This window comes from Pleurodeles waltl, chromosome 9, assembly GCF_031143425.1.
Source record: "Pleurodeles waltl isolate 20211129_DDA chromosome 9, aPleWal1.hap1.20221129, whole genome shotgun sequence".
In the NCBI taxonomy this organism is placed as follows: Eukaryota; Metazoa; Chordata; class Amphibia; order Caudata; family Salamandridae; genus Pleurodeles; species Pleurodeles waltl.
Window position 1 is genome coordinate 21427189 of NC_090448.1, and position 72089 is coordinate 21499277.

Genomic DNA, 72089 nt, shown 5'->3' on the forward strand with positions numbered 1-72089 from the left:
ACCACTCCAGTCTAGGCAACACCAATCTAGTCTGCACAACTCCACTCTATGCCACTCTGCAATACTGCACTGTACGCCACTGCACTCTATGCTAATACACTCTATGCTAGTGCACTTTACTCTGTAGCACTCAACTCTATGCCCCTGCACTCTACTTCAAAACATTGTACGTCACTCTAATCTACTCTATGCCATGGCACTCTACACCACTTTACTCTATGCCATCACACTCTATGCCACTCTATGCAGCTCCACTCTACCCTACACCTCTCTACTCTACAGCACTTCACTCTACTGCAAAACAATCTACTTTTACCACTGCACTCTGTGCCACTGCATTCTATGCCACTGCACTCTAAACTGCACTGTACGCCACTTCCCTCTACTTTGTACCGCTGTACTCTACACCACTGCTCTGTGCCACTCTACACCACTGCACTGACACTCTACTCTGCAACATTGCACTCTCCGCCACTTTACTCTACACCACTCTACTCTGTACTACTGCACTGTACGCCACTGCACTCTATCAATCAATCAATCAATCAATCAAACAAATGTATAGAGCGCGCTACTCACCCGTGAGGGTCTCAAGGTGCTTGGGAGGGGGGGTTAGAGGGGTGGCAAGGAGGGTCACTGTTCGAACAACCATGTCTTGAGGTTCTTTCTGAAGACCAGGAGGTCTTTGGTTTTGCAGGTTTTGGGGGCGAGGTAGGAGAAGGACCTGCCTCCTGTGGTGGTGCGTTGGATGCGGGGGACTGTGGCTAGTGCGAGGTCGGCAGATCGGAACTTGTGGGTGGGAATGTGGAAGTTCACTCTTTCGTTGAGGTAGGTTGGGCCGGTGTTGTGGAGGGATTTGTGTGCGTGGATGAGGATCTTGAAAGTGATTCGTCCCATATGGTTTTTTGGGGCTGAAGATGATGATTTCGGTTTTGTTGGAGTTAAGCTTGAGGTGATTTGTTGTCATCCAGGTGGCGGTGTCAAGGAGTGCAGCATAGAGGTTGGTTTTGGCGGTGGTGGGGTTGCCGGTGAGGGAGAAGATGAGTTGGGTGTCATCTGCGTAGGAGAGGATGGTGATTCCGTGTGATCGTAGGATGTTGGCGAGAGGGGTCATGTAAATGTTGAAGAGGGTGGGGCTGAGGGAGGACCCTTGGGGGACTCCGCAGATGATTTTGGTAGCAGTGGAGTGGAAGGGTGGGAGGCGGACTTTTTGGGTTCGGTCGGTGAGGAAGGAGGTGAGCCAGTCTAAGGCTTCGTGTCGGATTCCTGTGTTGTGGAGGCGTGTGCGGAGTGTGTGGTGGCAGACAATGTCAAAGGCCGCGGAGAGATCTAGGAGGATGAGTGCGACGGTCTCGCCCTTGACGACTCTGGTTCTGATGTCGTCCATACATGCGATGAGGGCGGTTTCCGTGCTGTGGTTCTTGCAGGGTGTTCCCATGTCACTCGAGATGCGTGCATTTCACTCATGGTTTGTGGATTAGATGTGTGCGTGCTGCAGGATGATCCCACGTCACTCGAGATGCGTGTCTCTCACTCATGATTTATGGATTTTATGTGTGTGCGCTGCAGTGCATTCCCATGTCACTCGAGATGTGTGCCTCCCATGATTTGTGGATTTGATGTGTGTGTGCTGCATGGTGTTCCCACGTCACTCGAGATGTGTACCTCTTAGTTATGATTTGTGGATGAGATGTGTGTGCTGCAGGATGATCACACGTCACTGGAGATGTGTGCCTCTCCCTCATGATTTTTGGATGAGATGTGTGGGTGCTGCATGGTGTTTCCATTTCCCTCGAGATGCGTGCCTCTCACTCATGATTTGTGGACGAGGTGCGTGTGCTGCAGAGTGTTCCCACGTCACTCGAGATGCGTGCCTCTCACTCATGATTTATGGATTTTATGTGTGTGCACTGCAGTGCATTCCCACGTCACTCGAGATGTGTGCCTCCCATGATTTGGGAGTGAGAGGCACACGTGTGCACCCTATAGGACGTTCACACCTCACTCGAGATGTGTGCCTCTCACTCATGATTTGTGAACGAGATGTGTGGGCCCTCTAGGGGGTTCGCACGTCATTCGAGATGTGTGACTCTCAGTCATGATTTGTGGAAGAGATGTGTGCGCCGTATAGGGTGTTCGCACCTCACTTGAGATGTGTGCGTCTCATGATTTGTGGAGTGAGAGGCACACGTGTGCACCCTATAGGGCGTTCACACCTCACTCGAGATGTGTGACTCTCATGATTTGTGGAGTGAGAGGCACACGTGTGCACCCTATAGGGCGTTCACACCTCACTCGAGATGTGTGACTCTCAAGATTTGTGGATGACGTGTGTGCACGCTTCAGGGTTTTCCCACATCACTGGAGTAATGTGTCTCTCGCTCATGATTTGTGGATAAGATGAGTGCTACAGAGCGTTCGCACGCTACTTGTGAATGTACACGCCACATGGGATATGTGCAGTTTACTCTGAATTTGTGTACATTTTAAACTAACTTGTTAACTCTGTTTAGTTTGGGTTATTCTTGTAACTGGTAGTCTCGGCTGCGCCTGGATGGGGGCGGAATATTCTGGCTTTGAAAAGTTCCCACTGCGTCTGAACTCTGAGTGTGGTCTTCAGTTAACGGTGGCACACTGTGACCACTGCCAGCACAGTTATATGTGAACAACCTCGCAATATTTCCGATTTTATCACACTCCATGTGCAAGTTTAGTTTTTTTCTGGTGAATTCTAATCTTCAAAGGGGGAACACAAATCTGTGCTCGTGAAAGAGGAGTCTACATGCAACGCAGCAAAAGTTTCCTCCTGCAAATTATTGGGGCATATTCACAAACCCCTAGCGCCATCCTGCAACACATTTGCGTACATTTTTTTATGCTAATGCAGCGTTAGGGAGGCTTTTTTGCGGCGCCATATTTACAACATGGCGCAATGCTCGCCTTGCGCCACTTTGCACCCCCTTTAGACCACATTATGCCTGCACCAGGCATAATGTATGCAAGGGGGGAGTTTCGGAGCTATGAGGCCTGCAAAAATGGTGCAATGAAATCTACAAGTTTTGACTGCGCCATTTTTGGCGTCCTTTTTAACGCTTGCTCAAGGCAGGTGTTAAAATGACGCACCCCTAGAAACCTGTGGGCCTCTTTGCACTTTGCTGCACTAGCATCAACATTTCTGATGCTAGTGCAGCAAATCAATCAATCAGTATTTGTGAAGCGCAGCTACTCACCTGTGAGGGTCTCAAGGCGCTGGGGGGGAGCGGAGGGGCCTCATCCGAAGAGCCACGTCTTGAGGTTCTTCCTGAAGATGTTGAGTGACGAGCTTTGTCTGAGGTGCAGGGGGAGGTTGTTCCAGCTCTTTGCTGCAGTGTAGGTGAAGGATCATCCTCCGGCGGTAGTTTTGCGGATGCGAGGGATGGTGGCCAGGGCCATCTGGGCAGAGTGGAGGGATCTGGCGGGGGTGTGGAAGGAGACGCAGTGGTTCAGGTAGGCTGGTCCTGCATTCTGTATGGCCTTGTATATGTGGGTGACAAGTTTGAAGGTGATTTGCTTCTCGACCCGTTGCCAATGAAGGGTCCTCAGGTGTTGGGAGATGTGTTCTCTGCGAGGGAGGTCCAGAATGAGTCTGGCGGCGCATTCTGAATGAGTTGTAGTTTTTTGATGTTCCTGGTTGAGGTGCCAGCATGGAGGGTGTTGCCGTAGTCGAGCTTGCTAGTGACTAAGGCGCGGGTGTCTGTCCTGTGACAGTCTGCTGGGATCCATCTGAAGATCTTCCGAAGTTTGCGGAGTGTGTGCCGGCAGGAGGAGGCAACAGAGTTTACCTGGCGGGTCATTGGTAGAGAGGAGTTGAGGATGATTCCTAAGTTGCAGGAGTGCTCAGTAGGCACAGGGGGGACGCTGAGGGATGAGGGCCACCAGGAGTCGTCCCAAGCTGAGTGCCACAATAGCATCACAAATTTTTATGCTATTGTCCTAATGACTGCCATTGTGCGCCATATTGTAAATTCTGCGCAACCATGGTGTCATTAGGTGGGCCAGCGGCGACGCAAGAAAACTGGTGCATCAGAACTGATGCACCAGTTTCTTGTAAATATGTCTTGTGTGATATTTTTACAAAACTTTGTGAAGATCAGCAAAGGTTAAAAAAAAATGAAGTGATAAAAATCTTGCAAAACTAGATTCAGCTCAAAAACACGCAAAACACACATTTGGCGAGGAATGTTCCTGCAACAAGAGTTTTTGGAGGCAACTCCTACACCACCACTATTTTTTGGGAAATTTTACCCAAGGGTAAAGTTTTTCCTAAGGTGACAAACTTTGTAAGTGTACAAAATTGCAGAGTTCGACACCTTAGCAGATGTAGTGATGCTTTCACACGCCAGTAGCGACCTCTGCCTTTAGATCAACAGTGTGTTCTATCAGAGTTCCAGGTTCAATACATTAAAATATATCCAAGCAATGGAGATAGAGACATATTTGGTTTTCCCACTAGTAAATATTCATTTCCTGATCTACCAGCTTGGGTTGCTCCTTTTCAGGTTCTCCTCTTGTGGTTGCCCAACAGCTCAGAGGTCTGCACAGACCTTCTCACACTTGTTTCCGGCTTTGTGTTTAGGGAGCAGTTTCCCATCAGTGAAGCTACACAACAAGTTGTCGCCAGGACAGACCGTGTCACCGCCTGAGGTCTCCCTGTCCACTGTCAACCTGTGCCGGCCACGGAAGGTGTGTACACCATGCATCCGGCTCAACATCTCCATGGACACATCAGGTACCAGAAAGAACAGATGCAAACTTGTGTTTAGATTGTGAGGGTCTCGCTTCATGCTAGTAGATGTGACTTGGTGGGTGATGCAAACAGTTTCCTGGAAGACACTGCATGATATGTGATATGAGTTTGCAAGCACTGTCCATTTGGAAGGTCTTAAGAAAGTGTGCCTGGGTTAAAAAAATAGGCTTGCAACAAATCTTCCTCTTGCGTATGGTTGAGTTTCACAATATTGAGCATCAAAATATCATTCTGCCAAAATATTGAGTGCCGGATATTGACTACCATGATATTGTGTGGGTAAGTACTTATCAGTATGGTTAGTAATACTCAGTAAGAAATCTATACTTACCCATTCACACCTACCCTTATAATATAGGGCCTGATTATGTGTCGGACAGAGCGGTATCCCTGTGTGGGATCCTGCTGTGCCAATCTCAAGAGGCCAGGTGTTCACGCACCCGGATCTTACATCAAAATGAACACTTCTTGTTACATTCAATTTTTCAATTCTTAATAATTAATTTCCAACGTCTCCTGCAGTGACTCGAGGCTGTAGTTCATAGTAAGTATTATTATGCACGCTCGCTGCAGTTTTATGTACAACACTGTAATCAGCTCTATAATGTGTGGGATCCTGTAATCCCCCCTATAAATGCCTGTCCCTAATTTCTTTATGATCAGTGACTTGTGACGCATCCAGTTCCCCGATTGTAAAGAAAAGATGTCCGAACTCAACTGTTGGAAGTTATTATAATCGAGTTCTGGCGTCACAATGCCTGTTGCCAGAGCCAGCAGCTGAGGTAAAAGGCAGGTGGGGTCACAGAGCATAACTGAAGCAGCTGTTTAAAGCAACGAAAACGGAACCTTGCTTTAATTTTTTTCTGCTCTATTTTCCTAGCTTGCAATGACAAGCAGAGGGGAATATGTTTATTTTTTGCTTTCCTTACATAGAGAAAAGCTAGAACCTTTCTACATGTTTCTACACCCTCCGAGCTATTACATTTTTTATTTTTTATTAAAAAAACTGACATGCAGTGAACTGTTTCTAATATTTGTTTGTCACAAATATTTAACTCCTTTGTGATGTGTTTAATTTTGCACTAAAGGTTTTATTTTTATTCTTCACGTTTGCAAACATACTCGTTCTTTGATATGAAAGAGCTACACACCAAGGTTTTAAGTGGTTTGTGGGAAAGATGATGGTGTGACCATGTATTACATGGGATAAAGTACACCCTGGCGTACATGAAAAGGATATTGCATGCCACCTTAGAGTTCCATAACCTTATAAAGGAACTCTGCCTTTGGCCTCATTCCTCTATATGATTAATAAACTCCTAAGTGACAGGCAATATCCTTATAATGTACAGCAGGGGGTACTTTATTCCTTATATGTTTGTTCTTGTTGTAACCAATCTGGAGGTTCAATGGTGAGTTAGTACCATTAACACAGAACTTCAGGTTGCCTTTTTTAAGCCCATTTGTATTAACTGTTGGCTTGCTTGGGTATTTATTCTTCAAATCTGAATATGACCGACACAATAATTAAATAATTATGTACGTTGATAGCTATTGCCCCAAACTCAATTTTCATGTTACCAACAACAATTAAACGTCCTCCTTGTGAAGTGTGGTGGGCTGAAGTTGTGGAGTTTGTAGCTCTTGAACAATCAGACACAGAATACAATGAAGACTGCACCACAAAAGCTTATTCCTAAATTGGTTGAGTGCAAACAAGTTCTAAATTATGTTTTGGTCGAGAAACAAAAGCAAAAGTTTGTGGTGATCTTATCTTTAATGGTCCATCACAAATAAAGGTAAACTCTATATATCTGTGTATGAGTTTTTGTGATCTCTTATGACCTTTCCTAATATAATCATGTGAAGAAGGGTCATGTGAGATGACAAAAACCTATGCCTATATATCTATGTTCAATTTACGACTTGGGTTTAACCAGTTACAAGTATCATCTTCACAGAGTGTTTGCTTGGGTCTCTTGCAAACGAGGATACAGTCAGCTCAGACCTACAGTTCCAAAAGTTGTATGTCTGAATATCAACTTATAAAAATTGTGGAACAAAAATATTGTAGCCATAATATTAACTATCAAACTATTGTGGTAGTAATAATCATTGTGATAGAACATTGTGCCAATGAGTGAGTTTCATGGATACTGACTATTTCAACATGTCAGCCGGATACTGTTATAGTCTCATTCAGAATGCAGGGATGTGATCTTTTTTTTAATCCCTGAAAGGTGCAGGGCAAGGATGTTTCTGTTTATTTCACTATATGTTTCTTGCCATGTTTTATTTGTCATATCACACCATTGAGGTAGCTTGTTATTAGACACTATTCCATTTTTGTTTTTGTCATTTGGTGCTGCGTTGTGCGAGACAGCAGCACAGCGCCACATCTACTCAGATATGGTGCAGCGCTCTCTTCCCATGCACTGGTGCACGATAAGAACGCCTTGTGCCATGCACACACCTTTGCATCATAGTGCGACGTGCACAATACTATGCGTAGACGTACTTTTCAAAGTTTTCCCACTTTGTATGTGTAACACACACTGCAACACACATGTAAAGTTTGAAATGTTTGAAGGAAAAACACTTTTCTCTAATTTTTGCCTACCTCAGAGGTATGTTTTGTGTTGCAAAGCCCTGTCTGCAAATGTACGTAGATGGGTTTTTTGTGTTAAAACTCACAGGTGGTTGTGTGGGAGAGTCTATGTATCACCCAAGAGAAGCCATCTCAACACCACATATATTCCTAGGCAGGTTTAGAGTGCAAATAGAGTTTTGTGCTGGAAAGTAAATGACAAATCAACACTTTGCGCTGGTTTGTGTCACACTTGTTGACATTGCACCAGTGCTAAGAGGAGAAAAATAAAACCTGTTATGTGTAAATGAATGTGTGTCAGTATGACGCACTGGATCTGACACTAGTAGTTTTATGACGTCAGATTCTATGATTGACGCACTGTGCGTCACGCCTCCCCTCACAGCTCCTGTTTTCGTGCTTTAAGCATAGATGAGGAAAATTGATGGTAGTACCCTCAGTTCTCCTGTGAATGATTTCCTGGCTTACATATTAATGATATCAGTTACAATATGTTCCAGTTTTACCTGGTCCCACCCTGCCACGTGTGGCCACTCTGCTCGTCCATGTCCCATGTCCGTTGCCTCCACTCCTTTGTGTCTGTCAAACTAGCGACTCAAAGTCCTCCACGCAATTGCTCAGCACATAGTGCTAATTCTGTTTAAAGCGCAAACTCTCAATTAAGTTAGTATTTGTGGTGCAAAGTGAATATTAAGCTATTTTGCAACAAGATTCCAGCCAGATTTTCCTTGCAGTTAACTTATGGCCACATAGTAGTAGGCTGGTAGCCAATCTGCTAATTGCCAAAGGACACATGTGTGATTACTGCACCAGCAAACATTTCATGACTTTGGAGTTTACAACTACAGCACAATTAGCACCAAGCGCTTAATCAAGGGCTTGGTCCTCAGTTAACCCTCACTCAAGGTTTGTGACTTTTTTTACAGCCTCGCTACACCCCTTCCTGCCCCCCAAGATATTGTGCTTCTGTACCCATCCATACCTCACTTCCAGTAATGCCGTCCACACGCCAGATTTCAGTGGATGGGTTACTCCATTACAACGGGCACGGATATCCCTTCCGCCGAGATATGAATCCCATAGGAAATAATGGGATTTTTATTTCAAGGACTGAACCACCTTCACCGTTGTGACTGAGTGACCCGTCCGCCAAAATCTAAATCAGGCGATTGGATTGAGATATATCACTGAATGAGATCAGCAAACCACAGTGTAAGGTGAGGAGTGAGTGTAGAACCTGCTACAAGCTGGGGGTTGAATCTCCGAAGGTGAAAACTGGGGGGTTCTATTCGGTTTCTGAATTTATTTTGGGATAAAATGCTTTGATACCAATACTTTTGTCTTCAATATTTTGGCTATCCTATTAAGGTACCACGATATTCCTTACTCAATATTCCAAATCCTCACCACAGATTTACATAATTTTGGGTGTCCAGATGGTGTTCCTTTTATTTTCTAGGTCCTAAATTAAATATATTAGGCCTGCCTCGGGGGAATAAAGCCTGCCTTCTAGTGCAGTTGTCTTTTAGTTGTTTTACAGAGTCACCTTTACTGCAGATGCACAACTGTCCTTGCAAGAATGTTCTTCCCTCTCACTGAGCCACTTGCTCTGTTTTTAATCTCTGCAGGATTTCCCAGTCTGCAGGGGTTTCAGGTGCAGTTTCTGGACATGAGCACCAATCACTTCAAGGAGTTTCTAATTGTGAACAGGAACAGGACATCTGTGCCAGAGATGGTAAGTGCCACAGGGCGTTATTCAATCTGTGCTTCTCGATTCCATGTTTTCTACTGGCCCATGGGAGTAAGCCAAGCCTGCGCCCCAATATTCAGAAACACTAGAGGTCTAATCTTGGCACCAGTAACCTCAGGCTTGGCAGCCAAGAGCAAAGCCATGCAGGTGGGACGAGACCTTCTGAGAAGCAATTCATGATGGCAGTCGAGGTCTTAAAAGTTAGAAACAGGAGAGGCCAGGTCCAGAGTTACTAGGGGACTTCTCTCTGGAGGGGATGCACTTTCACAAAGCACTATAATCTTGTGCAGGTGGTTCACTTACTGTAAGTTAAGCATGCAACTCCCATAATGCATCAGACTGTTAAATGGATACCAATTGGACATTTAAAGTATTACATCAAAGGGGGTAGACCATACAACTGTGGAGAGATCGAGCAAGAGAGAGATGTAAACACTAGGAAAGAGGGAGTTGCCTTCACCGCTGCGGGCACAATTGCCAAGGCTTCCTTGGGGTTTTGTGTCCAGTTATGAATGACCTCTCTCCAGAAGGATACGGACACGATGGAGACAGCCTGCAGGTAGGTACCACAAGGACACATACCTCAGGAAACAGGTCCTAGCAGCAACAAGTGCTTACCTTCTCTTTTTGGAAGAGGAATCAATCACTTTCATGTCTGAGAACTTGGAAATATTTCATGTTTTGGAAGAAAATTGTATTTTGTAAATCTGAGCCACTTTTGCGTCATAAAATGACAGTAATGTGGTGCAAAAAAAAGTATAAATCAGGGCTTAAGTACTTCTTTGCTTAAACCTTTGGAGTCAATGACTTCCCTGACAATTATAATTTGATGCTGGTCTTTAGAAGAGGTGGGAGGCAGAATTCAGTGCTTTTAGATATATTTTCAATCAGTACTAAGCCTGGGTCATTTTTTTACTATGCAAGCATCGTCTCACGTAATCTCCAATGAATGCATTACACATACTTCACCTAGGGCCAGATGTAGCAAAGGATTTGCGCGTCGCAAACGGCGAAAATCGCCGTTTGCGAGGCGCAAATGCCTCTTTGCTATGCAGAAATGCATATTGCGAGTCGGGACCGACTCGCAATATGCATTTCAGAATCGCAAATAGGAAGGGGTGTTCCCTTCCTATTTGCGATTCGGAGTGGCATGCAATACCATTTGCGACCGCATATGCGGTCGCAAAGGGTGTCGCAGTTACCATCCACTTCAAGTGGATGGTAACCCACTCGCAAATTGGAAGGGGTCCCCATGGGACCCCTTCCCCTTTGCGAATGGACCCAATATTATTTTTTCAGGGCAGGTAGTGGTCCAAGGGACCACTACCTGCCCTGAAAAAATACCGAAACTAAAGGTTTCGGTATTTTTTTTAAGTGCTGCTCGTTTTCCTTTAAGGAAAACGGGCTACACTTAAAAAAAAAAAAACTGCTTTATTTAAAAGCAGTCACGAACACGGAGGTCTGCTGACTACAGCAGGCCTCCATGTTTGCGAGTGCCTAGACTCGCTATGGGGTCGCAATGACCCACCTCATGAATATTCATGAGGTGGGTCATTGCGACCCCATAGCGAGTCGCAGACGGTGTCGGAGACACCGTTCTGCATGACATTTTGCGAGTTGCAAATAGCGAGTCGCTCCGACTTGCAAATTGCAAGTCGCAATTTCCAAATTTGCTACATCTGGCCCCAGATGTTTTGATACTCTTACCTCGACTTCCTTACTCTCTGTTGTGTGAGGCACAGCTTCAGGAGAAAATTTATTATGGTACATCTGAAAATGAAGTGGGCTGCATTTAAATATGTCCGAAAAGACCTACTGTAGCTGTCATAGAGAGGAGAGTTTTACAAGTATACACGAAAGGAGAGTGTGACATTTGACTGGATTCAGGGGTTGAACAACAGGTGGTTTCCTGACTCATTTCAGCCTAATTAATGGTTGCCCTTTCTGTAACAGGTTCTACTCACAGGAAGTGAAAGCAGCACATGGGGAGACATTTAAAAACTATTATTTAAATTCAAGTTTCTCATGATCCTGAGCCATATGAAACATGCCCTTGCAAGACGTGGCGATCAAACCGGTGACATTCTTAAAGTTGCGTAAATGGGTCCAGCACATTTTAATACTGGACATTCCCCGTTGCACCCAGGCCTCATTTACAAGGAGCCTGCGTGATTGTTGCGTCATTTTTGTTGATGCGGCGTCACCTCAATCAGTGCTCCACACTGCTCTATAGCTACAAACTGATGCTTTGGGCCCAATGCACCAGATTGTAGAGGCCTACATCCCATTATACCCGCGCCAGGTATAATGAATGCAGGGTAAAATCCACGTAGAACTGACACAGTGAAATTGACAACTTTTCACTGCCTCACTCTGCGACTTGACTGTGTCAAAATTCTTACACCTGCTCAGACCAGGCTTAAGGATTGACGCAAGGTTTTCAACTTTGGTCTCTCCTCTGTGTTCTGTGAAAACTTGCACCTTGGAGCTCTTTATTGTAAATACAGTGCATCCATTGCATCGTTAGGGAATTTGCAGCAGATGCAAGAAAACTGATGCATCAATGCTGATGCGTCAGTTCTTCTAAATGAGGCCCTCTGTGTGGTGATGACGGCCCATTAGAGAAATCTCAACTAAACAGGCTCTCTGTCCCCAAGTTCCCTATTTACAAGTTTTATTCTGTCTTCCAACGAACCAGACACTACTCTTTGGGCTCGTGGCCGCTGTCCCTTGTTATGTTTGTTGAGTTGAAAGAGCGGAATCCAGGCTAAGCGAGAGGGAGCGACCCACGACCTGGGTGTCAAACTGGTTTCTTTGTCCCACCTCTGCCCATCATGTGTTTTTTTGTCTTTTCTTATTTACCCCTGTTCTCTTTACTGTACCCTCACTTCTCTTTTTTTCCTGCCAGCCGCTCTTGTGTGCGTTTTTTCCACAGTGTGACGCAGGCGGCGTAGAGTCCACCAGTGAGATGATAATGATAGTATGACCGCTTACCTACAGAAATATTGTTTTCAGCGTTGCATGTTGGTTACAGGTAAATAAGGCACATGGTTACAGGAAACAAAGACACATGTCACGTGAAGTGCTTGAACAGTTTGGGGCAACAGCATACCTGATGGCCCTCCCAAGCATCTGATAGACTCCCTAGGCATCTTAGCAGTGAGAAGCCCAGAAGCACAGGAGCAAACACAAAGACGTTGAACTCATGCATGGAGCGAGCACTGCGCAACAGCGCAAACCCACCAAGGAGATAATGAACTGTAGCAAAATAGTCCCAGTGGATCAATGTTGGGAGAAGAGAGTTAAAAGGGTGTTATAAAGAGGCCAAGAGGAAATGACGTAAAAATGACGACTAAAATCAGTTTGAACCAATGAATGACGCTTAATTTGTAGGCACCGTTGGTCTCATGTCAGGCTTTAGCCGACATCCACCAACTTCTTCCATCCTGCCAGCAATGTCTGTTGTCAAATTTACACATTTCCATAGCAGCCAACCCATTGCTTCGATGGTGGGTACACACAATGTTAGGGTCTACCATAAAAGAATATTCCTATATGTAGGCTTCGTATAGGCTGGAGAAGCAGATGCCGCTAGAGGCTGGTGCGGGACAAGGATCTAGTTGAAATGGGTCAACAAAGATGCATTACACGTCAAGGAGCAGTAGGAGAGATCACCTGTTGACTGCCTGTCTCTATCACTTCCTGATTCATGTGCTTGTCTCCCTGTGCAGTGGAAGGTGGAGTATGACTGCTTTGACGCAAGCGTGGGAAGCAATGTGTCAGTCTCCGTCGCGACCGTTCCAGATTACAACGTTGGAGTACTGCGGCATCACACCATAAGCAAGAAGGATTCTGGTGAGATAAGTTGAAGCGATGCACTAGGAAAATTAATAGTAGCCAAGCCAGACAAATATTGCACACACATTATTTACATTAATTTCCTAAAGAATACATCTAAATATATTATCTTGTGTATTTTTGAAGAAAAGGAAGTTTATACTTCCTTAAAGTTCCTATTAAGTTCATACTTTAAGTTATCAATAAACTATTTGTAAGATTTTGTTGTTCCTTTGTCAGGGAATAATATAGACATTTATTGCAGTTTCTATGGTCTAACACAGTGGGTCATACATTTGATGTGGTAATTTGGCACCTGTAATTTGCAACACTGTGAGGTGTGCTATTTAGTGGGTGCACAATTATTGTGCATTTCCTAGTTTTGCATCTTGTAATTGGGGATTACATGCTAGTTGGTTTCAGGCAGTATTGCCCCAGTTGAACTTAGGAAGGAATACACTAACTCCATGCAAGGGCCATGCATTTACGGTGTCCACGTCATTACTTAGCAACATATATTTGTAATAATTAAATTGCAAATTGAATTCCCTCTTAAAGCCCCTCAGAAGACTAACTGATCTATTCTAACAAGAATTTTCAACCGACACGTATGACATGGTGGTCTACGAATGACCTAAGCCTTGAGCTCTTCCCCACACCCCTTTAGTGCCTTACGCTGTGTAAATCTATTTTTCAGCTACTCTTTTTCAATCAACATTTCCTCACAGTTTGCTACATCTCAGGTGCAAGGGGGGACAGTAAAACAGTCAAATAAATAAATAAAAAACATACCTTTCCTGCTGTTCCCACTGACTCCAGCCGCCGCGTTCGTCACTCCTCTTCTTGTGGTGTCCCAGCATTTGCTGGGACATAAGCACAGGCTCCTCAGAAATCCTGGAGCTGCTTTCATGCTAAACCTAGCATGAAAGCAGTGTCAGGATTGGTCTGAGCTGCAGTGACTGCTACTGAGACGCAGCCCAGGGGTCTGTGCAGTTTCTCCAGCCTGGCTGTTGAACACAGTCAGGCTGGAGAAACGTAAGTGCGCATGTGTGTTTGGCTGGCCTGAGACAGGCACCCAAACATATGTGCACTTAGGTGCACTCTCCCCTCCTCCCCCTCCTGTGGCCCAGCCCTGCCCCTCCCTGCACTGCTGGCTGAGCCAGCAGATGAAAAATAAAACAGTTGTGTAACTATCATTTTATTTTTCATCTCTTGGCTCCTGGCCAGGAGGGCGATGCTCCTCCATCATTGCGGAGGAGCCGCCCCTGCCTCGTAGCACAATGATGTATACACATGGCCCTTCACCTTCCAGTCTTACTTCTTTGATGACCTTGGATGGTGGAGCAAGCCTTCTACCAACTGGGTACACACCTCTTCTGATCAATATAGCATGTCCCAGAAATACACACTTAAAAAACCTTCTCCGAGGTCCTAGCGCATTCTTAAAAAAGTATCTTTTGGTGGACACACGTTCTCAGAGACGGCCGCCATATTGTGGAAAGACAGCTAGTGGCTAATTAACACTATCAATCCTTCTAGTCCATCGTGTCCACCATCATGATAAAAAAACAAAGTCTCATATGTGCCTTTGAGTCACAATTCATGAGGCCCCCTTGCTAACATGTGTGTACTGTAGAAATAACAAGCAATATGTGGACACCAGCACATGAACACCTGGACACATACACTTTTATGGGCAGCTGCATACCAACACGTGAATGGAAGAGTGCCAGCTGTCAGACAGCTTGCGGCAGACACCGTCACATTCATATTGTGCACATCACAAAGCTCTTGGATAGGTAAACGGCTTCGGCTAGAATTGAGGAGCAAAAGTGTACAGTAAGTAATGATGAGGCTGCCGACCATGAATTGATAGCTTGTGGAAGTACAGAGTGGATTGGGCTGAGGGAATACACATAGTGTTGGTTGTCTATCACCAACTGCTAAGTGTCTGTGTCCTTAACTGAGATCAGTAATCAACATTGCTATGAAAAGGCTCTAAAATGTAATGTATGTTGTACACCCTGAGTTGTTGGTGAGCAGGAATCTCTGACTTTCTTAGCAAGTGTAGGTTTTATGACACAAAGAACACAACTTTTCATTCCTCTTATGCTTGTTTCCCTCTTTGCTAGGCCCTCCCTTCTCCTATGAGTTGGATGAAACTCAACGGCAGATTACTATTGCAGTTCCACCGGGACCCAGTCTTAAAGCGAGGCTATGTCACCAGGAGCTCTTTGTATGCGAAGAGCTTCGAAACAACAGTCTCCAAGAGGTAAGGAAAAGAGGCCTTCTGAACAGGCAATCCTATACTTTCTGGCACAGTTCTGAAGTTGGGACTGGGATGTGCTTCACAATGGTATGTTGTTGTCTCTGTCCATCCGTAGGTCTCAACCTCCCAGTATCTCTATCAATCGCATCCTCTCTTCCTCGTTCTATTCATAGCAGTGATACTGACCAGCGTTACCACTAATCAACAACAAATGCAGATGTAGTGTGGGGTCACGATAAAGTCTTTCAGTTATGCTGGTTGAGTACTGTCTCATCTGAAAATCCACCACAAATCTTTTCAATGTTTCATATGGCAAAGTGACATCCCACTTAGTTTCAAAAGTAAAAAGGGTCAGCACAGTTACTTTCTGATACATAGACTGACTTTCATGTTCCATAATTTATCCATGGACTCTTTTCTTACTATAAACTTGTGAACCATAAACAGTGGTAAGCGGAGTGCTATCATTTTGTACCACATCATGGAATAGCAAGTCCACAAATTTTGGTTGGTCAGGTCAATTTCCAAACCTCTCATCAGGACTGCTTCTGGTTACAGATTTACAGAATATTCAAATCTAGTTGGTGAGCAACATGTACATGGTCTTCCTAACTGCAGTAAGCTTATGTGAAATCCATTAGCCCCTAATGTTGTTTAGGAAAATTATTGCAGTACAATTAAATTTGAGATGCCAGGAGCAGACGTTGAGGTTGAAAATGAAGATATGGATGAGATAGGTACACATAGGCGGTCATTCTGACCGCAGCGGGCGGCGGTCGCCGCCCGCCATGCGGTTGCCGCCGAATGACCGCCCCGCGGTCAAAAGACCGCATCGGTCATTCCAACTTTCCTGCTGGGCCGGCGGGCGACCGCCAAAAGGCCGTCCGCCGGCCCAGCGGGAAAGCCCCTGCAACGAGGAAGCCGGCTCCGAATGGAGCCGGCGGAGTTGCAGGGGTGCGACGGGTGCAGTGGCACCCGTCACGATTTTCACTGTCTGCTAAGCAGACAGTGAAAATATGTACGGGGCCCTGTGAGGGGGCCCCACGACACCCGTTCCCGCCATCCTGGTTCTGGCGGTGAAGACCGCCAGAAACAGGCTGGCGGGAAGGGGGTCGGAATCCCTGTGGCGGCGCTGCAAGCAGCGCCGCCATGGAGGATTCCCTGGGCCAGGGGAAAACCGGCGGGAAACCGCCGGTTCCCCTTTTCTGACCGCGGCTTTACCGCTGCGGTCAGAATAGCCCAGGAAGCACCGCCAGCCTGTTGGCGGTGCTTCCGCTGCCCTCCGCCCTGGCGGTCATGGACCGCCAGGGTCGGAATGACCCCCATAAAGTAACAGGGAATTAGCTTATGAATGAGGAAAACTAGTCAATGAGGTATTTATTTTCCTAAAATTACCAGAGCCCCTATAAGAGGCATAAACCTTTACAAATAAAAAATAGAAAGTCATTGACTCCGACTTTGGATGACATGATTTTGCTTTCTTGTTTGGTCTTATGTGAGCACTTTGAAACTCCATTACATAGAGAGGACCTGATGAACGTCTTTAGCACAAAACCCACAAGCTGTAAAATTTCAACGTGTTGATCTTGAGGCTACTTTTTTATTTAATAAATTGAGACTTGGATTGAGTTGGATCATTTTATTTTCATGATACTAGTTGTGTTAATAAAGTTTATGATTATGTGTGTTTTTCTGTGGGTTTTAATCTTTCAAGGATGTTGGGGCATTCATAAATATGATTTTATTCTTGAGGAAAAAAATATCAGATCCCTGTAATTTTTTTCTTCTGTGCCCCGACACTTAGTAATGAGTTTTGATTTAGAGTATAGTCTTTGGACTGTGCAAAAGTATGTATTTGATTTTAGCTATCTTGAATTGAGACATTTACTTGCATTAAAGTAGGCCTTAATTATGTTACCTTGTTTTCATATTCATACCATTAGATTCACTCTGGAGCAGGTATAGCTGATGTCATTGATAAGCTTGGGACAAAGAGATATGTGTTCATCAAATGATAAATCAGATAGTTAAATCCCTCATGGGGTGCCATTGCTATGCGTAACTCCACAAATATGTACCTTGATGATTTATATATCTTCAAGGTATATAGATGTGGAGTTAAGAAGAGTAAATCCATACTTACCTACATGCACTTATCTTCTCAATATTTTGGTCCTCTATAGTTTTGTCACGATGTTCTGTCCACGTGATACTTTTAGTTCTGATATTCTATCAGACAACCATGCTATGGACAATACCATTCCCAGATGGCCACCTGGTTTAGCAGCTACGGCACCACAGATGTGTGTCACTGCATATGAAATGAAGGACAAAGGAATGGCCTGGGAGCACTGTCTTGAGAATTGCCAAACACTAAACAAACTGAAAGAATAACAAATGCAAATGAATGAAACTTGAAACTTAGGACTAGATGTATCAAGCTCCCGGTTTGCATTTCTTAAATAGCGATTTTTAAGAAATTACTATCTGAGAAATCCAAAATGGGATGTATAAAAATTGCGATTTGGTAATAGCGGTTTCTTAAAAATAGCAATTGCTATTACCGAATCGCAATTAGGGAATGGGACTCCGTTCATCTCTGTGGGCCTGTAGGCCCACAGGAGCGAATAGTTTTGCATTTCTGAATTTGCGAATTCCTGTTAGGAATTCGCAAATTAGGTAATGCAAATCCCAGGGTGCTGGGGGCCTAAGACCCCCTTTGATGCACCCCAAAAAAATATTTGTGGACATGTAAAGTGCACACATGCCCTAGGGGAATGTGTGCGCTACATGTCATTTAAAAAAATGCATCTTTAATGCATTTTTTAAAATTGCACATGCTTACCACCAAACTTCAATTCGTGGTAATTGCATTTCCTGAATGCCAAAGTCGCATTTATTTAGGAAATGCATGATACATGTGCACTGGTAATCACAAATAGTTATTCCCTATTTGTGATTACCTAAATAGAATCGCAATTTCAGGGAATCACTATTTTAGCGATTCCTTGAAATTGCACTGCGAATGCCTTTCATACATTCTGAAAGGCATTTTTGCATTCACAAACGGTGGAATTTTGCGAATACAAAAAGCTTTGATACATCTAGCCCTTAAAGTCTGGCCCACAGTCCCAGGCACTGCAGTTCACTCCTTTACAGGCGGACAGTTGCCTTCAATCACAGTGAACCACAAGTCAAAGGCTGAAAAGGGCTGACTCTTTGGTACTTGGTTTTAACAATTTAACCAAAATGTGAAGGATAATTGAACAAACCCATGGCTGAAGATATTAGACCTAAAGACCCTCTATCAATCAGTAAGTAATGTATTTTCTATGTTTTTCTTTTTCTTCATTTCAAGAGCCTGCCAGACAGCTAATGCTTTCAAGCTAATCTTGAATGGACCTTGCAGCAGAAATGTCTGAATTGGTGTTTGCATGTAAACCAAAACAGCTTTGCAAGCAGACATTGTAAAGACCTGTGAAGAGACATGGAAGCCTTGCTCATCTGCTCTGTCTATCTGAGTGTGGCCCACTAACTCTGTGTTTTACATCTTCTGGCAGATAAGGCCCTCCTCATCCCTGACTGCTGTCCTGCATTACGAGTTCATGCTGCCCTGTCTTTGCATCGAGGTACAGTCATTTCTCCCTCTTTAATTTCAGGATGATGTTGTCTGGTCAGATATGTCAGTGTTCTGAGTACCCGCTTCAGAGGTCTGAGAGCCAGGTGTATGAATCCCAGTAGTCCACCCTAACCTTCATCTTTGTAAGGTCGATACAACAAGGACCATCCGGTTGGGTGATAACAGCAGGTGTTAATGTGCGAAGAGCCAGTTCTGCGTCTGATGTTTGCAGAAGGAATGATGTGCCTTTTGGGCAGGAGTGGCAGGACTTTTGACAAATGTATTGTATTGTATTGTAATAGTACTTATATAGCGCTTACTACCCCTGACGAGGCGTCGAAGTGCTTTTCGGCGACCAGCACGCTACTCCGGAACCCAAAATGTATCACTATGGCATAAAGTGGGTGTATTGGTGTGGGGGCAGAGGGGGTGGGACATAGCCTTCAGGGGCAGGAGGACAGCAGAGAGAGATTACTCACCCATGGGTGGTTTTTCAGTGGTGGGCTTCTGCAGAACTGAAGCCAAGATTAAGTGAGAGTAGCCTTGTTGTCACGCGACATGCCAGGAAATTGAACGACAAATGGTTCATCGTGATTTCTGAGCATCTCCAAGGGATATATGTAGTTGTAGATTTAAAAAAAAATGTCATGCTACACGCCAAGCTTTATCTACAGTTTGACGTTAGTCTAGTGTTTGCTTGAAATCCCAAAGTGCTTCTCCGTAAGTGAGAAAAAGGGACAAAACAATATCAAACAAGCATTGGCAAATCTAATAAGACCTGCCTTTGGGACCTATTGGCTTTGCCAATGTTTTTTAGTGATGCTGTACAGCGGGCCTCTCCAATAAGCAGCTTGTGAGCTACTGGTAGCTCCCCAGAGACCTGGAAGTACCTCTCCCGTGTGCAGCCCAGCCTACTAAGCCAAAAGATTTTGCATGGTTGAATTAAGGTATGTATCCCACAATTGAAAAGTCTGTATTTGAGATGAAAATGTGTGTATTTTCAGAACTAATAAGCTGATGTTTGGAGAAAAATTGATTTCTAAAATATATTTCAGGCTGATATTTGAGTGATTAATCATGCAATAGTACTAATATTACCCTGGTGCCAGGTGCATTGCAGATATTGTTGTCATGTGTTACCCTTGTAGAGGCATTCCCAATTGAAAAAGCCTCTTTGCATTACCACGGGCAGCCCTGCAAGATGCACTGACGGGATCACGGCTGATAATACTGCATGGGGTGCCCACTAAGGTACTCCCTCTGACATGGTCATTAACACAAGACTGATGATATTAATAGCTCTGTGTGATTTACTATGAACATAAGTAGCTCTTGTTACAGAAAAGGCTGGAGACCCCTCCTGCACAGCATCCCTCCTGCTCTGCAGCTTGGCCAAAGAAGAATTAAAAAGTGTCTGTGATGCGACCTTCCACATCATTTTGTAGGTGTGCGCACAACACAGGTGTGCCCATAAAATTACGCTTTTAAGCTGGCAGAAGCAACATGGGTGGCAGAGACAACAGAGCAAGCGATGGAGGTGGGAAGCAGGTCCAAGGATGCGTTTGAGAGGTAGAGCTAAACAAAGGGTCGAGAGACAGTAACGCAGAGCTGAGAGGAGGGCGAGATAGCAGTGGTGGAGGATCCCACGAGGGCAAGTGACTCACGGAGATGGGTAGGGGCACACAGGTGAAAGAGTGCAACACAGAGCACCGAGGAGGGAAGGGAAGCATTCTACGAAGACAGATGGAAAACACACGCACTCTTGTCGAGTCCTAAAGGCAAAAGAAAAAAGCTGTTGACGTATTGAAGGACACATGTAAAAGGAAGATGGTCTAGAGGCGGGGCGGACACAGGATGGACAAGGCAAGCCATTGAATAAGAAGTGGGCAACTGGGAATGACAGTCAACTCAACCAATGTGGTCATTGTTGTGAGGAGCTGGTGGGGATAATGCCAACCAAGAAGCAGAGGCAGGTAGGAGATATCAGGGACTAAACCGTCCAAGCCAACATCTTCGCAGACGCCATGCTTGGTATTGGGTGTAACCGGCACACTTCTGTTAGGGGTTTCTCCCTCCCATAAGCACACTCTAATATCGTGCCACACTCCTTCTATCATAGCTAGCAGGGTGTTTACTGCCACCTGTGGGTGCGAGGATGCAGGTTCTATACAGCATAACTTGTTATCATGGTTCTTGAATGGAGATAAATATTGCATGCCAGCAGAGATTTCTTCGTCCTTCCTGTAGGTTATGGTTTAGTATAGTGGAGGGGACCCAGGCAGACTGTTATCCTGCTAGGGTCTATAAGAATACTGCAGTACTACACAGTAATACCACATCATTTTGTTGTAATTGTGCATAATTATGCTACATCAAATTACTCGAGTTACGCCTACCTCGTAATCTGAATATTCAGGTATTATCTAGCTTATCCCAGTGCTGTGGAGGTGATGGTTTATTACCTAGCCTTGCGGCCTTGGTGGTAGTCCAGGACTTCCAAACCTGTGGTAGAAGGGTATCTGTGAAGGTGACACGCCTCGTTTCATAAGGTAGAACTGACGAGGGGAAGATGGAATCAGAGTAATGGGAGCACCATAGGTAATCAAGGTCCTTTACTAGCTGTGTCCTCATGGTTCCATTCACATCTATCACATCACTGGGTCTTGTGAGAAGAGGTTGATGACGGCTGGCCAATCTTTAGGATCACTCGAGAGGTGGACAGACTTATGAAAGCAGTCAGTCACCTCAGAGATACAAAAAGCAGCCAGAGGCAGGGTAAAGCTGGACACCACAAAGAACCTTCAAACACTATTAAGACTGGACAGTGGGCAAGGCGATTACGCCCAGAGCTTGTAACCAGTAGTCACTCTCTTAAAGTGTGTAACCATGCATCTGAGCTATTAGGCGCCTTCCTTTCACTGTCACTTGTGAGGCGCTGTATTAAGTCCAAGACTCTGTGGTTGTGCCTCATTCCTTCCTTTTGTTTTCTCAGGTGTATTATCTGAATCCCAACATAAGGCGAACAAAGAAGTGTCCCTTCACCCACAATCCCAAGGCCTGTAAGTAATCTAGTGCTTTTCAATCCTTTTCATGCTTCAGTGCACTTTCAGTCAGTTCCTAAATGAAAATGGTGGACAGTCTGAGTTTTTAAGATGGAGTGCAGATGTACACTGCACTGGTGTGTGTCTCAGAGTATGTGTGCCCAGGGAATGCAATTTCAAGACAACATGGTGTTAAGATTTTTAGAAGGCCCCTACAATTCTACATACTTTTTGACTCAACAAGTATTGCCCTTTTCACTAAGATTTTCTTCTTCTTTGTTTCCTTTCAGTCTCTTTTCTCTCTGGTCCATTCTCCCTAACTCTAGTGAATTTCAATTGATGATCGGGTGCGGGACCCAGGTGTGTGCCAATGCACACGGCTCAGACTGCACTAGTTCACAAAAGAAGCACATCAGGGGGCACGCTGCAGTATTTGTGCTAACTCAACGACTGAGGTGTGGGTTCTGAGCTGGGTGGAATTTGTTCCAATAATTTCCAATACCAAGGATATCACCGGCCCAGTGGCTGCCGGTAATTTGAACTGGCGGCGGGGTGGGCAGGCCACACACACATTCCCATACTCACACTCACCCATCTACATGCACACTCACTGAGCATTCACAAGCTCACACACATGCACCCACCATTCACAAGCACATACACATGCACACACCCATTCAGAGCATGCACACACTAATAGGGCTTAAAACTGTAGCGCCCCGGTCCACGTCTCTCAGTGACACGCAAACTCATCATGAGGAGGGAGAACCTTTGCTGGGCTGAGAAGGTCACGCCCACATGGTTGTGAGCCTGCATATTTAACACATATCTAGTGCTGGGCTGCATGACATGAACATGAGGAGTGTTTGTCACGCTGATCTTTGCTCAGTGTCACAGACACTCATCATGTTCTCAAAAAGGTAGGAGTAGACCTTCCACCCTTAAAGACAGGCCTCGTCTGCACCTCTCCCTCAAACCCTAATCTTCCCAGTTCTCCTCTTCTTACTGCCAACTCCTCTGTGCCCTTCATTCTTATTCATGTAAACTCAGTTCATCTCAAATTCACCTTACAGCCATAAGCAGTAACACCATTGTTGCCAAAGTTAACTTAGAACATATATTGCAACAGCCAGTCCTAACATGAACATGGACAGATTAAAACACCAACTTTCACCCAAGGTCAGGTCACTTGGATGCACCCTGGAAATCAACCTCACCCTCAAGGAACCCATCACCAAGAGACCCAAAACGGCCTGATATAGCTCTCTCTACTGAAGAATATGACATAATTGTCCCTGAAAAAGAGTTTAGGACTGATGTTCATGCCTTCAGACCTTAGATGTTGGTGAGGCCCTCATCCGTAGCCTCCTAGATTCCTCCATGCTGTCTCCCCCTCAAGGGCTTCTTACATGCCACAGCACACTTCACCAAGGCCCAAAGAAATACAACCACATTAGATTCCTGCCTGCCGGATGTCCACCGGCTCCATTTGGGACTGGCACAGCCCCAAATGATTAGCCACAACTCAAATGCCCAGGGGCAACCATCAAATCATGTTGTGTCCCTAATGCAGCCCAACTACCCGCGTATAGATCTTTTGTAACTTTAATGCACGTGCCCAGGCAATGTAATGGCCAGGATGGTGGAGCTTGATGGAAGTGGGGCCTCTGGGACTATTAATGGTGGGTACAGCTATGTCATTTCAGAGAAAGTGTGCTCAGCCCCTTCTCACAGTATCACAGTGGCTCACCAGCATCGCCTGATGCTGACACCACTAGATGGAATGTGAGCAGAAAAGCAGGTACACCACTGCAACAGCCCAGAGAGGACACATCAAAAGAACACCTGTTTAGCTGGTATAGTTATGTCTTGAAGCCCCCTCCTTTTTGGACTCCTTACTAGAACGATGGCTTGGTGAAGCAGGAGAGAGGAAAAGCTTCCATTCCTTATCTTTCCCCTAGGACATCATCTGGAAACAGATGGCCTCTTGTGGTTTAAGGAAGAGATATTGATTAAAAAGTAAATCTAAATGAGCTCTTCTCGCTGTCTGTTCCTGCCACTGCCATTGCAATCTCTCTGATCCAGGTGTCACAAGAGAGTCTCTAGGGATTGCAGATGGTGGGGAAGAGGAAGATGTGTGACTTCCTGGGTAATCATTTGATAATTCTGAATGTTGATGTTCTCATGGCTTAGAACTGCTGTTGTGTAGGGTGATTTGTGTTCAGTTACTTGCTGGTGGATAACTCATTCACTAGTAGCACACCAGTTGTTTCTGCTGAAGTTTCATTTGCGTGCCATGTTTGCTAGCAGTCTTAGGCGTTTATCCAACTTTATTACATGTACACTGGTGAGCTATACCAAGTGTTTGATGTGCTGATATCTCCACTAGTGGTATATATTGAATATATTTATGGATATCACAGTACCTTGCAGTGGGAGGATCTAGTCTGAGGAGAAAACACAACCTTGCTCCATTGATTTTCCCAGGACTGAGAAGATGTTTGTCATAAAGAGCTGATTTGATAACTGTACCTCTCTTTACACTTCCAGATGGTGCTGATCTCTGGAACGCTGCAAGCTTCAAGGGCCACCACTCGGCAAAAAGGGATCAAATGCTGATGGACTACACGTCCCCATGTCCTGAGAGACCCTCAGTATCTCTTTGCCACAAACCTGAGGACCTCATCACCGATGTCTGTGAAGAGCTCCCCAACTCCACTGCTTCTCAATCAGTCCTCGAGTCTGCAGTGGTAAGTGAAAGGACATTGGGAAAGCATCACGTGGATGTGACAATTAACCTCTTCTTCATTCTTTTGAGCACATATGACAAACACACACCAAAACCAACAACTACTCCATTCTGCATGAATAACTAATTGTAGGGACTGCTGACTCACAGCTTTGATCTTTGCTCTCACATCACTGCTGTGGCCCACTGACTCTCCTATGCATCTACAACATCCTAAGCTACTGTTCTCTTCTGTTTGACATTCATCTCACCCCATCACAAGCAACTTTCCAGCCCCTTGCTATAAATTACTTTCACACATGTGCCTCTCCTTGACCCGCCAAGTTTGCTCCATTTATCTATAGTAAGCGAAGTGTCTGCTTATTCAATTGCACCCTTGGGCCCTACTTTGACTGTATCCTCCACTGGTCTCCATCACAATCGGCCTTACAAAGCAGTCTTGGTATTGGAAAGTGTTGGACCTCGCCCTTTTTTCAGGGTTATCCCCAAATGTTGTGCCTTCTTCCTCCTATTTGTTCTTACCTGTTTTTGTTGGCTTTAGGACCATGGGGACTTTACCACTGCTAATCAGTGCTAAAGTGCATATGCTCTCTGTCTAAAATGTATTTGTGATTGGTTTATCTGTGATTGGCATATTTGATTTACTAATAAGTCCCTAGTAAAGTGCACTATGTGTGCCTAGGACCTGTAAATCAAAAGCTACTAGTGGGCCTGCAGCACTGATTGTGGCACCCACATGAGTTGCCCTGTAAACATGTCTCAGACCTGCCACTGCAGTGTCTGGGTGTGCAGTTTTAAACTGCATTTTCGATCAGGCAAGTGCACCCACTTACCAGGCCCAAACCTTCCTTTTTATTACCTGTGAGTCACCCCTAAAGTAGTAGGCCCAAGGCAGCCCTGTGGGCAGGGTGCAGTGTATTTAAAATGTAGGGCATGTACTGGTGTGGTCACCGAGCTTGTGTAACATGGATCAAATAACATGGCTGCACACGTATGTTGGCAGCCACTGTTCAGCGATTACATCTACTGTAAGAGGAAATTCATCCAATATTCAGTTAATCAGCCTCTCAGAAACCCACATCTGGCTCCGCATTTTATTATGTGGTGGCCCACATCACTGCTAGGCTCCACTAGGTAAGTTGGCACTCTGCATTCATTAGCTTTCTGACGTGCGCAAGATGATCAAAATGCCAATTCATAATAATATCCTCTCATTATAATGACTTCACAGTGTATCACCAAATATCTCCATCTTTCATCACTGCTCAACTACCCTGCATCTTGATTCGACTGTCGGAACTCGTCACATGCTATCCTTTAGGCACCAACTGTGCTCTCTAATTATCGTCTCTGAAATACATTATTTTTTTTGTTCAATTCCTGAAAATCATCATGGGGTTTCCTATGTCTACCAGCAATTCTTTTGCGTCATCTACCCACCACTATGACTTCTCCTCGATCACTAGTTAGTTAGTAGGCTTTGTGACTTTTTAAGCTCTGTAATTTTAATATCCATCAATTTATGTTACATATTTCGGGGATATCTCACAGCTGGTATCTCTTTCTCATTTCCAACGCTACAGGTCTACAGCATTGACAGTGTGGACAGGAATCCGCGACTCTGCTTCAAGGTAAGTCAATAAAAAACTGACCATTACCAAATAATCTTTGCAGTTTGTTGAGAACTTTACTGTACTAACAAGAGATGGGGAAAGAAAGACTACATAATGACAGTGAGGATATTTAAAGAGCAATTAATCCCAAACATTTGTGCAAGAAAGATTTGAAGTCTAATTAAAATCCAATGACTTATTGAGCAAAATGCAAAACAAATGGGAAGAAATTAATTGTCATAGATGCTTTCAACACAAAATCCCAGCATCTTTCAGTTGAGAAATTCCACCTCAAAATGCAGGGCAGCAGAAGCTGAGCAGGAACAAGGGCGTGCTCCCATCTATAATTGCTGTATATCTTTGAGAGATGTTTATTTTTGGCTGACACCAGTGCTTTATATGTAAAAGAATTAGGCCCTGATTTAGATATTGGCAGATGGGTCCCATAGGATATAATGGGATTTATATTTCAGCGGACGGGATATCCGTCATCATTCTGACAGAGTAACCCGTCTGCCAATATCTAAATCAGGCTCTAAGTGCATGTGCGTAAAGCTCTACTCAGAAGCCCGCAATTGGTGCAATTAACTGTCTGCACACTGAATACCAGGGCTGCGTAGTCTTGAATCCACCTCATACTTCCTTAATTTAAAACCAGACACTCCTTGCCCCTTGATCTTGCTTGCAGGTTCCTGCTTTCTCACTTTAAGAGGGTTTATGCTTTTTTTTAATTCCTCTACTTTACCCTTTGTATGTTTTTTTCCCTCTCTTACTCTCGGTAAATGTCTGATGCTGAAAAATAAGTGCTGGTCCCCAACAATAAGTGCCAGTACCCCCCACTGGTCACCACCAGCTCAAATTAAGCATTGACTGATATGTCATGTTTAAAGTGCCAAATAATTAAAACTTGAATATCGTTCAGAGCGTTGAAGTGCTAAAGATAGAAGTTGGGTGTGTGAAAGTTGTAGTTTTTTTTTGCTCCCTTTGGGATTGTCTGTTGAATGCTTGACAACTCCGCATATCTTGAGGAGTTTTTTCTTTCAGGACATCCATGTGCACAAAATGGCCACTTCGGAGACAATGTATGTTTCATATATCGCTATTAGCGGCAGTAAAAATAGAGACGCTGTCTGCAGAAAAGAGTTAACACTCTTCTCCTCCAGGATGCTCTGAGTACATATCATTTTACAATGAATTTGCCTACATTCTACTGTACTGAGATATGTCACAAAACAGCACTTTGCAGCTTCTATTTGGTTTGCTTGGGCTCTAGAAGCATGGACGTTATCTTGAACTGTGGAGAAAAAACTTTTGTGGCTGAAAAAAAATGGGGAAACTTTCCAACCTTCTTGAAGAACAAACATCAGAAGCTTTGCAAAATGTTATAAGTAAACAACGTGACACACATCTCCTAAAAAGCAGATGCTGATTTACATGGCTGAAGCTTCTTCCTCTGTCCTCTGAATTAGGTCAGGAGTTGTAAGAGATCACGACGAAGGATGCTGGGAGGGCGGTGTGGTGTCTATGTTCTATGGATGATATATCATTAATACTTCATGAGTGGTAGGTAGATGGAAACACTCAACTGAAGTAGGGAAATGTCATTGATGGTGCTGTGTGTGACCTGAGAACTGTTTGTAGTGTATTTTGTCTGACTGCTTTGCCAAGATTAGACTTTGTTGATGAGGGATGAAATCTATGTTGTGTGTAGCAACTAGGCATTTCCTAGACACCAGTCTATGGGTCTGATTTAGAGTTTGGTAGACGAGTTACTCCATCACAAACATGACAAATATTCTGTCCTCTTTATTACATGTGTCATACGATATATTGGGGATCAAACATGCATACCCTTCTAGCCCTGTAACATGTAAGAGTTAAACTCATTGAGCCCTCAAGAACTTTCCATGTTAAGTCTTTATAATTCTAAGTGATGTTGAACACAGAGGCATGCGTGAATCTATGGACTCATACAGATCTTTCGTTCACCTTTTTGGAGAGAATGTCATAAAATTCCATGCTTAAAAGTTTTGTAAACCAATCAACTTTCAAGCCTAAATTCTTTGTGCCCTAAGATTTTTAATGAATTACTTTGTTGACATAAAATGTAGAGCAGACAATGAGTTTTGCCGAAGTACCAATCTGGGCAAAGGGAGTGGAGGGTTTGATTCAGGGAGACACTTGAGCAAAACCATCTTGGGAATTTGACAGCAGTTCATGAATAGTTCTGACTTCTAAGGCTCCAGACCTGAAGATGTAATTTAAATGAATTGCAGTCTTTGAAAGTCCTTCTCTTCCTGACACAGGTTCTTTGCATTTTCTGGCCTTTCCCAAGCATAAAAAGTCCTCAAAAGGCTTCAGCTTAAGGGCTAGGAGTAGTAAGGAAATACCTGCCTCCTCTAGCTGACCTGGTATTGCTGTCATTTTCCTGTGGGTTTTATGTTACTATGTAAGCAGACACTCTTGTACTCAAAAATCTTTCATCAGCAGCATCTTCACTTTGGCCAATTTCTTGAACCTCTGTAGATGAGTCTATATTGTAGAGAAAATGTTGTCTAAGGATGACAGTTTAGAAGGGGACCCTTGGATCTCATTATGGTGCCATTAATCTGACTTGAGGATGAGAATGTCACACACCTGGCTAAGGGTGTGACATTCATGCTGCAGTTGCTCTGGATTTCTTAACTCTCCACCCAGGGTTCGGTTTAGCAGTGCTCTTCCCACTAAAACAAGACAAAAATCCTTTCTCCCCCGAACCGTCCTAGTGCATGATTTAGATATTGGCAGGCAAGTTACCCCATCACAAAGGAGACGGATAGCCCGCCTGTCGGAATCTAAATCCCATTATATCCTCTGGGATTTAGATTTCGGTGGTCGGGATATCCGTCACCGTTGTGACGTAATAACCCATCTGCCAAAATCTAAATCAGGCCCAAAGTCTTGATGCACAGTGATGCTTTTCATGGGGGGGGTGTCTGTCTCGTTGTTGAGCTATTCGGAGAGCCAGGTCTACAGCTTCTTGCAGAACTCAAAAAGCGATGAGGGGGCTCTAATGTGAAGTGGGAGTTTGTTCTATGCCTTGGGGAAGATGTAAGAAAAAGTGTGGTTTCTGGCTTTGGTGTTGTGTTGTAGGGATATGTGTGCTAGTGAGAGTCCGGCTGAGCGGAGTAGTCTGGGAGGTTGGTGGAAGTGTACGCGCAGCAGTTGAGGTAGGCTTGATCAACGTTGCTCTGTGCGTGTGTGTGTGTGGGTGTGTGTGTGTGTGTGTGTGTGTGTGTGAGAGAGAGAGACAGAGAAATTAAAATGAGTCTGTTTTTGTATCAGGAGGCAGTGTAGCTCTCTGAGGTAGGGGGTGATGTGTGTGTGGTGAGGTAGTTTGAGGATGAGTCCTGCTATGTTGTGTTCGATAGTTTGGAGTCTGTTAAGGAGTTGTTTGGAGATTCTGTGCATTGCCGTGGTCAAGCTTGCTGCCAATCAAGGCCTGTGTGACCACTGGATGTTGTTGTCAAGCACCACAAGGCTGTAGCCTTTACTGGGACTAGCTAGCTGTTCCTGCTGACAGTCACTCTTTCCAAAAGTTTTAGCTGGACTTCAGTAGGAAAAAATCTTTCCAAGTTTATAAAGAATATACCCTTAAGTAGCATCCTGCACCTTCCTTGTTAGATGTGTCATCATTAATGATTAAAAAGATCACAGCTGTATATTTTAGGAGTATCCTTACCTGGTTGAGACATTTTATAATGTATCCTATGTACGTTTGGTCCCTAGGCCTATCCTCTAGGTACTGCAAGACTGCAGGCCCCCACCCTTGTAACCAGGGCTGCCCTTTAGCATGGGCATCCGCTCAGAGGGGGCACAAGGAGCTATCTCCATGCAGGCCATGCAGCAGTCTCACTCTGAAATGGCTCCAGCGGTCAGCCCGCGCTGTGTTTAATCATTGTTTTTTCTTGTACAGGCTGCATGCGCCCCCTTAAAATCCTCACTCTCCCATCTCCTGTCTCTCTACCCCTCTTCATGGACAATTCTCACTTGTAGGAAGGATCTGAGCCCTGGGTGGGTCAGGCGACAATGGGGGAGGAGTGGGCAAGTTTTTGTAATAAGCCGAGGTCTGACCCTGAAAGCAAAAGTCCAAGGCCCCCCCCCAATACTACACCGCCCACCCCGTAGTCACGTTTTACTTATTAGCAGCAAGGAAGACACGGGAAGGGAGGACAGCAGACAGCCGGGCAGTGAAGATCTCAGTCAGGAGCAGCTGAGCCTCTACAACACTAAATTCTAATTGTTGTTCTAAACATGAAACATCTTACACCTTTCTGGTCACATAATACTGACATTCGATTAGTGGTATTTTATTAATTTTTACCATTTCTCTTTGGATTATAGCAATTGCAGTTTTGTTACTACTCCGTATAAATAAATACAGGATTTGTAAAGCGCAACAAATCACCCGTGAGGGTCTCAAGGCGCTGAATTGTAGGCACAGAGGGAATAAGGGCCTGATTTAGAGTTTGGCAGACGAGTTACTCTATCACAAACCTGAAAGATATCCTTTCTGCCGTATCACATTCCCATTATATCCTATGAACATCGTAATACGGTGGACGGGATATCCGTCACATTTGTGATAGAGTAACCTGCCCAACAAACTCTAAATCAGGCCCTAAGTTATTTGCCCAGACTCACAGGAGGTTGAGTCAACGCTGTGACGCGAACCTGGTTCACACAGCTCCAAAGTCAGCAGCTCAGGCCATGACGCCGACGCCGACGCCGAGACTCAGACCTGGTTCACACAGCTCCAAAGTCGGCAGCTCTGGCTGTTACGCAACATCCTCTCCCTACACATAGGACTTTAAGTACCAGGATGCAAAGAAAATGCAAATTTGCTAAATTTGTGAAGATAATGGTTTGCTCCTTGTGTATCTGAAGTTACAAGCTCCAATGAGGATGAAAAGCGGGGAACCAAGAGGCACCAAATTTGGTTCTGCCAAGGGTGCTATCTGAGCAAACGTTGGGCCTACTTGAAACCACGCCCCTCCCTCCCCCCTCCTAAACCAAGCTTAAACTGATCTTACAAGTAGACAAATGTTTGTGTCATTTCCTCCTCCATCCCAAAACCACCCCCCACATACACCTTTTCACACGTAAACACCGATCCTGTACCTTGCTTCAGGTCTCAGGGCCTCTGTGACGTCACTCATAGTTTGTAAAGTGTTGTTGTGTGCCCTTGGGGTGTAGGAAACACTGTTAAAGTACTTGATGCCTGAGATGTCAATCATGAGACGTGTGCATTGTAAATGACAATACATGACTGTGACGACTCAATCAACCACACCAAGGTTTACAGCTGTTAAAAAGCGTGGCTGATGTTTCTCTGCGCTTTATTTCGTTTCAGTTTTCCTTAGGAAACAGCAGCCACCTGGAATGCCCATGCAGAGGAGGTAAGGAGAAACTCCAAGACCATTACCTTTTAACGTTAGACACTTAGAAGGAGTACATGCACCTCTGTACAAGAGGCCTGGTATGTGTGTTCTTATCAGCAGAGAACAACAAGATAGAAATGTTTGTCTTATGAAGGTAGTAAATTTGTCATAGCACAAGGTGGAGCTATAAATCTGAGGAAAGTGCAGATTTAGAGATTAAGTACATCTCCTAGTTTGTAGAGGGTGCATAATACAGAAAACTTGATTGACAACTTCTCAAAATCTGGAGACCAAAACCTCCCGATGGTGGTAAACTTTTCTGCAAAAAAATGTAAAGGCAAACCGTGTTAAAAACATTTGCTGTCTGTTTGTTTTTACTACATAACGTTAGTCCACGTGAAAGATGCAGAACCCATAACAGAAAGATGTTGTGTTTATATAGGCATCATGTCAAAACACCATACGAAGGCGTATTCAAGTACAAACAAAAGGAATTACGTAAGAGAGTGATATCTGTGTCATAATGTATCCTCAACTGTACGTAATCAGGATGCGCACATTACTGAAGACGCCAAGGTCAGACAAGGTCATGGAATTCAGAGGTGCCATGCAATATAGTGCCCTCACCACGTGCAAGTCTCTGCCCCCACTGAAACAACTCCCAAGGAGATGGACAATTGCAATAAAGGTGGTTGAACCATGGCATAGCCTTTTATTCACATAGTTACATAGTATCAGTACGACATGTTAACCATGGGCGGACATTATTGCTGTGAGAATACAGGACACAAGATCAGAAAAACTGTAATATGGTGCAAGCAAAAACAACAGTTGTCTCCTCTCCCCATTACAGCGCAACACTTCAGAATGCAAACGTGCCAGAAGGCCCTCATCCATCACCCACACCCTCCACCAAGGGCACCCGGACCATACCTTAGTAGCAACTTCCCCTCCATCACACAGATGGATGGCCAATACCCGCAGTGCCATACCAACACATACCAGGGCACTGCATAGCGGTCCGGCCCTGCCGGGTTACCCGTCATCGGGCAAACCCCCAAAATGTTCAATTCCAGGCATCCCGAGGTAGGGCAGAAAGGTCCAGGACCACAGCAGATCAGTTCCACCTGCTGCCTGCCCAGTGCCCACACGAATAAACACCTCTCTAAGGTGTAAGTTGAGTAAGTCAGTCCAAGTTTTAGGGTAGCCCCCTTTTTCTGCTGCAAGACATTCCACTCATTCTGCCTTCCTCCAGGGGTAGGTGATAGAGTATATGGATACTGGTGCGCGGCAAAGAGAAAAGAGGCTGATCCTTCACCACGTGATGCCTTCAATGCTGCAGATCTGGGCGCCGCCCAATGACGTCATGGGTGACCCTCCTTCCTGGAGAAATGCACAAGGATCTCCCAACTATAACTCCTGCCTGTGAAGCGACTAATGGCGCTCTACTGCTATTCGCAGGACCATCAAAAAACTGGAAGTTTAGGCATACGTTTGGGAATCCACGGTGTTGATGCCACCGAAGAATAACCCTGAAAGAAGACAAATGCTGATACTGAATCCCACATAGAGACATCACCCTCCTTGGCTTTTAATGCTTGAGTGGATGGTTTGCTGGCAATATAAAACACTCCTTGTGCTTCCAGTCACCATCAAAGACTGAGTTTTCTAAGCCAGAGGATCAGAGCTGCAAATCATACTGCTTTTGCATTGCTTTGCAATTGTTCTAAATTATGACGTCCTGGTTCGCGCTTTGTCTTTTGCTCCTCTACACACATAGCCGTCTGCTATTCATAGTCATTCATTACTATAACCTTACTGCTGCAGTCTAAAGCAGTCAAATAGTCACCTGGGGAGAGGTGGGCTTTCAAATCACCAATAGCAATTTCATGAATTAATTAAAAAAAACAATATCTCCCATTACAGTTCTTAGAACTGGGATGCACTTTGTGTGAAAGATCTTTTGGGGGTAGGTGAAAAGTAACCAGATATCAAGATGATATCACCTTCCGTGTGATAATTTCAACAGAAATCCATAAAACCTGTGGTTCGTTCATTTGGCTTTTAAAATATAGAAAAATACACTATTCACACCTCAGCTACTTCACTCATTTGCAGTGGAACACTAAGGGTCCTATTACGTCCTTGACGGAGGGGTTTCCTCCATCTCAGATGTGATGGATATCCCGTCCGCTGTATTATATTCCTATTATATTCTATGGAGATCGTAATACAACAGATGGGATATCAGTCACATTTGTGATGGAGGAAACCCCTCAATCAAGGTCGTAATAAGGCCTTAAGGCCAGTGCAGATATTTGTTCAATGTTGTCTTCTCCAAATGTCATAAGGTTGTTACACAAACTCCTCAGATTAATTTATGAGTTGAAGGTTTGCCGTTGACTGAGATCCTGAGAATTTAGTGGTTTCCATCAATGGTGAGAAGCAGGCCCACATAAATGCTTTATGATTTGGACTTTTAATGGTTTCTCTAATTTGACTAATCGTAATACTGCTTGGAAAACCAGAGAATAATGCTGAACTGTGCTTTTACGATAATGAGCGCCTTCCTTCCCGGTGCTCTCCCCACTACCCAACCCTCAGAGTAAGATGAATGGAAGTCTGATTCTACTGCTGTTGTGGTTTCTATTCTAGATAAAGATTGGACCGTCACCGCAAAGGTGCAACTGCTCCACACCGTTCTGACCTTTCGCTCTAGCATTGATGCTCCAGCATCCTTCAGTGCTAGAACCTGCAGGAAGAGCGAGGACGGACAGTGTCACCAAATTGGGCCTGTTTACACCATCTCATCGGTAAGAGAAGTGGAGAATTTGCAAGTTAAGAGATTTCTATTTAGATGAGGGGGTGATATAATAAGGATGTAGACTAGAAATCTGAAACACCTACTAGGTGTGCAAAGTGCAAACTTTGTTACATGCATATAAGTACTGAATCTTTTTTCTGGGAACCAAGTAGTTTGCGAACAATGGGGATTATGTCAAAAGGTTGTCATGTCTGTTGATAATGAGGGCAATGTCCAATGGGTCAGAATTATAGCTGGGTGGAACTCACTGAGTTTTACTCCGCAGAATTCCTAAAAACCTAAAAACTGTGTGATGTTCTGTAGAGTTCTGTAAGTGGCACAATTCGGTATGTCACGCTTATTTTTAGCACTGGGAGCTTGTCCTGCGCTGTACAATTAGCATGAATGGAACTACGCGGTGCACCACAGAGCACTAGTTTTTTCTGCAGCTGAAGTAGATTTTCTACTTGAACTGCAGCTTTCTCAGAATGAGCGGTAGCGACCCGCTGCGACCATCCGCGTTGAGAAATGTCACCGGGAGGTAGTCTAACCCCTTGATTTTCTCACTCGTCAACTTAACATAGTCGAGCAACGTGTGAGAAAATCTCTGCCAGGTGGCAGTTGATAGAGTTTTTCCGGAACTCGGAGCGCGGAGTACGCAAAACTCAGCAAACTCTGCCAGAGGAGCAGAGTGTACCACCCACCCCAAGTCAAAATATCTGAAAGGTTCTGACAGATGTAGCATAACCAAGCTAAAATGTTCTCATGACCACTGTATGTCGAGAAGCGTATGTTCCTCTTGAGACACAGCTCATTCAGGATAACTATCTCTGGGGTTTTGTGTCATTAAAGACTTGGCAATTTTGGCATTTGACTCCATCTATATAATAATTCTGTACTTTATGTTTTGAGAGCTGGTTAGCATTTACTGGTTAGAGATTGGGCCTTCTTTTGAACCTTTTAAGGCTTATAGGCCCTCATTACAACCTTGGCGGGCGGCGGTGGCCGCCCGCCACGGTTGGACCGCCGAGCGGCCGCCTATGCAGCCACAATCCCGCCAGCCACATTACAACATCCCCGCTGGGCCGGCGGGCGGAAACAGAGTTTCCACCCGCCGGCTCAGCGGGGATGTCGGGCATAACATTGGAGCTGGCTCCTAATGGAGCCGGCGGTGTTGCAGCCGTGCGACGATTGCAGCTGCACCCGTCTCGCTTTTCACTGTCTGTTGTGCAGACAGTAAAAAGCAGGGTGGGGCTGTGCCTGGGGGCCCAAGTGCAGGGCAGTGCAGGGGCCCCCAGGGGCCCCGCGACTCCCCTTCCCGCCAGCCTTTCCATGGCTGTCTCTACCGCAATGGACAGGCTGGCGGGAAGGGGAGTCATAATGCCCAGGGCAGCGCTGCCCTGGCGGATTATAACCGCTGTGACAACGCCCCGGTCATAATATGGCCGCCAGGGTTGTAATGAGGCCCATAGTCTCAAGATGTTAAAATGGATGTGTTTTTAAAGGTTCCTAGACATTGCTAGATTTTTTTTATTTAAAGGTACAAGCTGTCTGTTTAGTCAACAAAAACCAGAAGCCTTGACCCTTAAATGATGTGTTCTATGGTCATCTCGAGTTGCCTGGAGAAAGGAACCTTGAGTTACAGTATAGTTTTTTTCACTTGATGTTAGCCTTTTGGACAGTTGAAAATGAAGGATTTGAGAGTTGCCTGTTGAGTACCATTCTAGACAAAATTGGGTAGTTGAACTCCTTTGATGATATTGGGCGGAATTAAGGATAAATATTGAAGGCAGTTTGTGTTTTACAAGTCCTCATCAATCTTAACTTTGGCTGGGAAATAGCCACATGTTTCAACTATAGCCTTATGTCACCATCTGTTTAAACGTTATTGGGTAGTGAAAATCAGCTGAACAAGTGTCATCTTTTTTCAGAACATATGTGTCCAGAACTCCTGTTTGAAATTCTAACTTTCTTCTTTGATAGGCAAATAGTTTGAGCCCAGAGAAGAAGGAGCTGATTCTGCCCTTTCAGTTTCTCGAAAGCTGTGTGTTGGTAAGTCCATCATTTACCATCTTTTAGCTTCCCCACACTTTATTGCACCCCACAGTGCACTTCACCCAGTCCCATTTCTGGCCCATATTCTTGATGTTCCTAATGTAATGTGGAAACTGCCTCTCATATTTAGAACTTAAAGTACATTTGACATTACTCCAGGACTTTGTTGTCCAATTTTCACCTACAAGTGGCAGTCTCAGACAGCTCCAAATGTATAGTTGAAGAAGGTTTACTCACAAGTAACCAGTTTATCCTAGGGATGGGTGAAATTAATGTTCCCCTTTTGGAGTTGTGCAAAGTTGAGGCAATTTAGCTGGGAGTATCATTTACCACAAAAAGTATTTTCAGAGGACGTTTCCCACAAAGGCATTTTATTGTAGGACTTTCCTCCTGTTTTTACCAGCATCATGACATTTTGAAATTAGTGGAACTTACCAAAAAATCCAGAAGTTTGCAGAATAATTGACACAATATTTGTTAATGAGTTTAGGGTACAGTTTACCTTCGAGTAAATTATGAATCTGTAATGTATCACTGAACATCTATGAAAACAAAATCAAGTAGCATATGTGCATTAAGCCTCTCCTAAATCAAGACATCCTTCTGCTTCTTAAGACATCGTTGGCTCTTTGTTGTCTGTACTTTATATTTTAGGAGCTCATTCCCCAAAAAAGTAATATTATGGGTTGTCAATTTTCATTTACTTATTTTTTGGGGTGTTGCTGATGGGTACATGTTATAAAAATCCTACAGGCTTCGTGTGGATATATAAGAATATCATAGATTTTAATGAGTCTACCTCACCCTAAATTGGCAGCACTTCTAATGGCTGATAATACACCAGCTTTGAAGTAGCTTGATTTTTTTGTTTCCTTTTCTTCTCTGCGTGAAGCATATGTAGGTATTTGGGATACTTTCACACTCAGTTTGCACTTATTCTGCAGCATTACAAACAGTATAGTTAAGTATGCAAATTTGGTGTGAAATATCCCTGCCAATGGTTGTGAATATCCACAAAGTCCCGATATTGTGTGCAGTTGTGGCTGGCGACTTCGAAAAGTGGCGGGTGGGAGGGATAAAATAAAATCTAAATTAAAAAAATCTTGCCTGGCCGTCGCCGACGCTCTCCGACGCTCTCCGCTGCTCTGCAGGCTCCCAGCCTGCTCTGCGGCCAATCATGACACTGCTCAAAGCAACATTATGATTGGCTGGAGCTCCCTGGCTGGGCGCTCCAACACAGACTGGGAGCCTGGGCTGGCTCTTTCCAACTCGGCAACACAGTGCCGAGTTGGAGAGAGCCTTTGTGTGCATGTGTGTTTTGCCAGCCCGAGACAGCCGGCCAAACATACATTTGCAGTGAGGAGAGTGCTATGTGCACTCCCTCATGCTTATCACCCCCATGGCCCCACCCCCCTTTATAAATAAAATGATAATAAACGCTGTTTATTATCATTTTATTTTCAAAGGTGTTGCAGATCCTGCCGCTGGCGGGGGGGGGGCGATGCTCCTCTGGCCTAATGGAGGAGACGCCCATGATTGAGTGTGCAACCCATGTTCCCAGAAGCAGCCTACTACTTGTCCCCTGGCAAAAACTACATAACTTTCAGACTTCACATTGACCTCGGATATTCTACAGCACTGGATGATTTTCTGCAGTGATAGATGTGATTCAGGGTTGGAAATGTTCCAGAATCCTACTTCTGTGAATGGAGATTAATGAATCTGACTGTAAACCCAAACCATTGTGGATTCAAGGGTTCCTTATTGATCCCAAATATTTGCAAATGAGGCCCTTACTTGCAGTCAGCTGTTTTTCCAACTGTGCACAAAAGTTTGAATGTGGGGTAAAAAAGAAAAAATAATATGCAAATGGGAAGTGCTATATGTCACACTATCCCACATTTAAATAAGCACAAAAAGGAGTAACATTATATTAATTCTAGAATCTATGCCTTTGTTGAGTGCAGAAGTCTAATTTGTGGAACAGTAATGAGCACTAACATAGCTCCCATTTGTGCTATGTCATTTTCACATTTCCAGGTTTGGCGATCAGATGTTCGTTTTGCAGTGAAGGAGGTCATCTGTCCAGACAGTGAGTATTACATTAGTTATAGAGAAATATTTTTACTCAACTCTGAATGTCCTCCTTTACTGTGGGTGGGGGTGTGTTGGGGGGTTCATTTGATTAGGGTAGGATAAACTCAACTTTATCGTCAGTAATCTGAGCACCCCCACTACGCTCCCAAATAGCTCTGATATAATCAGAAGCGTATCCGTGGACAAGAAAAGTTCAGAAGAATGTCTGGGATGACCTCAGAGAGGTCCAGGCTCTGCTAGTGCTTCAGATTTTGGGGCCTGGAGGGAAATCTCTGCCATTGAAAGAGGCCAGTCTGTGTCTCTGAGATACCACCTCAATGATGAAGTAGAAGAGTCAGTACCACAGGAATGAAGACTAACACAGGTGACTGACACTGCCCCAGGGGTACAGATCTTACAGAAGGTCTGGCCACTCAGTACCTTTCTTTGTTTTGGGATAGACAAGCCTGCCAAGCTTACTACCGTTCATAGAAATGTACAATTTGATTAGGCAAACAAATTGAAAGATGTCAATGTGGTCGATACTCTGATGCTGGAAATTTCGTTACCAGCATTCAATGATTCCTGATTCTGTTTAGTAAGTAAGACCCTAGATCCAAGACTAGAACAACCTGGCCAGCCCCCGTTGAGTCGGTGGGCAGAGAAGAAATCTATATAGAAAGGGCAGACAGCAAAGTTGCATGTGCTGCCTCTGCCACTCTGGCCCTGAATTCCTGTCCCCGCCTTGTACTTCTTCATCTTGCTCTCTAGCTTTGATGCGTTCAACCTGCAAGCATTTTTTAAATTGTAAGTGTCAGGGCCAAGGTATTTTTCAAGCAGACACTGTGGTTGGCAGTACCCACCACACCTCCCAGGAGTGCCTAGGGCTGCCACCTTTCCAAGAGAGAAGAGGATCAGTGATCCAGGACTGCTTTGTAGAGATGGTTGTCCACTTCCTAGTCTCTCCTCAAGGTTACGATGAACATTTCTAATCTTATTGTCAAAAGGAGGTGGGTGAGATATGTCTCCGAGTCGGTAGGATTCAGTGGTGATGGGGACTTTGTCCAGTTAGGACATCTCACTCACCTTGGAGGAATTATGGTTTGATAATTTAACCCATGATAAATGTGTTATGGCACTTTGTGGTATTACCCCAGGTAACACACCAGACTTCAGAGTGGTCTGAAGAAGGGGTAAGATGGGGAGTTGGAACAATCAGTGCGGATTACCTCACATTTACGCTTTCTAAGCATTTTTCCTTGGCACACATCTGTCAAGATTAGACACTGATTGTGCTTGATATCAGATTTGCTCAGTTAGAATGAGATTCTAAATATCAAAGCTGAGACTAAGCATGCATATCGAGGAAAGCAGTTGATAATGCCTCAATGTAAATTTTATCTTGCATTGTAATACTAAGAGCTCTTTTACAGTCTAAAAATGGTGGTCGTAATCTAGGCATGTGAAGATGTTTTTCTCCCCTCTTTTTTTTATTTTACTGTGGAAATTCATATTCTCATTCTATCTATCATGTGCTTTTATTCTGTACCTTTTTGGATACATTTATTATAAGTTTTGTGTAGAATATTTTCTATTATTGTTCTGTTGATGTGCGGTTGATACTTACATTACAAGACATTTGATTAATGAGTTAAAGTGACAGGCCATTGGCAGGGGTTTCCACTTCAGAAATGGGGGTGCTCTCAGGTGGAGTTGGTGGTTTGATGAGAGTTGCCGAGGGAGAATCATGCAGTCTCTCTCTGTTATTTTTCAGTCTCCCGCCAGCGAATCGGGCTCGTAGCAGTAGGCCTGTTGGCTGGGGTTTTATTGATGATTATCCTCGTCCTTCTTAACTACCTCACAATCCAAAAAGCAAAGAAGGGTAAGTATGCGTTGTTTCTGTTGTTTTGCATATAGATATATGTGTATGTGGTATTTGTATAGCACAAACCTAGCCAAAATGCAGCGGAGTCTGCCCGGCAGAGGGTCAAAGATGTAGACACAGACATTGAGTGATTGAAGGGCAAGCTGGGTTTTAGGAGTGAAAAGAGAGAAAAGAACAACTTCTGCATCACACATAGTGGGGAACAGAGACACACAGCAGCTTGTTTTGGGATGAAGGTGTGGAGCATTGGTGCCAGTCTGAAAAAGTAGATTGAGGCTTGAATTGTCACGGGCTACTCTCAACGGCAACACTAAATATTTATTTTTTGCGTGAGGAAAAAGCCTGTTGCTTCCTATTTCCTGCTCAAACTCCAGGACGGAAACTGGATGAGGCACAATGGAGCAGACATGAAAAACCTCTAATGAGCAGGCATTCCAAGAGATCAGACCCAGAAGAAGCAGAGCATCCATCCAGGAACTTAACTGAAGATACTGGTGCTATGGTGAAGATCAGGCAACTGTATACCCACAGGAGAGAGCAACACACTTACACAGGAAAGCCAAGCTGCAACGCACCTTGCTGAGCAGGTAGTCTCCTCCTATAAGGGGATGTGACCTATTAACCTGGAACTGGAGGCTAAAAACAGGAAGAGAGTCGTCCTTCCATATTAATTTGGGAAGTGGACAGAAAAAAAGAAACATTTGAGTTATAGTTTCTCAAATTAATGCTCACAATGGAGTCAGCAAGACATAAAACAAATGGACTTAGCTTCAGAGCTAATGGATTCCAAAGAACACTGCTATGGGCCAGTAGCACTTGCTGTCAGAGTGGGCCAGCTGAGGCTGAAATAATCGTGCCCCATCTGGCGCTGCCTGGTGCCACGCAGCACGAGAATGAAACAAGCTGCTGCTGTGCCAAGGGTAAGTCTGCTAAAGGGAACATTTCTCTAGCTTCAGGTAAGAGAAGCCGCTGAACCCTGCATTTGAAGATTTTAAAAAAGGTACTTGAACTGTGTTGAAGAACGCAAATTTGGAAAAAGCCTTGACACTGCTATAGTAAGGAGAAGCAGTCTTCTTACGGTACCTATGTCAGTGCCAAAAGAAAAGTTCCTTTCATCAACCAACATTGTGATGCTGAGGTCAGAAAGGTGGCATTACACTTAGTAACAATTCATTTTTGTCATTTGATGAGGCTAGAATTGTCAGTCAGACTTGCATATCTGGAAGAGATCCAAGCCCCTCTGACCCTCCATGGTCTGGAAGGAAGCCTCTGACACTGCGAGAGGTCCTTCTATGTCTATGAGACACTAAGTGGTCGAGGAGTACCAACCTGAGGAACTGGGCCCAGGAGATGGTGGAGTTAATTGTATCATAATACAGATCTTTTCCCCTCATCATCCTTCCTTCTACAAGTACTACCTGTCCCTAAGACCTCCACCTCACAAGCTCTCTTCTCTGTTCTTCACACGTCTGTCCTTCGTGACAGTGAAACACGTGAATATGTACACCAGGGTGAACTCTGATTAAATTGCCTTCGTAGTCGCGCTTCTGCACATTGCCCTAAGAACACCTTACCAGAAGGACACACGGACGATGTAAGGTGCTGGGAGGGAATAAAAATAAACTTAGCACCACAGTGTGAGGGGAGAAACAAAGGCACTGGGCATCCCGACAAGCAAGGGTGTGGAGGATTCATCCTCCATAAATAAAACGGTAAATTAAAACTCCTCAGGACTAGGTAGTGGCATCAGTTATTGTGGAAAAAGCTTACCTGCCGGACAGGGAGGCACATAGCATGACACCATGAAAATGAACAGCGGAGCAAATCCTGCTTACCTTCCCAGCAGCAGCCAAACTAGAAGGCTGTGTGGTCCACCTCCACTTCTACTGATGGAGTTTGCCATTCCGATCCAGAGGTCCAATGAACAAATAGGTGCATTGGCGGGCGACCACCCTTGCCAAATGTGTGACTACAGCGCTCGCCCTCCCCCTGGCTATTCCATGAGGCAGTAGTTTGTCAACCACAAAGTACTCAAATGGAGTAATAACGTTGTGAAAACTGTAAGTTATGGATTGCTTTTTTTAGCATGCCTTAGTGCGCATGCGCTCTAGGTCCTGTAGATAGCCAGATTGAACCTTAGAGGGCACCCAGGAACATAATGCTGAAACATGTTGAGCACATTAGCATCTCTCAACGCATCCATAACTGTTTTTAATCTTGTCGAGGGGTACCATTATTAAAACACACCAGCGAGGTTGGCACCTCAAAGTCAATTTAATGCACTTTTCTGTTTCCTGAGAACAGTCCTCAAAAACCAAAAAACACTTCTCCACTGTAATCAGGCATCGAAGCGCACCCTTGATGCGTTAGATGGCTCCGGTAGGACCCATATGATGAAGCATGCCACCAACAAGGTTGATGGGTGATGGGTCTTTTTAACAACAAATAAATGTGTTTTAATATTGGAAGACCCGAAGGACAGAAGAGTTAGGTATTGACACTATCTATTGTTGTGGTGACATTCTCGCTTCTTTCTGTTGGTATGTATGTTCACCATTCTTCCTCATACTGCAAGAGGAGATCAGGAAATGTCAAAAGATGCCTAAAACAAAGGTACACAGATGGAGGGAGAGAACCAAATATGGAAGGTGCACAGCAATTAATTCATCACTGGGAGGTCATAGCGTTGTGTGTGAAAGGTGACTCTCCTGTGGTGTATAGTCTTACATTTCACAAAGAAATGATCACTTGATCCTGGCCATAGTATGCAATGTATAAAAAGGCAAAGTTGAGGTCCAGGGCAAAGTTACACGTACAAATGACCAAGAAAGTACGCACAGTTGGACACGCAGTGTCAAACAACAACGATTGAGCTTTGGATGCAAAACATGAGCAGTGCATGAGCAAGCAAGGTTGTGAAGATGGAGACATAAAGACAAACTCCTTCAGACAGATCTAAACCTTTTTTAAAGATAAGACAGTAGGTTATACCAGAACCAGCCACAATAAAGACTGGTGAATCCCTCTGGAACATAGGTTCAGGGAAGGTAGTGAGATCCACCTCTCTGTTCCAGAACAACCTTCTAGCAGCTGCCTGGATAGACCAGCTGATCACCCTTGTGCTGGTATAATGGTAGATCAAAAGATCTGGTGCTCACCATGAAGGACCCCTCATTAGGTAAACATTTAACACAAAGACAGTAGACTACAGCCCATCCACCATACCTGACTCTCAAGAAGGCCGAAAGACCTAGGAAATGGGTAATGCAGCACTATAAAAAAAAACATAACACAAAATCATCTTATTTGTATTGTCAAAACACAAAACCATAGTTTATCCTGACACTATTCAGGCTATGACGAAAGACATTGGGTATTAAGATGATGGATGGGAACAATGAATATTATATTACGAAGGTGTGCGTACATTCATTTTCATCCTCACTGTTTTACAACAAATTACGACTCACACTCACCAAAAGCATAGATTGTGTGATTTTTGATGACTAGAGTCACAGTTTCTTACTCTGTTGTGTCTTCTCCACAGCTCCTCTCTGGCGCCGTACCATCCTGTTGGTTTACTCGCCTGATTCCGAGCAGTACAAGATAGCGATTTGCGCCTTTGCCGACTTCCTGCGGACCAGCCTAGGCTGCAATGTAATCCTGGATCTCTGGGAAGTGGGCAGAGTTGCCCAGATGGGCATCCTGCCATGGCTGTACAGCAAGAGGGAACTGGTGGAGAGGGAGAAGGGGAAGGTAATTTTTGTATGGACGCATTATAGCAGCAAAATCTACGAGGTGTGGCGCAGCCAAAGCACCAGCAGCAACTACCGAGGAGATCCCCACAACCTCTTTGGAGCAGCAATGTCCTGCCTACAGCGCGACATGAAGGAACTCACCAGCAAGGAGCGGTTGCGGGACTATATCTTGGTCTATTTTGATGGGCTCTGTGAAAAGCAGGACATCCCTGCGTCCATGACGAAGATACCGCATTATCGGCTCTTTAAGGACCTGCACAGACTTGTGAATGAACTTGAATACACCGCCCAGAGCCGATCATGCTGGATAAGGGCATTGGCTAAGTTCCTTGTCCGGAAGCTGGTGAAGTCAGAAAAAAGTGCAAGCTTGCAAGGGAGGCTGGAGCTGTGCCGACTGCAGCAGCTGACCAGCTTTGGGTGGCCCAAAGAGATGCCACAGACCAAGATGGAGACGACCATTTATTAAAGCAATGAGGCTACTCGGTCACCGTTACCTAACATGGGTTCCAAGGGCTGTCTACAAGGCACAACAGTGGTGATCACCCTAGCAGCAGCCACCTCCCTAAAACCATCATGTGTCAGTTTCCCACCTCCTTGTCGATGCCCAGGAAATAGCGGCTGATCAATTCATTGAGTTGCTTAGGTCCATCTCAGACTAAGATTTGACTTATTCAGAATTAAAACACTGCAGGATATCTATTTGACCAGACATAGCATGTCCTCTTAATATTTGGGAGATTTTTCACAAGGTCTCTACCCGAGAAAGTTCTATCTGCTTGCCTTGAAGTGGTCATGACAGTTCTAGGAGGCTAAGGCTTGCTCACATCATATGACGACTCACTCTTTTGGATGTAGAGATTACCCTCTTATTGACAATCGTCTTACCTGGGTGTTTGGCTGTCATGTCTGATCACTGTGTCTCCCGCTTGAGACAATTATCGACCTCACCTCTAACAACCAGAATAACACTGATAAGATCGTTCCCTTGGATATTGAGTGCAAGAATAGTGTATTTTGCCCCTTGATATTAGTGTATTTTGCCCCTTGGTATTAGTGTATTTTGCCCCTTGGTATTAGTGTATTTTGCCCCTTGGTATTTTGACTATGATCTTTGAGGCATATTTTCAAGACAGTGGCACATACGTCACTTTTCTGGTGTTCCCCTGCACCCCCCTTAACAACACCGTGGTTGCTCCGCATTTACAATATGGCACACCACGGTGGCCGCTACCATAACAGCGTGAACATTTTGGGCACTGTTGTGGAGCTTTGCTGCTCTAGCACCAAAAATGTTGGCTCTAGTGCAGCAAAGCACCGGGAGGCCCATCGGCCAATACAGCAGTGTCACTTTCACGCCTGCCATGGGCAGGTGTTAAAATTGACGGACAAAATGTTGCAGTGAATATTTGTAAATTTTACTGCGCCATTTTTTCAGCCTCCCTGCGGAGGAACGCCCTCTTGCATACATCATGCCTGGCGCAGGTATGATGTGGCGCAAGGGGTTGCAAAGTGGTACAATGCATGCATTGCACCACTTTGTAAATATGGCGCAGGGGAATGGCCTCCTTAACGCCACTTTAGCGTCCCAAAACAATTTCGCTATTGCGGCGCAAGGCAGCGGTAGGGGCTTGTAAATACAGTTGTGGCTTGCAGGTGTTTAAAGGGGTGGGTTGGTGAGCGGGGGGGAGTGGGGAGGGTCGATATGGGAGAAATATTAATAACATTAAAAAAAAAAAACGTACCTGCATGCAAGCCGCGTCGCTCCTCTGTCTCCTCTGCATCCGCCGGCTGCAGGCACAGGCTCCCAGCCTGCCCTGGGGCCAATCCTGACACTGCTCAAAGCAGCGTCATGATTGCCTGGGAGCATCTAGCCAGGGCGCTCCCAGGCACACTAGGAGCCTGTGAAGGCTCTCTCCAGCCCGGCAACACAGTTGCCGGGCTGGAGAAAGCCTATTGCGCATGTGTGTTTGGCCGGCCCGAGATGGTCGGCCAAACGCACATGCGCTCACCACTCCCCCTTACTGCTCGTCACCCCTGTGGCCCGCCCCTTTAAAAGAAAATTATAATAAACCAAAGGCGGATTTATGGAAAGTGGGGGTGCACGGAGTGCAGCACCACTTTCCCTGCGCCCCTTGGCACCCCCCCCCCCACCGCCACCATGTGTGAGTCGTATTTAAAATACGGCGCACCATGGCACAGGGTAGGGGGCAACAGCGTCATCTTTCATGACGCTATTGATGCACTCTGCAGGAGTAGCACCAAAATATTGGTGCTACTCCTGCAGAGTACGTAGGGCCCCATTCTAAAGAATGGAAGGCCAATTTTAACGCCTGCTCTTGAGCAGGCGTTAAAAGTGCCATAAAAAATGGCGTAAGGAAATCTCATAGATTTAAAAAATGGCGTAAGGAAATCTTGTAGATTTCCTTACGGCATTTTTCCAGCTCTCCTAACAGGGGAACACCCCCTTTCCATACATTATGCCTGGCGCAGGCATAATGTAGTGCAAAGGGTTACAGGGTGGCGCAATGCATGCATTGCACCACTCTGTAAATACTGTGTGGAGATTTTGGCCATGTTGGGCCACATTAACGTCAGAATAAATGACTTTAATATGGCACAAGGTGGCACTAAGGACCTATAAATATGCCCCTAAGTTTATTATTGTTTTCTTTTAAAGGTTTTGCAGCTGCCGCTGCTGGTGGGAGCGATGCTCCTCCGCCCTAACTGAGGAGCCACCCCTTGGTAAATTTGCCCCTTGATGTCTCACAATATCCCGGACTCGATATTTAGGTGCCAGAGTATGAAAGACGGTGCCCTAAGAGGACAGTTTTGGAAACTAATATGCTTGAGATATTCATGATTATGGCAGAATGTTAACAAATCCTAGTAGTTAATGCACTACGAGGCGCACAACAATATCTCATTTGTCCTAACGTTTTATTCTTTATTCTTCCACCCTCAAAACTGTATCGAGATAACTTTCCAAGAAACCTTGTTTTACCTGGGGAAGGATTGTGATTGGTACATGTTCAGTATGTCATACTTCTGCGAGAGCCCCAAAGCATTGGCTTTCAAACACTCTAACACACAAATGATGCAAAAGTGCTAAATATTTTCATGAGACACATCTGAGAATTAAAGTGAATTGTTTGAACTACTGTAAAGTACAGTTAAAGAGGGGTCAGTGAAGTTTTACCTGTGAGCAAAGTTGGTAAACTTTACAGTGTGTATAGTTGAGAAGTTTTCATTGTTTACTACCTTTGTTTAATAAAATGTGTAAAAGAATGTTTTTACAAAAGTATCTTGGCAAGGGAACACACTAAAGTTTTTTTGTGCAGTTTTTCTCATGCAATTTTTTTTTCTGCAGATGTTTCACCTACTGTTATGTTTTTGATATTTACAAATTGTATGAAGGCCACAACGTCTGCAAAAAAAATTGTGGTGGATGAAAAGCTTCAAGATCTGTGCACACTTTTATTAAAGGCAGAATTACAGTCTGAAATATTGCTTGAGTAACATTTGTCGTTACAAAGAATGTAGTGACAGCCAGTGAATGTTCATATGTATATTGTATTTAAAAGTAGACACACCTTTGAGGTTTTTGTAAGCTGGGTCTTGTTGCCGTCCGATTAAAACCTTCTAATGATTCAAGCGACTGGTTCCTTTTGTGATAAACACAGTGTTTCTAGCAATTTGGTGAGTTCCTGGTTTCACTACATTGTGACAATTTAGGAACTGCTGTCCCTGGAGAGGTGGGACTTACACATTGACTTGAATGACAAAATGACTGCTAAAACACTTGAGGTTCCCAGACACTGCAAACTTGCTAGAATGAAACAGGGAAATTACCAGAAATCACTTGCAGCCATCATCAGCAAGACGTCATTGATGTTTTATTGACATCTGCTCTCTGGGGCAGACGCAAGAGCACACAAGTTGACTGTATGGTTGAGATGCTGACCTTTTACATATAAGAGATGTATCAGTAGGAACACATAACATATGCCTCAAATCAGGGAACTGCTTGGCCGCTCCATCCCGGCCTGTGTCCCCTTGGCCCTTATTAGCCATTCCACTAAACAGTACTTGAGGGCCACTCATGGTTAAGCCGAAGTATTGAACCATCAGCAGGTCGGTCCCCCACCAACCAGCCCTGTGCCCTACCTCATTCAGATGGTCAAATCACCAGTAGGTCAGTCCGCCTCAAGCCAGCCCAGCACCAACCAACCTCCGCATCTAGCAAGACCCACGCCAGCCCTCATCTAGCGGGTCGGGAACACTAGCAGGTCAGTCCCCCCCAACCAATTCCATGCTCTGCCTCAGCTAAAGGGTCAGGACCACCAACCGGCCTCCCCACCCAGCGAGACCCGGCCCTCGCCTCATCTAGACGGTCTAAAGCACCAGCAGGTGGGTGCCCCCCTCCAACAAGGGCCATACTCCAACCCCGCTAGAGGGTCTAATATCTCCCCTGTTGCATTCATGGGACAACACAACATTCAGTCATGGCCAAGGTGTGCTTCCTGTCTGAGCCCATCCCCTCTTCCAGGGATGAAGCCCGTGAATAAACGAGGGAAGAGGTAGACACTAACACAGAGAAAGGTGCTCACCCCCAAAGAGGAGAACTCAGTATGGACACAACTCCTCCACGTGGGACGACTAATGGAGCCCTATGTCCATTAATGGGAATGTTCCTCTAAGTGTTACCCCTAAACACTCACATCTGGATATTAGCAGATGTCTTGGGAAGTGAGAAATGAAGACCACACAGCCCAGGCCGTCCAGCGAAACCACAACTCCTCACAGAACCACCATCTGAGCAGCAAAAGTAAACTGCACCTTTCAGAGTTGGACAGAATAAACTGCACTTTTCAGAGTTGGACAAAATAAACTGGACTTTTCAGAGTTGGACGCTACACTGCCTGCTTTGGAAAGGAATTACAAAGAGTTGGAAAATGTTCATTGTATCTACACTCTTCAAGCTGGCATAGAGGTGTGCAGCTATAATAGGTCTGTTAAACTACTCATATAGATGCTCTGACAACAGGTAGACAGTATACCGGGTGCCATGTTCTGGACATTTCATTTACACATCTTCTGTCCAGAGGCAACTCCTCCTTAAGGACGGAGGAGCGTCACCCCCTCCTGCCAGCAGCGGCAGCTGCAAAACCTTTAAAGGGAAGGATAGGATACACAAACTTAATTTATTATCCTGTTCTTTTAAGGGGGCGGGGCCAGAGGCGGTGACTTGCACTGAGGGGGAGTGCTCAGCACACACCCTCAGAGCGCATGTATGTTTGGCCGGCTGTCTCGGGCCGGCCAAACATACATGCGTAGTGTGCTCTCTGCAGCCCAGCAACACAGTTGCTGGGCTGGAGAGAGTCTGCACAGGCTCCCAGTCTGCCTGGGAGCACACTGGCTGGGCTCTCCCAGCCAATCCTAACGCTGCTCTGAGCAGCATCAGGATTGGCCGCAGGGCAGGCTGGGAGTCTGAGCCTGCGTGCAGGCAGCCAGCAGGGAAGAGGAGTGCGTAGCGGGACGGCATGGAAAAGATAAGTGGTGGGTTTTTTTTTTAATTTAATTTATTTTAAAGTTTATTACCCCTCTGCCCCTCCCCCGCGCACATCCCCGCCCCTTCCTCAACCCACGAGCCTCCCCTGCTTCTGTCACAACAAGAGATAAGAAGCATAACTTATATACATTCCTCTGGAAAGCCATTAAATCCATTCTCACTCATATGGGCATACAAGTACACGCCATGGGTCTCACATTCACACAAGTGTAGTGATGTTTGTGGATTCACAGTAGTGAGGTAGCAGTCCAGCCAGAGGCCCATCCTTCCTCTATTGCGAACTATAACCCGGAAGTGCTCCACTGTGGGGCAGCAGTACAATAAGAAGTGAGACAGCAACAAGAACTTGCAAACAAATGGGTGGTGCCTTCCTCCTAAGCCACCCTGGAGTTTACAAAAATCTTACATTTATTTAAAGTTCCTAAATTGAAAACATGGGGCATCAGCACAACCTTTGCCCAATCTCATGGGGGTGCCTTGTCCCATAGGCAGTAAATATGGATCCCATTTGGTGCCTAAATTCGCCACCTGTGGTTGTCGCTCTAACAGCAGTGGCGCTGTTAGAAGGGGTGTAGGCGGTCCCTGCAGCGAATCCAAAAAATCTGAAAGAGTTTAGATGGGGAATGAACAATAAAGAGGCCTTTCAAATGATTTTTCTTCTGGCACCATTTTTATATTCTCAAAGACAGATTAAAACATATCCTAATATGTCTTCAGTGAAGCGAGCGCCAGACGGTAATAAATTCTGCTCTGATGGCGGAGTTAGCGAAATTTTGGTCACTCCGCATTATGCGTGTGTCGTGGAGTTCACAGGGCTTTTTCTCGTGCCTGCTGGTGAGCACTAGTGAGATTTCTCATCTCCTAGCTCAATTTTCAGGTGGTAAGAGGGCATCGTTGAGATTGTCTCACTGCGAATGTCACAGGCAGTCGCGACCGTTCGCGGTGAGAAAGCTGCCGCTTGAGTAGGAAATCGATTCGCATGGCAGCAAAATCAACTCGAGCAGCAGCGCCACGTGTTGCTGTTCGTGCTGATTTTTTTCAGCGCAGAATGAGCTCCCGTGCTAAAAATCAGACAAAGCAACACAATGTGCCGATTTCCACTCATTTGCAGAACTCTGCGGAATCCTGCTGAGTTTTCTTGTAACTCCATGAGTTCCGCCCATTTACAGAGGTGACATTACTGGCCAGAAACCCCACTCTAAAAATTGTTCCAACACTGCTGCCTAACAGTGGCAATCTATAGTATGCCGCCCACTTCCTAAGTGGAAATCACTGTCTCATGGTCCATGCGCCTCCTCTCCATCCTCTGTGCCTTAGATCTGTTTAGGGTGAGCTCTGACATGGGTGGCTTCAGGAACATGCTGGCTGGTAGCTCAGTCCTAGACTAGAGCCAAGCTGTCCAGCCCTTGCGCGCCCAAGGTCCCAGTCCATACACGAGGCGTGGGCCCTGCTCCTACCGGGGTCCTTCTGAAAGGAGATCATTTCCTTCTCCTGCCACCTCTGCTGGTCTTGGCATGGCTGGAGACCCCCAAGGCTGTTGTGTAGATGGCTCGCCTGAGAACTCTTCAGCCTCAGCTCGCTAGCTGGAGAGCCGCAGCTCACCTCTCAGAGGAAGTTGGGGGTCCTTACATACTTCTCCCAGTAGCTTCTCCCCTGCAGGAACACGTGTAACAGATCACGACAGTCAGTCAAGTATACCAGGCTTAGGACCTGATTTAGAGTTTGGCAGGTGGACTTTATTCCGTTTGATGGTGTGGGGCTTTATCTCCGCCGTCCAGAAGGACCTCCACCCAACAGATTTGGAGATCTACTCCGGCTCACAGACTTCTCTCTATTTTGACTTGAACTACTGTACTGGTGCTTAAGGCCCTGGTATGGGAGTGGCCCAGAGACAGTGATGGCATCAACACAAACTACAAAAACAGAGAAGGAAACAGTACAGGTGGCCATGATTGGCTCCTCGTGTCAGTTCTACCACTGACGTCACGGAAATCATCAACGCCACCTCGCCCGGTGGAAAAGCTCCCTTTCATTGTCAGAATGGCTGCCAATGTGGGCAATTACACTCAAAGAGGAGAGGATTGAGGGTTCTGCTTCCAGGGACTCTGTCTTTTCATTAAGGGAGAGGGATGGAAAGTGAGGGGACCGGGGAGGTGAGGGGAAGGTGTGCTGTTCAGCTGCTTCACTGTAATCCACCTTCAGCTGTCAAGTGCATTTCACAGTGCAGTTGTTGATATTCACTTCTAGTCATAAAAGGTGGGATGACTGCTTCTCACCATCACCCTAGGTTCCCAAAGAAATATCAACTAGGAAAATCATTACAAAAAATATCATGGAAAAATGTCAAGCAGTAAAAAAACACTCATGTTCAAAAATATAACACTCTGCTGAATTTCTCAGAAATATTTTAGGGAAATATCCATATTTAAGGCCAAAATGATCCATGATGGTAAATGATCCAGAAGAGGAGCAACTCGCCGATGGATCTTCAAGAGACGTTGTGATTTTTTGGGGAGTCAAGTTAGGACATCTTGTACAGGAGAGAACAGCAATGGTCCAGGAGCAGGAAATGCACTCAATTACAGGAAGTAAGGACCACATGTACAAAGCATTCTTCGAGTCGCAAACGGGTCGATTCGCAGAATTGCGTCTAGAAATTGTTCTTTGGTATGTACATAGCCCAAATTGCGATTTGGTAACTTGTTAACAAATTGAACTTTGGGTTTTGCAATTCGGTATTAGGAAGGGGTGCGTTCAAGGCATCCCTTCCAAATACCGAATTAGAATGATATGTATGATTGTTTTGCGACCGTGAATGCGGTCGCAAAACAATCGCAGTTAACAACAGTTTCAAATTGGTGTTAACCCATTCACAAATTTTGTTTTGCGAATCGCAATTACCGATTCCCAAACGGATCGCAAACTGTGAATCACAAAACAAAAGGTCGTACATGTGGCCCTAGATTAGCCCATCTTGCATCGGTTTGTCCAAAGCAGCAAACTTTTATTCCAACAAAGCGTGTGTTTGAAAATTATGTCACAAATACATGTTTTAGGTATAAAAGTTGGTACTCTTTATCATTTACAAGCTGCAAAAACTAGCTTTTAGTAAACACTACTAAACATACATTTCTCCAACCTCCAAACATCTGTGTGTCACTGTTATCAAATATGTACATGTTTTACTGACTTACATGGGCAGATTCTGTCTTACATGTATTTCTATCGCATGTCAGGGATGCCTACTGCATGCCTAGAATTTGCACAGCCATTACGTTATGGAGAGTACCATCGCCATGCTGTGTAGATGCACATCATGTTCCAACAATTACCACCATTAAGCCAGAAGCAACATTAGACCAGAGTGGGTACTACCATCTCATGGTTTCCCACTATGTTACAAGAATTACCACCATTGCACCAGGCTGAACATTATGACTGTGCAACGAATCCCACACCATTGTGCAGTCCATGGGTGCTTGTGTCTCAATGCCCAAAATATGTCGAGGAGAATGCCACAAAGCTGCAAGGGCCAGCATTATGCCAGAGGCGGGCACCATCACACCAAGCATACCCACACTATGTCAAGAAATAAACCCATTATGCCAAGACCAGCAGTATGCCAGAGGTGTAACCCATCACGTGAGTCATGTTCTTAGTATTGGGGGCTCTAGATGTCATTGAAAGCACAGAAGACAGATGCCACAGGGTGCCTAGCATTTGCTGAGGATTTAAACCAACAAGATTTAAAGTTATCATGTCAGTGGTGTCCACAATATACCAGTAACTACCATTTTTTTGCCAGTGTCGCTATGGGTAGACACGACTGTTCAATGGGTCTTACACTGTGCCAAGAATTGCCACTATGTTTCCAGGGTCTGCATTATTATCTTGGTGAGCTGCAGTGTGCCATGGATACAAATCATATTACAAGAACTATCACGGTTTTCTGAGAACCAGCATTATGCCAGAGGAGGGTGCCATGCTCAGGATGCCAGGCATTGCTACCATTGTGCCATGGCATGCAGCGTGCCAGGGATGTGGACCGTTGAGCAGGGCGTAGCTTCAGGGGAGGCGTGAGGGATGTTACACCACCCTAATAAATGTATTTTGAGATAAATAGTTGGCTGCAGGTGCTTTCATTCGAGTTTGGTGAGGTGTCTGTCGGATTTCACCACACACATACACTCCCTCTCCCTGTTTGGAAACACTTCAAAAATGTTGGTTATTTCACAAACTAATGTGCTTTCTCTCACTTAGTACACCTACCAATATGCATTTCTCTCCCTTTCCAATGCCTCTAAAACCCATCTTGTGCACCTTGCTTGTCGTATTATGTATTTTAACATCATGTGCCGGCGAGATAGTCAGAAAATCTGAAGCTAACACCCCCCAATCATACTAAGCTATGCCCCTGCAGTTGAGTCAGACGTTTCCTTTGTAAGGGAGGTACAAAATGCCATTCATGGATGGCCAGAGATTTAAATGTCAGGAAGGCCAATCATCACCCCAGGATTTTAACCCGTATTATGGCATTGAAGAACATCATAATAAGCTTCTGCACTGTGCACATACATGAAGTGCTGGTGGTAACCCAAGCACAGCAGTGGGGTAAATGCAGGAGCGAGCACATCCATGTATAACATCACCACCCTCATCCCCGACATAATGTTCATCACTGAAACCTGGCTCACCCCTGCATCAGCACCAGACATTGCCACCGCAACACCCCCCCAGATACAAGATGATCCACCACAACCTCCCCAACAGACATGGCGGAGGCATCGCCATCAACCACAAGGACTCCATCGACTGCACAGCCTCAGAGGACAACACAACACTGAGCATGGAACACATCAACATCCAGATCAAACCTGATGCCAAAACCACCATCAGAGGAACCCTCGCCTACAGAACCCAGGACCTCTGCCAACGCTTTTTCAACTCCATCCGGGACTTCATCGCCCTACTGGCTATCAACTTCAACCCCTTCATCTCCCTGGGGGACTTGAACTTCTACCTTAAAGACCCAACTGATGCCAACTTCACCTCGCTCCTCGAAAACCTGAGCATCATCAGCATTTCTCAGCTGGTCACCGCCCACACACAGCCCAGGACACACACTGGACCTCATTTTCTCCACCAGCAACATAACCAAGTTCTACCACACCTCCAAGGTATCATGGACTGACCACAACATTGTCCATTTCACCATTGATGGACTGCCTGAAGCCCCGACAACACCCTCCCACCATCCACCACTGCAACAGGAGCAAAGTCACTGAAACACCCTGGATCGCTGCCTTCAAAGAAGCTAGCCCCATCCCCGCAGACACCCTCAAACTCCGTGCTCAAAACTACTCCAACTGGATAGCCTCAGCCGCCAACTCCATCACCCCCTGAAGACCAGCACCAGCAGCAAACCCACTAAGCAAGCAAAATGGTTCACCTCTGAACTTCTGACCTTCAAACATCTCTGCAGGAAACAAGAGGACAGTGGAGCTCCAACAAGATACCCACCAACCTCGACTTCTTCAGGTCCCCCCCAACAAACACCACCCCGAGACCAAGAAAGAAGCACTCAAAAGCTGCATCGAGGCAAGCGTCAACCATGCCAAGGAACTCTTCAGCATTGTTACAAAATTCTCCTGCCCCTCCGCCATGGAAAACACGATCCACCCATCCCAAGCCCTCTGCGACACACTATCCAACTACTTTCACTGCAGGATCGCCGACATCTACAGCAACTTCAACTCCTAGCCCACTGCACCCCAAGTCACCCCCCCCACTGAATCATGGAATGGAAGCAGCTCTCTACCAAAGACACCGTCTCCATTGTGACCTCCATCCACTATGGTTCTGTATGGCCAACCCCTGCCCGCACCGCTTCTACAACCTAGGAAAAGAAGTAATCTGAGCCTTCCTCACAGAAATCCTCAACACCTCCATCTCCATAGCCACCATTCCTGATGCCTGGAAACACACCAAGGTCAAGCCCCTCCTAAAGAAACCCTCAGCCAACCCTAACAAACTCAAAAACTATTGCTCCATCTCGCTCCTCCCATTCCCTGCCAGTCTTGGAAAAGGCCATCAACCACCAGCTCACCGACTACCTCGAAGACAACAACATGCTCGACCCATCCCAATCCGAATTCCTGCCTAATCACAGCACCGAGACCGCCTTGATTGCAGCAACCGACAAAATCAGATGCTTCCTCGACCTATGTGGAACAACACCCCTCATCCTCCCCGGCCTATCTGCAGCTTTTGACACCATCTCCCACCACACTCTCATCACCAGAGTCCACATCATCGGCATCCAAAGCAACACACTCAAATGGATCTCCTCCTTCCTCTTCAGCCGTACACAGAGGATCCTCCTTCCACCCTTTGTCGCCACACCCAAAAACATCATCTACGGCATTCCCCAGGGCTCCTACCTCAGCCCTACCCTCTTCAACACCCACATAACTCCACTAGCAGACATTGCACGCACCCACAGACTCAACATCATCTCCTACGCCGACGACACCTAGCCTATCACTTACAGACGACAACGCCACCACACAAACCAACTTCTAAAACAAAAGACCGACATAACAACCTGGATGAGGACCAACTGCCCTTAACTAAATTCAGACAAAACGGAGATCCTCATCTTCGGGAACAAGCACCCCCCCCAGGAACAACATGTGGTGGCCTGCCACGCTTGGTTCACCACCCACCCCCACCAGCCACACACGCAACCTCCAGATTATCTTGGACACCCAACTGACCATGAAGCAACCGATAACAACTGTCTCCTCTGCCTGCTTCCACACCCTCCGCACGATCTGCATGATCTTCTGATGGATTGTCACCTAGGCCCTCATATCCAGCTGAATCGACTACAGCAACGCACTCTACACCGGAACCTCAAAGCAGCTCATGAACCGCCTCCAGTCCATCCAGAACATGGCAGCAAGACTCATCCTTGACCTCCCCAGAAGAACCAACATCACTCCCACCTCAGGGCCCTCAACTGGCTCCCTGTCCAGCAAAGATGCCTCTTCAAGCTCCTCACTCACACCTACAAGGCCCTCCAGAATGACAGATCCGCCTACATCGATGCATTACATGGATGAGCTCCTGCTCTGTGCACATACATGAAGTACTGGTGGTAACCCTTGCACAGCACTGGGGTAAGTGCAGGAGTGAGCACATGTATAACATGGACTATTGTACTGGTGTTTTCACTGAGTGAATTACACAGATGAATCACTGCACTGTGCACATACATGAAGTACTGGTGGTAACCCTTGCACAGCACTGGGGTAAGTGCAGGAGTGAGCACATCCATGTTTAACATGGAGTAAGGTACTGGCGTATACATGTGCGCACACTGAGTGCATTACATGGATGAGCTCCTGCACTGTGCTCGTAAATGAAGTGCTTGTGATAACCCATGCACAGCACTGGGGTGAGTGCAGGAGTGAGCACGTGTACGTCACTGTAAGGAAATGGCTCCCTGTTGCAATTACCCCCCACTTCTTGCCTGATACTGATGCTGACTTGACTGAGAAGTGTGCTGGGACCCTGCTAACCAGGCCCCAGCACCAGTGTTCTTTCACCTAAAATGTACCATTGTCTCCACAATTGGCACAACCCTGGCACCCAGATAAGTCCCTTGTAACTGGTGCCCCCGGTACCAAGGGCCCTGATGCCAGGGAAGGTCTCTAAGGGCTGCAGCATGTCTTATGCCACCCTAGGGACCCCTCACTCAGCACAGACACACTGCTTGCCAGCTTGTGTGTGCTGGTGGGGAGAAAATGACTAAGTCGACATGGCACTCCCCTAAGGCAGGGTGCCATGCCAACCTCACACTGCCTATGGCATAGTTAAGTCACCCCTCTAGCAGGCCTTACAGCCCTAAGGCAGGGTGCACTATACCACAGGTGAGGGCATAGGTGCATGAACACTATGCCCCTACATTGTCTAAGCAAAACCTTAGACATTGTAAGTGCAGGGTAGCCATAAGAGTATATGGTCTGGGAGTCTGTCAAAAACGAACTCCACAGCTCCATAATGGCTGCACTGAATACTGGGAAGTTTGGTATCAAACTTCTCAGAATAATAAACCCACACTGATGACAGTGTTGGATTTATTAAAAAATGCACACAGAGTGCATCTTAGAGATGCCCCCTGTATTTTACCCAATTGTTCAGTGCAGGACTGACTGGTCTGGCCCAGCCTGCTGCTGAGAGACGAGTTTCTGACCCCATGTGGTGAGGGCCTTTGTGCTCTCTGAGGATAGAAACAAAAGCCTGCTCTGGGTGGAGGTGCTTCACACCTCCCCCCTGCAGGAACTGTAACACCTAGCAGTGAGCCTCAAAGGCTCAGGCTTCGTGTTACAATGCCCCAGGGCACTCCAGCTAGTGGAGATGCCCGCCCCCTGGACACAGCCCCCACTTTTGGCGGCAAGTCCAGGAGAGATAATGAGAAAAACAAGGAGGAGTCACCGGCCAGTCAGGACAGCCCCTAAGGTGTCCTGAGCTGAGGTTACTCTGACTTTTAGAAATCCTCCATCTTGCAGATGGAGGATTCCCACAATAGGAATAGGGATGTGCCCCCCTCCCCTCAGGTAGGAGGCACAAAGAGGGTGTAGCCACCCTCAAGGACAGTAGCCATTGGCTACTGCCCTCCCAGACCTAAATACACCCCTAAATTCAGTATTTAGGGGCTCCCAGAACACAGCAAGATAGATTCCTGCAACCTAAGAAGAAGAGGACTGCTGAACTGAAAAACCTGCAGAGAAGACGGAGACACCAACAGCTTTGGCCCCAGCTCTACCGGCCTGTCTCCCCACTTCTAAAGACACTGCTCCAGCGACACGTTCCCAGGGTCCAGCAACCTCTGAAGCCTCAGAGGACTACCCTGCATCTAGAAGGACCAAGAACTCCTGAGGACAGCGGCTCTGTTCCACAAAGACTGCAACTTTGCAACAAAGAAGCAACTTTGAAACAACACACGTTTCTCGCCGGAAGCGTGAGACTTTGCACTCTGCACCCGACGCCCCCGGCTCGACTTGTGGAGAACAAACACCACAGGGAGGACTCCCCGGCGACTACAAGACCGTGAGTAGCCAGAGTTGACCCCCCTGAGCACCCACAGCGACACCTGCTGAGGGAATCCCGAGGCTCCCCCTGACCGCGACTGCCTGCTTCAAAGACCCGACACCTGGTAAAGGCACTGCATCTGCAGCCCCCAGGACCTGAAGGATCCGACCTCCAGTGCAAGAGTGACCCCCAGGTGGCCCTCTCCCTTGCCCAGGTAGTGGCTATCCCGAGGAGCCCCCCCCTTGCCTGCCTGCATCGCTGAAGAGACCCCTTGGTCTCCCATTGATTTCTATTGCGAACCCGACGCTTGTTTGCACACTGCACCCAGCCGCCCCGTGCCGCTGAGGGTGTACTTTCTGTGCTGACTTGTGTGTCCCCCAGTGCCCTACAAAACCCCCCTGGTCTGCCCTCCGAAGACGCGGGTACTTACCTGCTGGCAGACTGGAACCGGGGCACCCCCTTCTCCATTGAAGCCTATGCGTTTTGGGCACCACTTTGACCTCTGCAGCTGACCGGCCCTGAGCTGCTGGTGTGGTAACTTTGGGGTTGCTCTGAACCCCCAACGGTGGGCTACCTTGGACCCAAACTTGAACCCCGTAGGTGGTTTACTTACCTGCAAAAACTAACAAACACTTATCTCCCCCAGGAACTCTTGAAAATTGCACTGTCTAGTTTTAAAATAGCTACATGTAATTTATGTGAAAACTGTATATGCTATTTTGCTAATTCAAAGTTCCTAAAGTACCTACCTGCAATACCTTTCATTTGAAGTGTTACATGTAAATCTTGAACCTGTGGTTCTTAAAATAAACTAAGAAAATATATTTTTCTATACAAAAACCTATTGGCCTGGAATTGTCTTTGAGTGTGTGTTCCTCATTTATTGCCTGTGTGTGTACAACAAATGCTTAACACTACTCCTTTGATAAGCCTACTGCTCGACCACACTACCAAAAAATAGAGCATTAGAATTATCTCTTTTTGCCACTATCTTACCTCTAAGGGGAACCCTTGGACTCTGTGCATACTATTCCTTACTTTGAAATAGTGCATACAGAGCCAACTTCCTACAATCACTCACTAAAGTGCAGGGCTGGAGAGGAGCACAACACTGAGTAATGTACAGTGCGGGCATAAAAGACCCCAAATAAAGCATAGCACTGAACACATGTGCAGCACTAGGTCAAACGCAAGGCTTATCACAGGTACAGACAAGCAAAAAATACATGCACATTGTTAAACCCAGAGTAAAAAACACAGCTGAGCACGGGTACATCTGTGAGGAAACGACATTAACATGCACATGCAGAGCTCCATGTAAACCACACGTTTGGATATGTGCACAGGGCTGTACACACGTCTGTAGTCCTTGCCTCATAATTAGGGGTGGGTGGAATTCGTTGAGTTTTACTCCACGGAATTCCACGAAGTAAAACTCTGTAAGGTCCACCCACCCTTAATTATGAGAGAAGGACTTACACACATGTGCAGTTACCTAAAATCTCTACAAGATTCCATGGAGTTCCACGAGCAGCAAAATACTGTTCCTTTGCACTTCTCGTTCTTATTTTTAGAGATGGGAGCTTGTCCCACACTGTAAAATCAGCGCAAACTCCACTACGCAGTGCATCAGAGGGGCTGCTTATTTCTGTCACTCGAGTAGATCTTCTACTCGAGTGGCATGTTTCACAACCCAATAGCAACTTTCTCAGAGCAAGTGGTATCGACCTGCTGCGACCGCCCGCGTTTAGAAATCTCACTGGGAGGTGGTCTAGCACTAATTTTTTTCACACTCACGCTTACTAACTTCACATCGGCCAGAGGGTCTGCCTCCCACCCTTCACATCAGAACCGAAGAAGATTTGTGGCGGCCCGCAGGGATCCTCCCTCAGTCCCACCCTTTTTAACGTCTATGTGACACCATTAGCTGAGCTCATCCTTTCCCATGGACTCAACATCATCTACAGGACAGAGACACGCAACTAGATCTCTCCCTCTTTGAAGAACATGATGCCCCCAGAAACAACTTCAGCAATGCCATGACACACATCGCCGAATGAATGAGATTCAACTGCCTGAAACTAAAAACTGACAAAATGGAGGTGATCACCTTCGGAAACAACCCCTCCCCCTGGTGGCCATCCATGCTCGGACAACCTACAACCTCCAAACCCTTTGGACCACGCATGCAACCAAGGTGTCATCATAGACCACAAGCTTACCTTCAAACAGCAGATAAACCTGGCCTCAATCAGCTTCCATAACGTCCACATGCTACATAAGATGTTCAAACGGATCCCTTTTGAAACCAGAGATGGTCATACAGGCCATCATCAACAGCAACCTGGATTACGGAAACACCCTCTACGCTGGACTCACTGCCCAGCTGCTCCACCACTTTCAGACCATTTGGAACGTGGCTGCAAGACTCGTCCTAGACCTCCCCAGAAAAGCTCACATCACCCCCCACCTCAGAGAGCTACGCTGGTTGCCGGTGCACAAGAGATGCAAATTCAAGGTCCTCACCATCGCAGACCCTGCCCTCCTCAACATTAGGCCCAAGCTTATAAACCACAGACTCTTCTTTCATCAGCCAACCAGGGTGCTCCACTCTACAACTCTTGCCATTGTGCAGGTCCCAAGAATCTAATGCATCTGCAGCGGAGGTCACTCATTCTACTACCTCGCCGCAAATTCCTGGATCAATCTCCCCCTCCACCTGCGAACATCACACACCATCCTCGACTTCAGGAAAAAGCTCAAGACATGGCTGTTTGAGAAGTAGACACTGACGCACTTCCATCCTCCAAGAGCGTCTGGATACCCCCTGAGGTGCTAAGCTGTGCTTTACAAATTGATTGATTGAATGATTGGTGAGCCGCCTGCCAGAATAAGTCCATCATGCAGTGGTTGGTGGAGATTTTGCAGAGCTTCACGTTGCAACCAGAGCATGGAGTGGGCAAAACTCTGTGAGCCCTGCCAGCGGAGCGGAGTTTACCACCCACCCCTACAGATAATGTACTTATCAACCCCAGACCACATTTCAACACATCTGACTGCCCGATAGTGCATGCACAGACCGACAACCCAAGATGGTCTGCATGCAGTATAGAAAGAACCCAGACCTCTTGGCTTTGCCAGGCACTTGTTTAATCCTGGGCAGGGCTAAAACACTTCTGAGGTGAATGAGGAGTTCATTCCACAATGTACGTGCTGTGAGTACATATGAGTACAGGTAGGTCCAGGAACTCTTACAAGAAAGAGAGAAGTGGAAATAAGAACACGGTGCACAGAATTTAGTGAACCACAGAACAGATAGAAGGAGCAACCAGGAAATAAACAGAGTTGAACCCAAGGTGAAGGAAAAGGAACCACAATTGAAAAAGCAAAGCTAACTAGCAAGTTGTAGAAGACACAAAAGGTGTGTGAGAGGTAACAGAGAGGTGGCAAAAGAAGGACACAGTGGAAAAATAATATTTAGAAAGGCCAAACTATAGAAAGCATTAGTAATTAAGCCAAGAAAGGACAAGAGTTTGAAGTTAAGGTTTCAAGAAAAAAAAGTGAGTTTATTTCCCAGATATTATGTAAGTGAAAACAACAGGCTTTGGAGACGGACAAAAGTTGGTGAATATAATTTTATGTGTGTATGAGGGGGCCCTGTATTCCCGGGGGGGGGGGATAATCGCACCTCTTTATCTCAGCATTCCAGCTGCTGCACGGGTGACACATCAGCGAGGTGTTTTAGTTCTGTCCCAGATGGATACTTGGGCAGGAGTTGCACTACTGGTGCATAGCTCTGTCGGAGGAGGCTGTCTGGTGAAAGTGAATATAATCTGCCTTCCTTTGGAGTGTGTCCCAGCACCTTCTTCAGACACCTCTGCAGCTCTCTCCAGCATGCACCCCGCTCGCCAAAGGGCTGGGGGTGCAATCACGTCTAGATCTGCAATACACTAGAAAGACAGAGAAAAGCAAGCGTTTGCAATGCAACGGGTTTCGCGTTTGCTCGTGTTAGAGCTATTAGCGTTGTAAATTCCTAACTGGACTTTTCTTGCCACTTAAATTGAAAACCAAAAGTAAAACAGTTGACATAAATGAGCCGATTCAAAGCGCCACGGCCGCCATGACTGCGAAGGTGAGACACAAAAGGAAAAAGAAATTTGCTCGCAGTCAAACATATTGGCTGTTGTGCATTTATCCATGTAACAGGGTTGATGGCCAAGGTAGTAACAAAAGTGCCTCAAGGACGCACAAACATAAAGCATTTACCAATTGATAGCAAAGGATTTTTGAAAGGCAAGTCCACAAACGAGTGAAAGTGATGGCGAGCGGTTGGCGTGGTTAAAAGTCCACAGTACTTACAACAGGTGAAAGAGCTTGAGCGCTCAACCTAAAAATGTAGGGGCATATTTACACTCAGTTTACGCTGAATTAGCGTCAATTTGTTTTACTCTAATTCAGCTCAAACTTAACTCTATATTTATATGTTGGCGCTAGACAAAATATTGGAGTTAAAGTCATTTTTTGCCTGCGGAAAACTACCTTGCATCAATGAGATGCAAGGTATGCGTTCCCGGACAATAAGTGACTCTAAGGCCCAGGCTCCTTATTTATTCTCCCCTGCAAAAATGGTGCACAGGAGGGAAATGGACTAAATAATGGTGCTAAGCTTGCCCAGCTCTATTATTTAACGCCTGGGTCAGGGCAGGCAGTAGGGGACCTGTGGACCTACTTCCATGGTGGAACACCATGGAATAAGCCCACAGGTGCCCTCCCCATGCTCCAGGGGCACCCCCACCCGCACCAGAGGGACAGCGGAGGATGGTGGATCTAGTATAGGTAAGTAGAGGTAAGTATTTCTGTATTTTCTTAAAAGTGCCATTGGGGAGCCTGAAATGGGTCCTATACATGGAACTGGGTGCAATGGACATGCCCAGGGGACCGTTTTTAAGACAGGAGTCATGTGGTATGGTAGGTTTAGCGTCAATAAATGACGCCAGGCTGGGCAGAATCATCTTTTTTGTCTCTAACCAGCCTAATGTCATTTTTTCACGCTAAACCCACTACTCCCATACCGCCACCCCCACCTGGCTAACGTCATGCTCCATGATGTTAGCCCACCCTTTGCGCCGGATTGCGCCATTCCATAAATAAGACGCCTGCCCGGCGTCTTGGAATGGTGGTAGCCGGCGGTATACTTTTTGACGCTAAACTGCGTCAGTGCAGTTTAGCGTCAAAAGGTGCAAATCAGGGCCTTAGGGCCTGATTTATGCAAAGTTAGCGCCGCACTTGCGTCATTTTTTTACGCAAAGGCGGCGCTAACTTGTCATAAATCAGGCCCTTACTGTGACTTAGCACAGAGCTGTGAGAGGATAGCTGCAATGCTTCAGTGAAGCTTTGCCAGTAATACCAGCAAGCGCCAGTAGAGGGCAGGCTATACACACAAGTATTGCTGACAACTCCCTAAACGTGTATGGTTATCAAAAACCAGAAAACATCACTGAAAATCCCAAAGGTGCTGGAGTATGTCTCGGAGTGGGAGTGACATCATCATTTTTAAAGGGAAAATGTAAACCCTCAGGTACTTTGAGGATGGGGTGGGGGCTGTAGCAAACCCCACACATAGTATTGATTGAATATTGGATTTTAATTAGTTTCTGATAATTGGGTAAACATATGAACCAACGTCGCCCCTTATTCTCTTTCAAGTCCAGGTATGGTGTTAAGCACCAGAGCTCCACTTGGTAAACATGTGTATTGGGGTTCACTATTGCCTAGCAGTAGCTCTCCCTCCTGTGACTCCTAGGGTCACCCACTCATGGGAGCCCCCTGCTACCCTCCCGCAATGACAGGAGCCCCAGAGAGCAACCCCTGCAGGCCTCAGTTCGAAGGGTTGTCATGCCACAAAGGACTGATCTTCTAACTTCACCCTCTGATCCCAAGAAATCAGGGACACCTGAAACAAAGGTAATTTTCATTGTACCACGCAGGCGTCTGTGTAAAAAACTTGTGCAGTTTATTTTTTAGAACAAAAAAAGGTTTCTATTTGTTGCATTATGTTTTAAATTACTTTTTAACATTTTGTAGAAGATTTAAATCAACTTTAGACCTTTTCTCCCTGCCCATTCCAAGACAGGTGCAGTTTCCTAGCAATAGGGCTCCCCTTGGTAAATGTATATGGGTGGAGGGGGGTGAGGAGGGCCAAATTCAGCCTAGCATTAGCCTTCCCGGTCTGTGAGTATGATCCCTCCTGGTTTGTGAGTATTAGCCCTCTCAGTCTGTATTAGCTCCCCAGGTCTGTGAGTATGAGCCCTCCTGATCTATGAGCATTAGCCCTTCCAGTCTGTGAGTATTAGCCTCCCTGGTCTGTGAGTATGAACCCTCTCAGTCTGTGAGTATGAGCCCTCTCAGTCTGTGAGTATTAGCCACCCCATCTGTGAGTATGAGCCTTCTGGGTCTGTGAGTATTAGCCCTTCCAGTTTGTGAGTATGAGCCCTCCCAGTCTGAGTAGATCCCTTCTAGACTATAAGTATTAGCCCTCCCAGTCTGTAAGTATGAACCTTCCCGGTCTGTAAGTATTAACCCTCCCGCTCTGTGGGTATTAGCCCTCACGGTCTGCAAGTCTTAACCCTCCGGGTCTGTGAGTATTAATCCTTCCAGTCTGTGAGAATTAGCCCTCTGGGTCTGTGAGTATGAGCCCTCTGGGTCTGTGAGCATGTGCCCTCCCAGGCTGTAAGTTTGAGCCCTCTGGGTCTGTGAGTATTAGCCCTCTCAGTCTGTGAGTATGAGCCCTTCTAGTCTGTGAGTATTAGCCCCCCCTATCTGTGAGTATAAGCCTTCCGGGTCTGTGAGTATTAGCCCTTCGAGTATCTGAGTATGAGCCCTCCCGGTCTGTGAGTGGAGCCTTCCTGGTCTGTGAGCATTAGCCCTCTCGGTCTGTGAGGCCCTCCCGATCTGTGAGTATTAGTCCTTCTAGTCTGTGAGTATTAGCCCTCCCAGGCTGTGATTATGAGCCCTCCCGGTCTGAGGGTATTAACCCTCCCGGTCTGTAAGTATTAGCCCTTCCGGTCTGTGAGAAGTAGCCCTCCCGGTCTGTGAGTATTAGCCCTTCAGGTCTGTGAGTATGAGCCCTCCCAGTCTGTGAGTATGAGTTCTGCCGGTCTGTGAGTATTAGCCCACCCGGTCTGTGAGTATTAGCCCTTCCAGTCTGTGAGTATTAGTCTGTCCAGTCTGTGAGTATTAACCATCCCGGTCTGTGAGTATTAGTCCTTCGAGTCTGTGAGTATTAGCCTTCCCGGTCTGTGGGTATTAACACGTCCAATCTGTGAGTATTAGCCCGTCCAGTCTGTGGGCATGAGCCCTCCCAGTCTGTGACTATTAGCCCTTCCAGTCTGTGAGTATGTGACCTCCCGGTCTGTGAATATGTGCCCTCACAGGCTGTGAGTTTGAGCACTCTGGGTCTGTGAGTATTAGCCCTCTCAGTCTGTGAGTACAAGCCATTCAAGTCTGTGAGTATTAGCCCCCCGTCTGTGAGTATAAGCCTTCCAGGTCTGTGATTATTAGCCCTTCCAGTATATGAGTATTAGCCCTTCCAGTCTGTGAGTATTTGCCCTACCGGTCTGTGAGTATGAGCCCTCCCGGTCTGTGAGTATTACCCCTTCTGGTCTGTGAGGAGTAGCCCTCCCCGTCTGTGAGTAATAGCCCTTCCAGTCTGTGAGTATGAGCCCTCCCGGTCTGTGAGTATGAGCCCTCCTGGTCTGGAGTATTAGCTCTCCCCGTCTGTGAGTATTAGCCCTTTCAGTCTGTGAGTATTAGCCTGTCCAATCTGTGAGTATGAGCCCTCTCGGTCTGTGAGTATTAGCCCTTCTAGTCTGTGAGTATGAGCCCTTCCGGTGTGTGACTATTAACCCTCCTGGTCTGTGAATATTAGTCATTCCAGTCTGTGAGTATTAACCCTCCCGGTCTGTGAGTATTAGTCCTTCCAGTCTGTGAGTATTAGCCCGTCCATTCTGTGAATATTAGCCAATCCAGTCTGTGAAAATGAGCCATCCTGGTCTGTGAGTATTAGCCCTTCCAGTCTGTGAGTATGAACCCTCCTGGTCTGTGAGTATTAACCCTCCCGGTCTGTGAGCATTAGTCATTCCAGTCTATGAGTATTAACCCTCCTGGTCTGTGAGTATTAGCCCTCCCGGTCTGTGAGTATTAGCCCGTCCAGTCTGTGAGTATTGGCCCGTCCAGCCTGCATTAGCCTGTCCAGTCTGTATGCATGAGCCCTCTCGGTCTGTGAGTATTAGCCCTTCCTGTCTGTGAGTATGAGCCCTCCTGGTCTGTGAGTATTAACCCTCCCGGTCTGTGAGTATTAGTCATTCCAGTCTGTGAGTATTAACCCTCCCAGTCTGTAAGTATTAGCCCTCAGGGTCTGTGAGAATTAGCCGGTCCAATCTGTGAGTATTAGCCCGTCCCATCTGTGAGCATGAGCCCTCCCGGTCTGTGAGTATTAGCCCTTCCAGTCTGTGAGTATGAGCCCTCCCGGTCTGTGAGTATTAACCCTCCTGGTCTGTGAGTATTAGTCAATCCAGTCTGTGAGTATTAACCCTCACAGTCTGTGAGTATTAGCCCTCCTGGTCTGTGAGAATTAGCCCGTCCAGTCTGTGAGTATTAGCCCGTCCAGTCTGTGAGTATTAGCCTGTCGAGTCTGTGAGTATGAGCCCTCCCGCTGTGTGAGTATGAGCCTGATAACTGCAGTGTGGTGATACTCATTCACAAAATGAAAACACTTCCCACATAGTCTCAAGGCAAAGACAACAGACTACCAACCACACATACACATGATGACACGTGTTATCCATGTGGAGAGGTACTTCAGTGTCCCACAGAAGGGTAGTTAGCGCTAAACAAAGGATGCAATCCAGAACATTATATCAGAGGCCAATGATCTTTATTCTACAGTTGTACGCCCTCAGATTGCATGCTATTACAAAAGCCCACTATGTTCCAATGGCCCTGCTTGGGAACTGACCATGACTTAAAATTATCAGTTGTTTCCCTCCCCTTTCTTACTGAATGACCCCCTCCATGCCTCCAGCTCTCCTCATGCCCCTTCTCTCACAGACTAACCTACTCTAATTTACACAACTATCAGCCTTAGCCTGTATCTCTGCAGACTGCCTGCACCTCAGTTGATAGATCACACCTCATGCTTTGCAACTTAATAATACCTAACCTCCTCTGTCTATCCATCCCACCAACCATTTGAGTAAGCTCACATACCTCCCAATAATACTCAAACCTTACTCCTAATATTTTACTTTATCACAAAGAAACTGGACAAAATACATGAAATGTTTTCCTTGAGAGCAGATGAGTAACTACAGTAACTAAAAGTCACCAATAAATACTGTATTAAGCACTAGCCTTCAGTTCCGGAGTAGCACGCTACTCATTGCAAAGTGCTTGAGTGCCTTGTTAAGGGTAGTAAGTGCTGTGTAAATGTAATTACAATACAATGCAATGCACCACGGTGTAATAAAAAAGATTACCCTATTGTAAAACATTATCTTGCTCTCTACCCCTCAATTCTTTCTTTCCCTAGACAAATATGTTTATATATGTTTTGGGAGGCTGTGGAAGCAGGGAAAGAGATTGCAATGGACAGGGTCCTAAGTATGTATTTGTAATATGAGAGAAACTGCTGGATTATAGCCTCACATCATCTGCTTAAAGTGGCAATTTAGTGACTGACGTGAAAATGACTCTCAAACCCCAACGAGGCACCATCAAACAAAATAACATATTTGAATCTAAAACTTAACCAGGCATCATGAAAAGAACATTCTTGAATGTAAAACACAACTAGGCATTTCAAAGCAAAGGCACATTATAAAACACACATCAGAAAAGAAAGGGACATTCTGGAATCTGAATCACACACCATAAAACAAGCTAACATTCTTGAATCTGAAACCCAGCAAGACATCCTCAAACAAGGGAATATTCTGGAATCTAAAACATACATCATAAGACAAACAAACATGCTAGAATCTGAAACACAGCAAGACATCATCAAACAAGGGAATATTCTGGAATCTAAAACATACATCATAAGACAAACAAAGATGCTAGAATCTGAAACACAGCGAGACATATTCAAACAAAGGAATATTCTGGAATCTAAAACATACATCATAAGACAAACAAACATGCTAGAATCTGAAACACAGCAAGACATCATCAAACAAAGGAATATTCTGGAATCTAAAACGCACATCATGGAACAAAGGAATATTCTGGAATCTAAAAAAAATCATAAAACAGAGGGACATTCTGTAATCTAAAACACACATCAGACAATAAACATTCTAGATTCTTAAACCCAGCTAGACATCATAAACAAAGGAATATTCTGGAATCTAAAGCACACATCACAAAACAAAGGGACATTCTGGAATATGAATCATACACTATCAAACAAACTAACATTCTAGAATCTGAAACCCAGCAAGACATGTCAAACAAAGGAATATTCTGGAATCTAAAACATACATCAAAAAACAAACAAACATGCTAAAATCTGAATCACAGCAAGACATCAAACAAAGGAATATTCTGGAATGTAAAACACACATCTTTGAACAAAGGGACATTCTGGAATCTGAATGACACACCATAAAACAAGTGAACATTCTAGAATCTGAAACCCAGCAAGACATGTCAAACAAAGGAATATTCTGGAATCTAAAACATGCATTATAAAACAAACGAACATTCTAGAACCTGAAACCCAGCAAGACATCATCAAACGTAGGAATATTCTGAAATCTAAAACACACAACATACAACAAACATTCTAGAATCTGAAACCCAGTTAGACATCATCAAATAAAGGAGTATTCTGGAATCTAAAACACACATCATGGAACAAAGGGACATTCTGGAATATGAATCCCACACCATAAAACAAACAAACATTCTAGAATCTGAAATTTAGCAAGACATTATCAAACAAAGGAATATTCTGGAATCTAAAGCACACATCATAAATCCAAGGGACATTCTAGAATATGAATCATACACCATCAAACAAACAAACATTCTAGAATCTGAAACTCAACAAGACATCATCAAACAAAGGATCATTCTGGAATCTAAAATAGACATCATAAAACAAATGAACAAAATCTAGAAACTGAAACCCAGCAAGACATTGTCAAACAAAGGAACATTCTGGGATCTAAGACATCATAAAACAAAGGGACAGTCTGGCTCCAAGGAGGCTCATTCAAAGAATGGGAAGATGTAATTCCTACCACTTAATGGCATATGAAGCACATCGACCAGGAGATACTTATAATTCAGACAAAAAACTGCCCTAAACAAAATAAGTTAGCAAATAAATCTGTCATAGTCTATGCAACTTGCCTATGTTAATAGCTGCTACTATGGCTCTGCTTTATTGCCTTGTCATTCCTCATTCTTCTCAGGAGCTTTTGCCTGGAAATTGAGCGACAGACGGAAAATGTGTGTGAAAGTTAAAAGTGCCACTATATCTGCAGGATATTTAAATCATTTCTGAAATAATAACTAGTGATGTGGCTCAACACAACCTTTTCCTTAGAAAATAGTTAGTGGAAAATTAACAAATATCTTGATGGTTTTCCTTTAAAATGTTTCCTTTCCTGTAGAGGCCAATCGCATCTGTCATAAGGTCACCTTATACAGATAGTACATTGACACGTTTCTATACTGACAGATGTATGAAGTCTTCTTCAGGGCAGAAGCAACAATTACATTTGCACTTTTTCTCACAGTTAGTATATTATGAAAAATGCTCCTGTTGTTCCAAATCAAAAGCACAGGAGGGAGGATGAGTATTTAGCCACAGAAATGTAAACCAGTGCCAAGGAAGAACTATGGAGTGCGTACAAATGCTATCAATCCATGAGCTGTGCGGTGCAGCTGAGAGCCTCTGCTTTAGTGACCATTTGATTGATAGTGTAAATTGAGCCTCTGTAAACTGGTGCTTCATTTAACATTTTCTCAGTTTTACTACTTTGCGTCACTGGTCCAAAAATAGGAACATGCTTTATTGTTTTATGACACCAAGTTATAAAACTCTTTAAAAAGTTCTCGGGAGTAATCACACAGGGTGTCAGCCAACAATCAAGGAAGGTATGTATACCTATAGATGTTATTGTTTCCACAGTGCCTTGTTTCATTTCTGCATGCAAGGAAACTTTGCAGAGTGCAGACCCATAACTACGAGGCAACGCTAAGCCACTTTGCGTGGCTTTACATGGCGTTGTTGATATGAAGTAAGGCAAGGCAGCGTAAGTCGCTGCGTTGCCTTACTGTGCATCAGTAGGGTGTTCCATGCAACACCGATGGATTTTGACACATTCCCAGATTCACAAGGCTCTGTAAAACTAAAATGCATCAAAACCTTACGCCTCCCTATGGGAGGCGTGACGAGGAGAAATAGCTGTATTTCTCCTCGTTTTCTCCTCTTTCCATTTGTGCTGCGTTCTGCAGCACACATAGAAAGAGGATACGCCACCATGGATTGTATTTGTGCAGGAAGGTGCCCCTTTCTGCACAAAAACAATCCGGCATGCAACACAGGCACCCTTGCATCGTGGTGGAAGGGTGCCTGTGTTGGTTCTAGGCAGCCCGTTGAGCGCCAGTGCAAGGGGAAAGGGCAGAAATGCACAGCATTTCATAAATACAGTGCATTTCTGCCCTTTCCCTGTGGCGCAGAACACTTGCTGCACTGCCCTGCGCCAATATTCTTATAAATACGCCCCCAACTGTCAAAGGTTTAGAATGATGTTTGCTTGTGAGTTAGTGGGCGCTGATGTGGGCGCCAGTGACACGTGCAGTTACATTTAACGTGCCATGGAAGACGTTATCTCTTCCTTGTGCTCTGTTTGGCACTTTGCTTACACCTCATTGTATACAGCTCCCTAAAAATGTATCTCTGCTTGATAGGGCAAAGGGCACCTGTCACAGAAGCTGATGGAATTGTATGCATCATCTTAAAGCCCAGAATGAGTTGGGGAGCATTGACAAGAGCTAACTACTTACCACTGCATTCATTCATACATAAGGGTCATTCAGAATGGGACTTCACTCTCTGGAGCCTGTGTCTGCGGCTACAACAGA

At 45.4% G+C, this 72089-nt stretch overlaps 1 protein-coding gene across 1 annotated transcript; it reads left to right on the forward strand.

Moving 5' to 3' along the window:
* The first annotated feature begins 4588 nt into the window (after positions 1 to 4588).
* IL17RE (interleukin 17 receptor E) lies at positions 4589 to 47920 on the forward strand. The gene is made up of 14 exons (XM_069206156.1): positions 4589 to 4768; positions 9023 to 9129; positions 12876 to 12999; positions 15114 to 15253; positions 18811 to 18879; positions 21862 to 21928; positions 24461 to 24660; positions 26243 to 26290; positions 31665 to 31710; positions 34348 to 34505; positions 36479 to 36547; positions 38591 to 38642; positions 40401 to 40508; positions 44059 to 47920. The coding sequence occupies exons 1-14, from the start codon at positions 4756 to 4758 to the stop codon at positions 44733 to 44735; spliced, it is 1878 nt and encodes a 625-aa protein (XP_069062257.1). The 5' UTR covers positions 4589 to 4755; the 3' UTR covers positions 44736 to 47920.
* The last annotated feature ends 24169 nt before the right edge of the window (positions 47921 to 72089 follow it).

Excerpts from the sequence above, each read along its gene's own strand:
- IL17RE (XM_069206156.1), top strand. Across the intron at positions 26,291-31,664 it reads ATCCGCGACTCTGCTTCAAG|TTTTCCTTAGGAAACAGCAG; the intron begins GTAAGTCAATAA and ends ATTTCGTTTCAG. Across the intron at positions 31,711-34,347 it reads GGAATGCCCATGCAGAGGAG|ATAAAGATTGGACCGTCACC; the intron begins GTAAGGAGAAAC and ends TTTCTATTCTAG.